General features: G+C 38.2%; 1 protein-coding gene and 1 long non-coding RNA gene across 2 annotated transcripts; one reads left to right on the forward strand and one right to left on the reverse strand.

Annotated features, from left to right (window-relative positions):
* The first annotated feature begins 25,073 nt into the window (after nt 1-25,073).
* Nucleotides 25,074-50,005, forward strand: LOC308639998. Its single transcript, XR_014020148.1, has 3 exons — nt 25,074-25,150; nt 26,983-27,122; nt 49,823-50,005. It is a non-coding gene; the product is annotated as an uncharacterized lncRNA (long non-coding RNA).
* Nucleotides 50,006-58,825: 8,820 nt separating this feature from the next.
* On the reverse strand, nt 58,826-60,367 carry GPR101 (G protein-coupled receptor 101; the record flags this gene model as incomplete). Its single annotated transcript, XM_081277027.1, has 1 exon — nt 58,826-60,367. The coding sequence occupies exon 1, from the start codon at nt 60,359-60,361 to the stop codon at nt 58,826-58,828; it is 1,536 nt and encodes a 511-aa protein (XP_081133153.1). The 5' UTR covers nt 60,362-60,367.
* Nucleotides 60,368-72,089: the final 11,722 nt, after the last annotated feature.

Genomic DNA, 72,089 nt, shown 5'->3' on the forward strand with positions numbered 1-72,089 from the left:
AGAAATAGAAGGAAAATTTCATGGGGAAAAATGATTTGTTGCTTTTGGAGTGACTTCTAGAGTAGGGAAGGGGGATATATTTTATTTAATTTTGTCTTAGTAAAAATGAAAGACTAATTCAACTTGAAAATTTACTTTCATTTGCCTTGAATTGAAAAATCAAAGAAGTAGCTAAGTGAAGTCCAGCATAATGGCACATGTCTGTAATCTCAGCAATTCGGGAACTGAGGCAGGAAAATGGCAAAATTGAGGCCAGCCTCAGCAAGTTCAAGAGACCTGTCTCAAAATAAAAAAATAAAAAAGGCTGGGGATGAAGCTCAGTAGCAAAGTACCCCTGGGTTCAATCCCCAGTGCAAAAAAATGTAGCTAAATGAATAACATTTGTTTGCATCATGATTTATCTATTCCCATTAGAAAATTCCTCGTGTGCTGTTTTGTATAATGTGTCTAATAAGGTTGTTCTTAATTTCTTATAAAGTCCTATCCACTCTAGAGACTCTTCTTGTTACTGGTTTTCTATTTCTTATATCTGCCTTTAGTTCTGGTTTTCTTTCTCCTGCCAATTGAGGTGCCTTAATGACCTGTGCTGTTATGTTATGGGCCCTTCTGGGAACCCTTGCCGGATATGTGTCTGCTAAAATGTATAAGAGTAAGCATTACTACTATGGTTATTCCAGTAAGCTGGTGTGTTCAATGTAGAAACTAAAAGCCACTAAAGTAAAAAAATAAAAAAAGTTGCATGTGGAATTTGAGCTGTCATATCAAAATGTAATTGTGCCTCAGTTACTCTAAAGTATTTGTAAAGTGGACTAAATCAAGTTGCTGCAGTAACTATTCTGTTTTTCACTTCCTCAGCATTTAAAGGTGTAAAGTGGAAGACAGACTTTTTTGCTGACAGCACTAATATGCCCCGGGTATCTCACGTTCTCTTTCCCTGTGCAATTATAATCTTCATTAGACTTCTTTTTAGAAAAATATCATTGTACACTGTGGTGAAGAGTAGGAAGGAGATGAATGATCATTGCTTTCTGTAGCTGCAGCGTGCCTTTACTGTGTATCTGCATTCCTTTCATCTGTTTGTACATTGTAATCTCTAGTACAAAGAGATGGCAATGGTACTGTGAGATCTGATTTTGATCTTTGTTTTTGAAGCAAATTTCATAAATGCTCATCTGTTTTATGCATTTGTATTACATATCATGCTACAGTGGCAATTTCTGCAGGATATTTTGTTATTCTCCTTGTTGCTGCTTTCAGTGACTGTTTCTTCCTGTTTTCCCCTCATTATTGCAGAATCAATAGTGACTGCAGTTGCAAGGTACAGTCATGGTCAATGTAGATATGGGGGTGGTGCTGTGCAGTGCCTGTGAGAATAGCTCATCCAATCCCTTATTTATATAGATGCAGAATTGGTGGTCAAGCCAGGGGGCAACTTCAAGGTCATATGTGAAGTCAGTGACAAGGCCAAGCTATATCTAACCGAGTGTCTCCCACTGTGACCTATCCAGTCCTCTTCTCACAATATTTTACTGATCAAGGGCTGAATTGTTTAGGGTTTACTTCCAATTCCTTGATATGCTTTTGTGCTAGTTTGGACTATCATAGCAAAATATAATAAACTGGGTGACTTAAACAACAGAAATTTTTGCACAGTTATAGAGGCTGGAAGGTCTGATCAGGGTATCAGCATAGTTGTGTTCTAGTCAGGCCTCTCTTTCTGGCTTGCAAATAGCTGCCTTCTCACAGTGTCCTCATACATGGCACATGCATCACATGCATGAGAACGTACATGCGTGCTCACCCCCCCCACAGATTGGTTTCTGAGGTTTCTTATAAAGCTGTTAATCCCATGGGTGCCCTACCCTCTTGACCTCATTTAACCCTAATTAGGTCCCAAAGGGCCAATCTTCAAATATCATCACATTGGGGGTTAGGGCTTTAACATATGAATTTGGGTAAAGCATAATTCAATCCATAGCATGTTTTATTCATTCATAGAAAGGAAAAATTCTCCTCTGGATATGTTCTGAAAGACAGTCTTTTGTTTAATTTTATTTTGTTTTCAAGGAAATAGTAATCAATTATATCTTAATTGTTTGGGTATTTTTATTTTTATTTGTAACAAAATCCCCATGTCTTTAATGTTAGAAGTGTATCGCAGTAAAGGAAGAAGTCCTATACTGAAAGTATTAGAAAGGCAGTTCAGTGACATGGACATTAAAAACCAGTTAGTGGCAAAAAAAGAGCAAATGCTTTAACAATGCTCTGTGACTGAGTATAATGCTATAAATGATGAGTTCAATGACATATTCAGTAGACTGATAATCTTTTATCTATATAAGGCTCATTTCCCTCTAAACTCTAGGGAAAAAGATAAAATCATTGAAAGGATTCAACATTACAAGATTGCACATCAAATCTATGTACCTCAGAATTTTTGACTGATTTTAAATAGCTTAATGCACTCCTTCCCCTCACTTCTTTGAATAGAGCCTTCATTTTTTTTCTATAACTCTTTTTCAAAGGAAGTCAAATAGGTGGTCTTTCCTGAATGTGTTATTACATTTGTGTAAGAGAGAGGTGTCCTTGACAATTTTTCAGATATTTGTTGCTTCCAGTTCAAGACTCAGATGAATGCAAACTGAATATATTTGGCAACAAAGTACCACTGTACAAAAGTCATTACAGTGAATTATAATACAAGGGATATCACATGCAAGAACCAGTCAAAAAACCATCTATCGTTCCCTGCATTATTTACTCATTCATCATCCTTACTGTGGGGTTTTGGGTTTTGTTTTTGTTTTTACTATATTCAGGCATTTTGCTAGACACTGCATGAGAAATGCTCCTGAAACTCTGCTTTCAAATGATTTATAACCTAGTGGGTTATTGAAGTAGGAGGAGGGGATGGTAAGATATGTAAACCAGTGACAGTTCTATCTGTTAATAGGAATTTAGAGTTGTAAGAGGAATATGTATAAAGTGATGTGGGGGAGCAGAGAAGGAAAAGGGTATTATCTGCTCGGGGCACCCAGGAAGACTTGACAATCTATGATTGAAGGACATTTGGAACTCAGACACTTTTGTACTTGACCCTCTTCCCTTTCATTTCTTTTACAGCCTTGCTCAATCAGGTACCTCTCCTCTATTATCTATTTTACCTCTTTAACAAGGCCTTTGTTTTTCTTCCTGCTAATAGATGGACTCAGATCTTCCCTTTTGGTTACCTGGCTCACCACTGATGCTTTTTTCTTAAAGTTTCATAAATTTATACATGCTTATATATTATATATCTGCAATATTCTTAGAATTATCATATAATGCAAAAAGACATGCAGAGATGAGTTTTTAAAAATTGTGTATGGTAAAATTCATTTCTTCTGGTGTGTATTGCTTTGAGTCATGACAAATGAATGCAATCATGTAACCATTACGACAACCAAGATACAGAAAGGGTTGGGTATGATGGTGCACACCTGTAATCCCAGCAACTTGGGAGACTGAGGCAGGAGGATTACAAGTTGGAGGCCAGTCTCAGCAACTTAGCGAGGGCCTGTCTCAAAATTAAAAAAAAAGTGCTGGACAGGTAGTTTGGTGGTAGAGTACCACTGGGTTCAATTCCTAGTACCAAAATATAAAAAAAAAAATAAAAAATATACAGAAAGGTTTCATCACTCTAAAACATCCCTCATTCTACCCCTTTGTAGTTAACCCTGTCGTCTACTCCAAATATTGGCAGCCATTAATCTGTTTAATACCCCTATAGTTTTGCCTTTTCCAGAAAGTCATACAGTGAATCATATGAACTTTGTTTGAATCTAGTTTATTTTATTCCTTAGTTTTTATTGCCAAATAATATATCATTGTATGGATGTGTCACAGTGTTTGTGTTCACTGGATGATGAATGTTTAGATTTTTCCCTTCAGATTTTCGTGGTTATGAATAAATGTTGCTATAACTGCTGCAAACTTTCATAAAACTTTTTTTTGTTATAAATTTTATTGATTCTCTTCAGATTTACCTAACATTAGATTTCTTTTTGACATAATTATAAAAGCATGGAATATAATATGGTTTATTCAGTCTCCCTGGTACTTCCCCTTTCTCTCCCACCATCCTTCCCTTAGTCTCCTTCCTTCACACCACTGGTCTTCTACTTATTTATCTATTTATTTTCAACTGATACTTTATAGACATACATAAACATGGAATTCCCTGTGGTATATATATATATATATATATATATATATATATATATATATATATATATAGCATGATTTTAAAAAAATTCATTTTGCATTTTCTCCTCTTTTCCATTCCTCTTTCCCTCTTCATCTCCTTCTACTCTACTGATCTCCCTATGGTATCAGATCCTCCCTTCCTTCTTTTCTTTATTTTGTTCTAGCTTCCACATATGACAGAGTACATTCAACCCATAATTTTCTGAGTCTGTCTTATTTCATTTAGCATGTTCTCCAGTTTCATCCATTTACCAGCAAATGCCATAATTTTATTCTTAATGGCTGAGTAGAACTCCATTATGTATATAGACCACATTTTTTCTCCATTCATCTGTCAATGTGCATATGGGCTGGTTCTATTACTTGCCTATTGTGATGCTATACACATTGATGTGGCTGTGTCACTGCAGTATGCTGAATTTAATTCTTTAGTATAAATAACAAAGGAGGGAGATAGCTGGGTCATATGTTGGTTCCATTTCTGATCTTTTGAGGAATCTCCATACTGCTTTCAAAAATGGTTTTACTGGCCAGGCATGGGGGTGCAAACCTATAATCCCAGCAAGTCAGGAGACCAAAGCAGGAGGATTGAAAGTTCAAAGCCACCCTTAGCAACTTAGCGAGGCACTAAGCAACTCAGTGAGACCCTGTATCTAAATAAAACTAAAAAAGGACTGGGAATGTAGCTCAGTGGTAAAGTGCTCCTGAGTTCAATCCCTGGTACCAAACAAACAAACAATAGCAGCAGCAACAACAACAACAAAAGTTTTACTAATTTTCAGTCTCACCAACAATATGTGAATATACATTTTTCTTCCCACCCTTGCCAGCATTTATTCTTAATTGTATTCTTGAGTATTACCATTCTAACTGGAGTGAGATGAAATCTCTGTAGTTTTAAAATTTAATTTAATTTTTTATTTTTTGGGTGGTATTTGGGGTTGAACCCAGGGCCTCGTGCATGCAAGGCAAGCACTCTACCAACTGAGTTATATCCCCAGCCCTAACTGTAATTTTGACTTGCATTTCCTTAACTGCTAGAGATGTTGAACATTTCTTCTTATATTTGTTGGTCATTTGTATTTCTTCTTTTGAGAAGTATCTGTTTAATACTTTTGCTCACTTATGGATTGGGTTTTTCTTTTTTGCTGTTAAGTTTTCTGAGTTCTTCATATAGTGTGGAAATTAATCCTCTGTTGGAAGTGCAGTCAGAAAATATTTTCTCCCATTCTGTAGGCTCTCTCTTCACTCTATTGTTTCCTTTGCTGTACAGATGCTTCTTAATTTGATGCTGTCCCACTTGCTAATTTTTGGATAAAACAGATTTTTTATGTGAACATAGTTTTCATTTTTAAAATTTGTTCTTATTAGTTATGCATGACAGTAGAATGTATTTGACATATTATATATATGGAGTATAATTTCTCATTCTTCTGATTATACAAGATGTAGAATTAGGGCTGGGGTTGTGGCTCAGCAGTAGAGCACTTGTCTAGCATGTGCGAGGTGCTGGGTTTGATCCTCAGCACCACATAAAATAAATAAATAAATAAAGGTATTGTGTTCAACTACAACTAAAAAGTATTTTAAAAAGATGTAGAATCACATTGGTTATGTAATCATATATGCACATAGGAAAGTTATGTTCGATTCATTCTACTGTCTTTCCTATTCCCATTCCCCTTTCCTTCGCTTCATTCTCCTTGTCTAATCCAAAGTACTTCTATTGTTCCCTACCTTCCCCTTGATTGTTTGCTAGCATCCATATATCAGAGAGAACATTCAGCCTTTGGTTTTTTGGAATTGGATTATTTCACTTACCATGATAATCTTCACTTCCATCCATTTACCAACAAATGTCATAATTTCACTTATATTTGTGGCTGAGTAGTATTCCATTGTGGGGAAATATATCACATTCTCTTTATTCATCTGTTGAAGGACACCTAGGCTGGTTCCATAGTTTAGCTATTGTGAGTTGAGCTGCTGTAAACATTAATGTGGCTGTGTCACTGTAGTATGCTGATTTTTAAGTCTTGATGGTGGTTCCATTCCAAGTTTTCTGAGGAATCTCCATACTGCTTTCCAAAGTGAAGCAAGAGTCATCACAATACCAGACCTGAAACGATTCTGCAGAGCTATAGTAACCAAAATGGTATGGTATTGGCACCAAAACAGACATTCTGTACATTGGGTACAGAATAGAAGACAAAAAGACAAACTAACATAAGTATACTAGACAAAGGTGCCAAAAACATACATTGGAGAAAAGATAGCTTCTTCAACAAATGGTACTAGGAAAACTAGAAATCCATATGTAGCAAATTAAAATTAAACCCCTATCTCTCACCCTGCACAAAACTTAATTCAAAGTGGGTCAAGGACCTAGGCATTAGACCAGAGACCCTTTGCCTCCTAGAAGAAAAAGTAAGTCCAGATCTACATTATATCAGGTTAGGAACTGACTTCCTCAATAAGACTTCTAAGGTGCAAGAAGTAAACTCAAGAATAAACAAATGGGCCAGGTGCAGTAACACATGCCTATAATCCCAGTGGCTCCGGAGCCTGAGGCAGGAGGATCTTGAATTCAAAGCCAGCCTCAGCAAAAGTGAGGCACTAAGCAACTCAGTGAGGCCCTGTCTCTATATAAAATACAAAATAGGGCTGGGGGTGTGGGTCAGTGGTTAAGCACACCTGGGTTCAATCCTCAGTACCAAAAAAAGCATAAACAAATGGGATGAAATCAAACTAAAAATCTTTTTCATAGCAAAGGGAACAATCAAGAACATGAAGAGAGAGCCTACAGAATGGGAGAAAATCTTTGCCACCTGCACCTCAGAGCATTAATCTCCAGGATATATAAAGAACTCAAAAAACACCAGAAGAACAATAACCCAGCTAAGGAACTGAACAGGCACTTCACAGACGAAGAAATACAAATGATCAACAAATATCATCTCTACCAGTTAGAGAATGCAATAAAAACTACACCTAGGAGCCTGGGAATATAGCTCAGTTGGTAGAGTGTTTTCCTTTCATGCACAAGGCCCTGGGTTCAATCCCCAGCACCACACACACAAAACAAAAACAAAACAAAAACAAAAACTACCCTGAGATTTCATCTCACTGCAGTTAAAACGGCAATTATCAAGAATACAAGTAACAATAAATGTTGGTGACGATGTGGGGAGAAAGGTACACTCATAGGTTGTGAGAATGCAAATAAGTTTTCATTTCTAACTGGGTAAATACTTAGGAGTGAAATTGCTGGGTCATAAGTGATGTTAAGTATATGTTTAGCTTAATAAAAACTTCTTCAGTTGTTTTTCAAAGTGTACCAATAATTCCTATCAATGATATATTAGAATTCTAGTTTCATTCCATCCTTGCTTTTGTCAGTTTTCTTTTGATTTTATTCATTTTAGTAGGTATGGTATATCATTGTGGTTTAAATGTGTTTTTCTGCAATGATTATTAATGCTGAGCATCTTTTTTTTTTAAAGAGAGAGTGAGAGAGGAGAGAGAGAGAGAATTTTTAATATTTATTTTTTAGTTCTCGGCGGACACAACATCTTTGTTGGTATGTGGTGCTGAGGATCGAACCTGGGCCGCACGCATGCCAGGCGAGCGCGCTACCGCTTGAGCCACATCCCCAGCCCGCCTGTCTTTTTTTTATCTCTTAGAATTGTCTTTTGCAGAGCAAAATATTTTGACACGAATGAGTCCTATTTATCAATGTTTTCTCTTTTACATGTGCTTATTGTATTGTATGAATTACATTGATTTGATTTTTATTGTTGACCAGCCCTGCATTCTCAAGACTAATATCAATGCTTTTTATTACTAAATTTTCAATAAAACCCTAACATTGGGGCTGGGATTGTGGCTCAGCGGTAGAGCGCTCACCTAGCATGGGTGGGACCCGGGTTCAATCCTCAGCACCACATAAAAATAAAGGCATTGTGTTGTGTCCATCTACACCAAAAAAAAAAAAAAAAAACAACCAAAAAACCCTAACATTGATTTTACATGAGTTGGTACTTGAGGATAATACAATGTAAATACAAATAAAATGCTTTATCTAAACAGCTTGGTTATGATTTTTATTCAATGATATATTGCTAGATCCAATTTACTAATATTTTGTTGAGGACTCCTGGTTTTTCTCTTGTGATTTTTTAAATTTCTTTGTCTTTTTTCTCTACTTTCTAAATTTTGAAATTTTCTATGTTTTTATTATTGCTATTGGGAATTTGGTTTCCTAGAGCTCTTTTTTTTTTCCCCCTGAATGTTCCTTTTAAAAAGCATCTTGTTGGGAGACTAAGGAAGGAGAATCACAAGTTCAATGCCAGTCTAAGCAACTTACCAAGGCTGTAAGCAACCTAGTGAGACCCTGTCTCAAAATAAAATAAAAAGGGCTGGGGATGTTGCTTAGTGGTTAAGTACCCCTGGGTTTAATCCCTGGTACCAAAAAAAAAAAAAAAATGCATCTTGTGGCTGGGATTGTAACTCAGTGGGAGAACATTTGTCTAGCATGCATGAGGCCATGGGTATTATGACCAACATACATACACACACACACACACACACACACACCACCTCCACACACCATCTTGTCAGTGTTCCATGTGTGCTGTATCATACTTCTCTTAATATATTAATAATATGTATATTTTTCTCAATGGATAGTGTCTTTTCTTTTCTTTTTTTTCCTTATAATATCCTTAAATTTATTGGATGTCTCTGTCTTTTCCTTCAAGTTGACTTTGCTTTTTTTTTGGTCTCTGTCTTCCATACTTTCCTCAAAGGTCTTGGAATCATTGGTTATATGTATTCATATGCTTGAAAGTGTGGCTATAAAATATTGAATGAATACTATGAACATGTAAGAAGGCTTAGAGACTTGGAGCTTCACTATGGGTTGATTTGAGTGCATTGTTTTTTGGAGGCCCATTATGTCAATATCTTTAAGCCTTTGGTAAGATCATTTTTTCCCAGAGAAGTGTCTTCCCATCTCCTGTCTGGAGAGTTAATGTCTCGGGGGTGTATAGGGGATAAGAAGCCAAGTGTCTTGACATGTAATATTTAGTATACATATGACCACTTAAATTTCTCTGTTTTGAGCACATTACCCAAAGCTTTAGCTACACCTGGTATCCTTCAACCCAGATAATAAGTCTTTGGACATCTGTAGTTTAGATGGAAGGAGGTGACAGAGGGATTTATTTTCAAAATAGTTTCACAAAATTATTTTCTGTTAGTCACTGCCTGTCGTTTCTCTTTACTCATAAAATACCTGTTGCTTCCAGTTTCTGAGCCTTTTGTGGATTCTGGAGTGTAAATTGAGTTGCTTCTCAGCTTTCCCTACTGCCTGGGTAGTTTCCGGCTTCCTTTTTTCTTTCTTTCTTTCTTTCTTTCTTTCTTTCTTTCTTTCTTTCTTTCTTTCTTTCTTTTTTTTTTTCTGTTACCTACTCTTATGTTCTCCCTGTCTGTGTAGAGTCAAAAAAGAAATGCTTTTTATAGTTTTACTGGGGTTTCAGAAGAGAGTAAGATTAGAGGTATTTGTATTCAGTTTGGCATTTCAATCTGGAATTTTCTATTTAAGTGTTGATTTTATTCCTACCTGTAATAATAATAACTTGTTGTGGAAGAATATTTGAAGATGCAGAAAACTATAAACTAAGCATATACAATCCTATTTTTTTGAAAGAGGTCCTGCTGACTTTCTGGAGTGTTTCAAAGTTTTGTTTTCTATGCATGTAAATTGTGATCACATAATATATACCATTTTGTTCCAGTTTTATTCATTCAATAGTGTGTTGTTAAATACTAAGTCTCAACATTTTAGGCAATCACTGGAAATTCTCCATCATTTTTTTTTCTTTTTGTGGTGCCGAGAATTGAATCCAGGGCCTTATGCATGTGAGGCAAGCCCTGTACCAACTGAGCTATATCCCCAGCCCCTACCATCATTTTTAACAACTATAAAATATTCTATTCCATGAATAACAATAATAGCTCACTTGTATATAGTGCTTTTTATATATCATAAATTATTCTAAATGCTTCACAAATATTAACTCATTTAGTCTTTCCATTAACATTACAAAGAAGATATTTTATTCTCCAATTTTACAGATGAGGGAAAAAGGCAGAAAGTAATATAGGTGACTTTCCCCAAATTACTCAGCTGATAAGTGGAAGCGTCAGAATTCAAATCCAAGCAGTTTGACTCTAGGGTCTATGCTTTTAATCACTATACTAAATAATATCATTATACCCATGTAATCATTTAATTTAATTTTTATGTATTGTTAGATAGTTTAGATTGTTTCTATTGTGTGTTGCATATGAATTATGCTTCAATAATATCTTTATGTGTTAAGTTTTGAATATTTCAGTTTATTTCCTTAAACTAGATCCTTTGAACTACTACTTGTTCTAATTCTTCTCTGTTCTTTTATGTTCCTGTTCCATTTCTCCCCCCTTCCCAAGAATCTCTCTTCATCATTTTTGACCCATTCTCCTAAATAGTATCTGTTTGGGTTCTTCTTCTGGAAGATGTTCCATTTTTTTTGTAGTGCTTGGGATAGAATCCAGAGCCTTATTTATAGTAAGAAAGCAAAGCACTTTACCACTCAGCTATACCTCTGTCCCTGAAAAGCATAAAGTTGACAAATGATCTTTTTTTGCCAAATTCATTGTCTCAGTTCTTATGCTTGTTGTTTGGTCTGCAATGTTTGGTAGACAATTAACTATACTTATACTTTGGAAATGTTCTTTTCTCTCACTATTCCTTTTACTGTATTCTTCTAGTTCTTCCATCGCTTGTTTCCTTCTCTTTTTCTTTCATCCTTCTGTCCATTGAATGTCAAACTTCCTCTTTGTTATATTCTCACCTCTTAGTTCTTTTCTCTCCTCCCTCTCTCCCTCCCCTTCTATTTCCTCCTCTTCTCCCTCTTCCTATTCCCTTTCTTTTTTTGCATATTCATTCCTAAAATGATGACATCCACTTACATTCAATGTAACTATTAATAAGGCAGAATTTATTTCTGTTAATTTTTTGTTTTCTTTCTATACATTTTATATCTTTTCAGTTCCTCCATTTCTCCATTGCTGCCTTCTTTTCTGTTAAATAGATATTTTCTAGTTTACCATGTTTATTCCCTTGTCATTTATTGTACTATTTGTGAGCTGTTTTTTTTTTTATGGTTGCTTTGGATTGTAATCAATGTCTTAATAACAGTTTAGTTCAGATTAATACCAACTTAATTTCAAAATTATGTAAAAACTTTGTTTTTTTTTTATTGGTTGTTCACAACATTACAAAGCTCTTGACATATCATGTTTCATACATTATATTGAAGTGGGTTATGAACTCCCAATTTTACCCCAAATGCAGATTGCAGAATCATGTCGGTTACACATCCACAATTTTACATAATGCCCTATTAGTAATTGTTGTATTCTGCTACCTTTCCTATCCCCTACTATCCCCCCTCCCCTTTCCTCACATCTTCTCTCTCTACCCCATCTACTAAAAACTTTGTTTTTATACAGCTCCTTTCCCTTTTTTCTCCTTTGTGCTATTGTTTTTATATAAATTACATCATTATCTTTTGTATGTTCATTAACACAGATTTATAATTGTTGTATTGTGAAGTTGACTTTTATCTTTTTCTTTCATCCTTCTGACCACCAGATATGAACCTTCCTCATAGTTATATTCTCACCTCTTCTAGGATATGAACGTCTTGGCATTATTTATCTCATATAAATTGCTGTTAGGATTAAGTGAGATAATGAATGTGAAGTATTTGAGATAGTGCCTTGCACAGAATAAGTGCTCAATAAATGGTAGCTGTGGTCATTAGCTACTATTTTCTTTTATTGTGGTGCCTTTGCTTATGCTGTTCCATCTATTTGTAATCCCCTCTTTCCAATTTCCCTATACCAAATTTCTAGTTATTCTATAATTCCTAGTTCAGGTAGTTCTAGTTCTAGTTCTCTTCCATGCACACAACTTGTAAGTGTCCATTACCATTACTACAATATTTGCCAGTCTTCCTTAGATTGCAAATATCTGTGACATGTCTTATCTCTCATTTTATGTTTAAAAACTAATGAGAATGAGTACTATACTTATTCATTTTTGTACCTTTCATAGTTTTTAACTCAGTGCCTTATACATTGAGTAAGAGATCAGCAGTAAATGCTAACTGTGTGACTGAACAAATAATCGAAAAAGGAAAGACAGATTCAGTTTCCTGAGTTTTATTAGTAGAACTGAGTGTGATTTTAAAGCCTAATACAGATGTGGTTTGTAGGCTTTCTTACTCAGATAGGAGAATCATACAGTACTGGGATTCTTATCTCTCGAAATGCTCAAAACAGAATTTCAGTGCCTCTCCGTATGGAAATGGATTTGAATTTAGATGGAGAAGTGATAAGATTAGTGAACATATATGTTCCCTAAAATAATTTGTAGATAGTACAGTGACTAAACAATGTACTTTTCCTTATATGACCCCAAAAATGGCGGATAGGGAAGGCACAAGGCAGTGTAGTTTGATGGGCATGGACCCAGGTGTTAAAAATGTAAGAAGAAAGTTTGAATTCTAGTACTCAGTAATAGGTTAATGACTTTGGGTAGGTCCTATAACCTTTCTGATTGTCCATTTCCTTGACTATAATACCCATGTCACAGAGTCATTTAGAGAAGTAAATGAACTAATGGATTGTGAAATTGTTTTGTGAACTATAAAGCAGGTTTGGTCACTCTTTTCTCCTGGGTTCTTATTGCTCTGTTTGTCATTCTGCTGAGAATTTCCGATGTTAAATTGTAATTTATTTGTTTATGTCTGGCTCCCACTAGACTGAGCTTTTTCAGAGCAAAGATTTTTGTTTTATTTATCTTTGAACATCAGAGCCTAACACATTGGTACTCAATAAATGCTTGATGAATGCGTGAATAAATGTTTCAAGTAGAAGATGAATCCAGGTGACCTCCTAGGAGTTCTTCTAGTTTTGCTGCTTAAGATTCCATGAAAAGGTCTAGAAACAATTAGAGATTGACACAGGAAGAAATATTTAGACTGAAAAACATGATGTTGAAGGACAGTTACAGATTTGTTAAGCACATATTAACATTCTAGTGTGTACTTCCAAAAAGGAAATTGTTGAGATGGGTTAATTGAGTTTATGTATAAGAAGGGAGGTTATGATTTGTCAAGTGAAAAGTAATTTTTCTGGCCAAGAAATAATAACAGCTGAAATGAATCTCAAAAAAGTAGGAAATTTGGCAGAGGAATATTGTGGCTAAACAAATTCATTAGAGCAGAAAGGTTTTAAAAACATTTTGAGAAGTGTGGTTAAATCATGGAAAACCAGGCACCCTTATTAAGATGCCAGAAACTTATGAGACATAAGGTGGAGGTTTTGTTGTTATATGAAAGGATTTTAAGCTACATCTCTGGCAAGAACAAAATGTGAGCCTTTAAACTGCAAAATAGATTATAGCTGTTGAAGAAAGGTGTTAATAGAAGAGATCATAAACACAAGGGGGAAAGGTGAAATACAAATAGTACAATGAAAGAACAAACGACTGAAGTTGATTTAGAGAAGATCAGATTACTTCTTTTTAAATTTTTTTATTCTAATTTGTTATATATGACAGCAGAATGCATTCCAGTTCATATTACACATATAGAGTACAATTTTTCATATCTCTGATTGGATAGGTGCACTATCTCTTTGATGTTTTTGTATTTGATTTGCCAGAATTTTATTGAGAATTTTTGCATCTTATGTTCAGTAGAGATATTGGTCCAAAGTTTTCTTTCTTTGATGTGTCTTTGCCTGGTTTTGGAATCAGGGTGATATTGGTCTCATAGAATGAGTTTGGAAATGCTCCCTCTTTTTCTATTTCCTGAAATAAATTGAAGAATATTGGTATTAGTTCTTCTTTAAAGGTCTTTCAGAACTCAGCTGTGTATCCATCCGGTTGCAGAACTCAGCTGTGTATCCATCCGGTCCTGGGCTTTTCTTGGTTGGTAGGCTTCTGATTTCAGTGCTTGAAATTGGTCTGTTTAAATTGTGTATATCATCCTGATTCAATATGGGCAAATCCTATGACTCTAGAAATTTGTCAATGGCTTTGATATTTTCTATTTTATTGGAATAGAAGTTTTCAAAATAAGAGGCTGGGGTTGTAGCTCAGTGGTAGAACTCTTGCCTTGCATGCATGAGGCACTGGGTTCGATCCTCAGAACCACATAAAAATAAATAAATAAAATAAAGACATTGTGTCCATCTACAACTAAAAACATATTTTAAAAAAGAAGTTTTCAAAATAATTTCTTTTTTCATTTCTTTTTTATTATATTTGTTATATATGATAGCAGAATGCATTACAGTTCATATTACACATATAGAGCACAATTTTTCATATCTCTGGTTGTATACAAAGTATATTCACATCATTCGTGTCTTCATATTTGCACTTAGGGTAATGATGTCCATCTCATTCCACTATCTTTCCTACCCCCATGCCCCTCCCTTCAGCTCCCACCCCTTTGCTCTATCTAGAGTTCATCTAATCCTCTCTTGCCCCACCACCCAAACTCACTATGAATCAGCCTCCTTATATCAGAGAAAACATTTGGCATTTGGTTTTTTTGGGACTGGCTAACTTCACTTAGCATTATATTCTCCAACTCCATTCATTTACCTGCAAATGTTAGGATTTTGTTCTCATTTATTTCTGAGTAATATTCCATATATATCACATTTCCTTTATCCATTCATCTACTGAAGGGAATCTAGGTTGGTTCCACAGTTTAGCTATTGTGAATTGTGCTACAATAAACAATGATGTGGCTGTGTCCCTGTAGCATGCTCTTTTTAAGTCCTTTTGGTATACACCGAGGAGTGGGATAGCTGGGTCAAATGGTGGTTCTATTCCCAGCTTTCCAAGGAATCTCCATACTGCTTTTCATATTGGCTGCACCAATTTGCAGTCCCACCAGCAATGTATGAATGTGCCTTTCCCCCCACATCCTCACCAACACTTATTGTTGTTTGTATTCTTAATAGCTGCCATTCTGACTGGAGTGAGATGAAATCTTAGAGTGGTTTTGTTTTGCATTTCTCTAATTGCTAGAGATGTTGAACATTTTTTTCATATATTTGTTGATTGATTGTATATCCTCTTCTGAGAAGTGTCTGTTCAGTTCCTTGGTCCATTTATTGATTGTTTTTTTTTTTTTTTTGGTGTTTAAGTTTTTGTGCTCTTTATATACCCTAGAGATTAGTGCTCTATCTGATGTGCAAGTGGTAAAAATTTGCTCTCATGCTGTAGGTTCTCTATTCACCCACTGATTGTTTCTTTTGCTGAGAAGCAGCTTTTTAGTTTGAATACATCCCATTTATTAATTCTTGATCTAATTTGTGCACTATAGGAGTCTTATTAAGGAAGTAGGGGTCTAATCCGATATGATAAAGATTTGGGCCTACTTTTTCTTTAATAGACATAGTGTCTCTGGTTTAATTCCTTGATCCTTGATCCACTTTGAGTTGAGTTTTGTGCATGGTGAGAGATAAGGGTTTAATTTCACTTCGTTGCATAGGGATTTCCAGTTTTCCCAGCACCATTTATTGAAGAGGCCATCTTTTCTCCAATGTAAGTTTTGGGCACCGTTGTCTAATATAAGATAATTTTAATTATGTGTGTTTGTCTCTGTGTCCTCTATTCTGTACCATTGGTCTACCAGTTTATTTTGGTGCCAATACCATGCTGTTTTTGTTACTATTGCTCTGTAGTATAATTTAAGGTCTGGTATAGTGATGCCACCTGGTCACTCTTCCTGGTAAGGATTGCTTTGGCTATTCCGGGTCTCTTATTTTTCCAGATGAATTTCATGACTGCATTTTCTATTTCTATGAGGAATGTCATTGGGATTTTGATTGAAATTACAATAAATCTGTATAATGCTTTTGGTAGTATGCTCATTTTGACAATATCAATTCTGCCTATTCAAGAGCAAGGGAGGTCTTTCTATCTTCTAAAGTCTTCTTTAATTTCTTTCTTTAGCGTTCTATAGTTTTCATTGTAGAGGTCTTTCACCTCTTTTGTTAGGTTGATTCCCAAATATTTTATTTTTTGAGGCTATTATAAATGGGGTGTAGTTTTCCTTGTTTCCCTCTGAGAGGATTTGTCACTGATATACAGAAATGCCTTTGATTTATGGGTGTTGATTTTATATCCTGCTACTTTGCTGAATTCATTTACTAGTTCTAGAAGTTTTCTGGTGGAATTTTTTTGGGTCTTCTAGGTATAGAATCGTATCTTCAGCAAATAGTGCTAATTCGAGTTCTTTTTGTATCTGTATTCCTTTAATTTTTTTCATCTGTCTAATTGCTCTGGCCAGTGTTTCAAGAACTATGTTGAATAGAAGTGGTGAAAGAGGGCATCCCTGTCTTGTTCCAGTTTTTAGAGGAAACACTTTCAATTTTTCCCCATTTAGAATGATGTTGGCCTGGGGCTTAGCGTAGATAGCCTTTACAATGTTGAGATGTTCCTGTTATCCCTTGTTTTTCTAGTGTTTTGAACATAAAGGGGTGCTGTATTTTGTCGAATGCTTTTTCGGCATCTATTGAGATGATCATATGGTTCTTATCTTTAAGTATATTGACATGATGAATTACATTTTTTGATTTCCGGATGTTGAATCAACCTTGCATCCCTGGGGTGAACCCCACTTGATCATGGTGCACTATATTTTTCATATGTTTTTGTATTCAATTTGCCAGAATTTTATTAAGGATTTTTGCATTTATGTTCATTAGGGATATTGGTCTGAAGTTTTCTTTCTTTCTTTCTTTCTTTCTTTCTTTCTTTCTTTCTTTCTTTCTTTCTTTCTTTCTATGTGTCTTTGTCTGGTTTTGGATTCAGGGTGATATTGGCCTCATAGAATGAGTTTGTAAATGTTCCCTGTTTTTTATTTCATGAAATAATTTGAGGAGTATTGGTATTAGTTCTTTGAAGGTCTTGTAGAACTCAGCTGTGTATCCATCCGGTCCTGGAATTTTCTTGTTTGACAGGCTTCTGATGGTGTCTTCTATTTCATTACTTGAAATTGACCTGTTTAAATTGTATATATCAGGGCTGGGGATGTGGCTCAAGTGGTAGCGCACTTGCCTGGCATGCGTGCGTCCCGGGTTCGATCCTCAGCACCATATACAAACAAAGATGTTGTGTCCGCCGATAACTAAAAAAATAATAATAATAAAATAAATATTAAAAAAATTGTATATACATCACCCTGATTCTATTTGAACAAATCATATGATCCTAGAAATTTGTCAATGCCTTCAATATTTTCAAAATAATTTCTAATTGTCTTCTGTATTTCTGTAATGTCTGTTCTGATATTTCATTTTTCATTGTGTATGTTAGTAATTTGATATTTTTTCTCTTCTTCTCTTTGTTAGCATGGCTAAGGGTTTGTTAATTTCATTTATATTTTAAAAGAACCAACTTTTTGTTTTGTCAATTTTTTCAATTGTTTCTTTTGTTCCAATTTCATTGATTTCAGCTCTAATTTTTAAAAAATATTTATTCACAATACCTTTATTTCACTCATTTATTTTTTATATGGTGCTGAGGATCAAATCCAGGGTCCCATGCATGTGAGACCAGCGCTCTACCGCTGAGCCACAACCCCAGCCCCCTTCAGCTCTAATTTTAATTACTTCCTGTCTTTTACTGCTTTTGGTGTTGATTTGTTCTTTTTTTTTTAAAGAATTTTTAATATTTATTTTTTAGTTTTCGGCGGACACAATATGTTTGTTTGTATGTGGTGCTGAGGATTGAACCCAGTCTGCATGCATGCCAGGCGAGCACGCTACCGCTTGAGCCACATCCCCAGCCCAATATATATATATATATATATATATATATATTTTTTTTTATGTGGTGCTGAGGATCGAACCCAGTCTGCATGCATGCCAGGCAAGCACGCTACCACTTGAGCCACATCCCCAGCCCCTGATTTGTTCTTCTTTTTCTAGGGATGTAATGTTTTTTGAGATGTAATGTTAAGTCATTTATTTGTTGATTTTTTATTCTTTTAAGGAACGAACTCCATGCAATTAACTTTCCTCTTAGTACTGCCTTCATAGTGTCCCAGAGATTTCAATACATTGTATCTGTGTTCTCATTCACCTGTAATAATTTTTAAATTTCCTCAATGTCTTTTGCAACCCATTGTTCATTCAGTAGCTTAGTATTTAGTCTCCAGGTGTTGGAGTAGGTTTTATTTTTATTTTATCATTGATTTCTAATTTCATTCCATTCTGATCTGATAGAATGCAGGGTAGTATCTCTACTTTTTTATATTTGCTAAGAGTTGCTTTGTGGCATAATATATGGACTATTTTAGAGAAGGATCCATGTGCTGAAGAAAGTGTATTTATTCATTGAAGGATGAAATATTCTATGTGTGTCAGTTAAGTCTAAGTTATTGATTGTGTTATTGAGATCTATAGTTCCTTTGTTCAGCTTTTGTTTGGATGATCTATCCAGTGGTGAAAGAGGTGTGTTAAAGTCACCCAGAATTATTGTGTTGTGGTGTATTTGACTCTTGAACTTGAGAAGAGTTTGTTTGATGAACATAGATGCTCCATTGTTTGGGGCATATAAATTTATTATTGTTCTGTCTTGTTGGTGAATGGTTCCCTTAAGCAGTATGAAATGTCCTTCTTTATCTTTATCCCTTTTGATTAACTTTAGTTTGAAGTCTACCTTATTTGATATGAGGATAGAAACCCTGCTTGCTTCTGCAGTTCATGTGAGTGGTTTGATCTTTCCCAATCTTTCTTCAGTCTGTGGATGTCTTTTCCTATAAGATAAGTCTCTTGGAGGCAGCATATTGTTGGGTCTTTTTTTTAAAAATACAATCTGCCAGTCTATGTCTTTTGATTGGTGAGTTTAGGCCATGAACATTCAGGGTAATTATTGAGACATGATTTGTATTCCCAGCTATTTTTTGGTATTTAACTTGAGTTGGTTTCTCCTTTGATTAGTTTTTCCTTTAGTGTAATACCTCCCTTTGCTCATTTTCATTGTTGTTTTTCATTTCCTCTTCATGGAATATTTTGTCAAGGATGTTCTGTAGTGCAGGCTTTCATGTTGTAAATTCTTTTAACTTTTGTTTATCATGGAAGGGTTTTATTTCATCATCAAATCTACAGCTTAATTTTGATGGATATGAGATTCTTGGTTGGCATCCATTTTCTTTCAGAACTTGATATATGTTGGTCCAGGATCTTCTAGCTTTCAGAGTCTGGGTTGAAAAATCTACACATAATCTAATTGGTTTCCCCCTATATGTAATCTGATTCCTTTCTCTCATGGATTTTAATATTCTCTCCTTATTCTGTATGTTAGGAATTTTCATTATAATGTGCCTTGATATGGATCTGTTGTGATTTTATACATTTCACCATCCTCTAAGCTTCTTGAATTTGGTTTTCCAATTCATTCTTCATGTTTGGAAATTTTTCTGATATTATTTCATTGAATAGATTGCTCATTCCTTTGGTTTGGAACTCTATTCTTTCTTCTGTCCCAATAACTCTTAAATTTGGTCTTTTTATGCTATCCCATATTTCTTGAATGTTATGCTCATGGTTTCTTACCATTTTCACTGTGAGGTCTACATCCTTTTGAAGATTATATATTTTATCTTCATTGTATGAGGTCCTGTCTTCCAAGTGGTCAAATCTGTTGGTAATGCTTTCAACTGAGCATTTAGTTTGGTTTATTGTTTCTTTTATTTCAAGGATTTCTGTTTTTTTTTCAGTACGTCTATCTCCGTATTGAAGTAATCTTTTGCTTCCTGTATTTTTTATATATAGCTCTCTGTCAAAAGATCTTTTGCTGCCTGTATTTGCTCTCTCATATCATCCTTTAATTCACAGAACACATTAATTATATACATCCGGAACTCCTTCTCTGTAATTTCTTCTGTGTGCTGGCCATGGATCCTAATAATGTGATATCTTGATTTGTTTGGGGCACTTTCTTCCCTTATCTTTTCATATTGCTTGTGTTGTCTTCCCTTCTAGCTGTGTAGATCCAAAGTGTTACCATTTTTACCTTATAGGCTTATAGTGCCCCTGTAGGGATCCAATATCTCTCCTTTGAGGTGAAGGATAGTGTTAACAGATCCCAATATAAACAGTATACACTCTAAAAACAAATGTTTGCTATTAAGACGTTTACAGTTTGATCACAATGTATACAAATGGTGAATTCAAATATTATGTACAATATACTCAGTAGGTTTGTAAAAAGGTTTACAATTTCTGATGGTGGACAGAGAACCAGGGGTGAGGAGTAGGATGGTATCCTGAGGAGGTAGGAGGTGAGGATATAGAGTTATTATATCTTGGGAAGTGTGAAAGAGAAATGTAAGGAGGAAGATTACTAGCAGGAAAAGGGAGAGGATGTAATTTTGGGTAGACAAGTACGTGGGAAGTCAGTAGATTACATAAAACAAACACACATATAAAGAAACATAAAAAATGTTAAAATAGTAGAAATTGAGGGAAAAAAGATAAAAAATAAAAAAGAATATACAACATAGCTGTAATATACTATTCAGATGTCCCAGTCCTCAAAATCCTAATTCATGCAGAGTACTTGGTTCCACATATGTTGGGGATGTGAGGGCAGGAGAATAGCAAGGGAAAGGGAAAAAAAAATCTTGAAGGAAGAAACAGGGCTTGTTTTGGTTGGAGATCAGTATCTTTCCTGCTTCCCTTCCAATACGTCGTCTGTTGTTAGCTGGTATCTCTGCCCTCAGGATGGTGAAGGTAACCAGGGTGTCACTGTGCCAGGGTAGTGGCTGCTGGTGAGAGAGGGGAGTTAGAAACTGGGTACCTGGCCAGACAGAGTTCCAAACTGGGAGTTGCGTCCACTGAAGATGGTGATGAAGGTGACCCAAGATGGAGGTGCCTGCTTTCGGTGATGGGGTGTCGGGTCGGGTGGGGAGCCGGGCGATCTGTTGGACGATGAATTCAGAGATGAGCTCAGTGGAGTGCAGTGTGTGGCTGTGGCTGACTTCAGAGCCTGTGTGAGGTTCTCAGATGCAGGCAAGCTATGGCACATAGGGGACTATCTCCACTGCTACAGAGTCCCAAGATGGCAGTGACCGGGGGTGCCCCACGTTGGTAGATGGGGGTCCACATGGGAGTGGTGGCCAGAGTTCCTGTGCGTGGGAAGCTGCTGGGTGCCCTGCGTGGGAGCTGCGTTGGTAATTTCTGCATGAGTGGGTGGCCGAAAGTTCTGCTAAGGTGCACATGGTCCCACTCGGGTACCTGGTCATCCTGCATGAGCAAGTAGTTGGGAGACCTACTCTGACTATGAGGCCTGGAGCCCTGGACTGGCACAGTGACCTATGGTGACCATGATTCCTGTGCAGGAGCAGGAATATCGCTCACAGAGAAGCAGTATTGTCACTACTTGAGTCCCAGTTCACAGAGCAACACAGAACGCTGCCTCCCTGTGGCCTGCCATCTTGGATCTCCTCAAGATCAGAGGATTCTAGGGGCTGGGGATGTGGCTCAAGCGGTAGCGCGCTCACCTGGCATGCGTGCAGCCCGGGTTTGATCCTCGGCACCACATACCAACAAAGGTGTTGTGTCTGCCGAGAACTAAAAAAAAAAAAAAAAAAATATTAAAAATTCTCTCTCTCTCTCTCACTCTCTCTCCTCTCTCACTCTCTCTCAAAAAAAAAAAAAGATCAGAGGATTCTAATGAGAGAACAGAAAGCATTCAAAATAGCATTTCTAAATAAGAATTTGAGAAAAGATGGCATACACAAAAGTAGCATTAGAATCCTAAGACTTGGAATGAACCTTCAGAGAACATAATAACTAAAGAGCTAAATCAGACATTCCCTAAACAGTAGATCTCAAAGCTTAACCTTAATATTAACAGAATGACTGCTAATTCATTCCTTCTCTTTGGGGACTGACAAAATGTCCAGGAACGATAGATATGATTTGTGGGATGGGTTCAGGAATAGTTGTTTCACCATGAAGGTGGAATGAAAAAGTCAGACACACCTGAGTTAGATCCACAGCTCTACCTTTTATCCATTGTCTGACCTTCAGCAAAGTACTTAATATCCCTAAAAGACATTAATAAAGAACTCTTTCTCTTCCTATCCTGTTTTCCATTTCTGTGTTGTTTTTTCATTCTGCTTTCTAATACATTTTATCAGCACTGTCTCCCAACCCTTTTATTGAGGTTTTAATTCCTCTTGTCATAGTTTTAATTCCCAAGAGCTCTTTTATTTTCTCAATAGTCCTTAAAATTTCCTCTTCTTGTTTTATGGTTGCAATATCTCCTCTAATCTCTCCGAGGATGTCAATGATAGATGTTCCTTTTTAAAGTTTTCTTCTGAGCTTCAGGGATCTTCCCCCAGAGAATAGACCTGCAGTCTTCTGCTGGGGTCGGGAAAGTGGAATTATTAGACTTTGCAGAGTGGAGGAGGAAATTTGCAGGTCTGTTCACTTTTTGGACTGACTTACAGTCAGTTTTCTTGGTTTATGCCTACTTACAGATGAACCTGGCACTGCAAGTTCCTGAACCATTTTGGAGTTCTCTGGTGTAAATTCATTTGCCTCTTGGCTTTCCTTATTGATGACTTGGGATGTAGCTTTCTCAGTTGTACTAACTCAGTTACTATTTGTCCAACTGCTGTCTAGTTCCTAAAATGTGTCACTAATACTGTCTTCTGTCCTGAATCTTCTAACCTTGTGTTTTGATGCCTTTATAGAATTCCTTTACTATATATGTATTTTTGTTGTTGTTGTTTTTGGTACTGGGGATTGAACCCAGGGGCATTTAACCACTGAGCCACATCACCCAGCCATTTTTATTTTTTATTTTTGAGACAGGGTCTTGATAAATTGTTGAGGCTGATCTCAAACTTGCAATCCTCCTGCCTTAGCCTCCCAAGTCACTGGTATTATAGGCATGTACCACTGTGTTCTGCTCCTTTACTATAATTTTTATCAGGGCTTTGAGGAGGGATCAAAGCTAAATGTGTGGGTTCAATATGCTACCTTTAACCAAAAGCATCTTAATTTTTTATGTCTTTATATCTATTCATCGCTTTGCATTTCAACTATCTCCAAATGAGACACTCTTACCACTTTATTTCTGGAATTCTTCTTCTCTCATCTTGTTCCCTAGGTTTGCACTACACAATGCTGTAGATTCATTTTCCTGAAAAATTGTCCTGTGTACAGCTTTGATAGTAAATTATTTCTTCAGTTGCTTTTTTATTTTTGGATGCCAGGGATTGAACTCAGTAGCACTTAACCACTGAACCACATCCCCAGCCCTATTATGTATTTTATTTAGAGACAGGGTCTTGCTGAGTTGCTTAGGGCCTCGCTGAGTTGCTGGGGCTAGTGTGGAACTTGTGATCCTCCTGCCTCCACCTCCTAAGCCTCTGGGATTACCTGCATGCACCATCGCACCTGGCCTTCAGTTGCTTCTTGATGCTTACAGCATAGAGTCTACATTCCTTAACCTGACATTCCAAGCCTTCCACAATTTAGCCTCCCATCTTTTTTCAACTTTATTTTGGTTACCAGGTATTAAACTCAGAGATGCCTAACCATTGAGCTACATCCCTAGCCCTTTTGATTTTTTTTTTTTTTTAATTTAGAGACAGGGTCTCACTAAGTTGCTGAGGCTGGCTTCAAACTTATGATCCTCCTGCCTCAGCCTCCTGAGCCACTGGGATTACAGGCTTGTGCCACCACACCCAGCTCAATCTTATTGTTTAGGCATTCTTTTAAAACACTCATTTCCATACCCCTGTAGCTAGGCTTGCCTGGTGATACCAGTACATATAACAGTTTATTTGTTGATTTTGAGTGAATAACTTCAAACTCCTTAAGTGAAGACCACTCTGACCAAAGGCCCCTTAAAGCACAGTTCAGTCCAGGATTCAAAATCTGCATTTTATATATACTATTTTTTGATTGTGTATACTATTGCTTCAGTCAGTTTTTTTGCCACTGTGACTAAAAGATCTGACCTGAACAATTTTAGGGAAAAAAAGTTATTTGAGAGCTCACGGTTTCAGAGTTCTTAGTCCATAGAAGGCTGGCTGTATTCCATGGGGCTCAAAGTGAGGCTGATCATTGTGGTGGGAGAGTGTGGTGGAGGGAAAAAGCTCACATGATGATCAGAAAGCAGAGAGGGAGACAGAGAGAGTCCACTCTAGATACAAAATATATACCCCAAAGCCACGCCCCCTAATGAGCCACTTCCTCCAGGCATAGCCCACCTGCCTCTAGCCACCACTCAGCTAATCCGATCAGGGATTAATTCCCTGATTAGTTTAAGGCTCTCACAACCCAATCATTTCTCCTCTAAACCTTGCATTGTCTCACATGTGAGCTTTTAGGGGACACCATATCTAAACAATAACAACCATATTGTATAATAGTTGTTTCCATGGTGTGTATTACTTGACACCTTATTTATTTTCTACTAGGCTCTGAAGGTGCAAAGATGAGTAGGATGTGTAAATTATAAATAATAAATTGCTATCATATGGTGCCAAGTTTAAGCTTCAGCTCAATGGCTGTTTTACATGTTGTGATTTAATATTCTTGTAGGGTTTAACCTTATAATTTATTATATCCTTCCCACAAAAAGAATGTTCTGACTTTCATATTAAATATGTTTATATCATTTTCCTGTCGTATATTGTTTTCTAATGATATTTTCTCTCCATCAGAATTGTCTTTGCTGACCTCTTCATTATGAATCTAATTCTTTGGGTGGAAGAATCATTAGCTGCCATCTCCTTTGGTACTCTGATAAGTATCTTTGCAATATGATTTGGGATTTTAGTATCACAGACATTTTTGGTGCATACTTTGATTTTTTGTGGGGGGGAGTTCCTGGGTATTGAACCTAGGGGTGCTTAACCACTGAGCCACATTCCTAGCCTTTTTATATTTTATTTAGAGACAAGGTCTTGCTGCATTGCTTAGGGCCTCACTAAGTTGCTGAGGCTGGCTTTGATCTCATAATCCTCCTGACTCAGCCTCCTGAGCTGCTGGGATTACAGGTGTGTGCCACTGTGCCTAGCTTGGTGCATGCTTTGAAGGCTTGGAAAATATAAACTTTTAAAATTCTGCTTTTGACCATTGAATAATGCTTAAAACAATTTTACTGCTTCTGTACTATACATGATATAGAAAATGTACCATTGGAAAACTACAGAGAACAACCATTTTAGAATTAAAGATACAAAAATATTAAATCAAAGACAGTAACATTTTCAAAGACACTGTTGAATATATTTCTCATATTAAAGATTTTTGCATTTCCTTTTATCTTTGGTGGAAAAAAAGGACATGTTGTAGGAAGTCTGACACCAACCAACTTAGAAAAGTAATGAAGTTTTATAGTGGGAGAAGAAGATATAGTCAGATAAATGGGGCTATTCAGTTTACAGATTTGAAGTTAGTTTATTATACATGTAGGAAAAAGGAACAGGATACCAAAAAGACTATATGAGGTCACACTTCAAGTAGAGTATATAAAGATCTAGCATGCAATTGCAGTGGAGAAGTCAGAAAATACAAACATAAATGTGGAATTTCACAAAGAATAGAAGAAAATATTGAAAGCTATTGAAAACTACTAAAGAGATAAATCCTTAGGCAAATACTAAGAGAACATTTTAACGTTATAAATTATTTCATGTTGGAATAGTTACTAGTTAGTCTTGTTCAATCTCTCCCTTGAATTTATAAACAAGGATAAACATCTTTATTGATTGTTAAGCTGTGTGCCATCTAGTATGGTGGCTACTGGCTCCATGAACTTATTGAGAACCTTAAATATGGTTAGTCCTCATTGAGATGTGCTGTAAATACAAATTATACACTAGTTTTATTTTTTATTTATTTATTTTTATATATTTTTTAGTTATAGGTGGACACAATATCTTTATTTTACTTTTTGTGGTGCTGAGGATTGAACTCAGTGCCTCATGCATGGTAGGCACACACTCTACCTCTGAGCCACAACTCCAGTCCCTATACACTAGTTTTAATACTTATAACAATAAAACAAAAAATGTAAAATATCTTTCTGTTTTTTTTTGTGGTACTGTGAATTCAACCCAAGACCTTGTGCATGCTAGACAAAGTTCTACTACTGAGCAGCCTCTCTGCTTATGATCACTAATCTTTATATTGGTCAAAACTTTAAATTATAATATTTGGACATGTTAGATCACATCAATTATGTTCTTCTTTTTAAAAAAAAAATTTAGTTGTTGATAGACCTTTATTTTATTTATTTATCTGTACTGCTGAAAATTAAACCTAGGGCCTCATACATGCTAGGCAAACACTCTACCCCTGAGCTACAATCCAGCCCCAACTATGTACTTAAAATTGTTCTTACCTGTTTCTTTTTTACTTTTTAATGTGGATACTAAAACTTAAAACTACATTTGTGGCTTGCATATTTCTATTGTACAGGGCTGATTTAGCCTTTGCCCATATAATATTCCACATCCTGTCCAGATTCAAGATTCTATGCCATTACTGTGATTCTGTCTGTATAAATGTATTTCAATGTCATTGCATTCTGATTGTTACATCATTTATTTTTGAATAATTTAGATGTCCATGTCACCCAACCAGATCCTGTGGCAGATTCCTGAACAGAGCTTCTTCACAAACCATTTCTTGGCATTGTAATTGGTGGCATTTTATCCTTTGGCTGTATTTTTATTGAACTTTTTCATTATGAAAAGTATTTGGTGAGTATCATGTCTTAATAATCTCAAAAGTTTTGATTTTCAGAATTTTAACTGACATAATAATTCTACATATTTATGGGGTACAATGTGATCATTTAATATTTTTACATTATGTTTAATGATCAAATCAAGGAGGTTAGAAAATGGATACCTAAGTATAGTTAAGTTAGGAATAAATTCTAATGTTTTACAGCAAAGTAAGATGGCTAAAGTGTTCAACAGTTTATTACATATTTTATAAAGAACTAGAAGAGAGGAGTTCAAGATTTATTTATTTATTTATTTATTTGTGGTACTGGGGATGGAACTCAGGGCTTTGTACCTGCTAACATGTGCCCTGTCACTGAGCTATACCCCCAACCCCCAAAGTTTTAATTTTAATAAATTATTTTTCCTGCATTTCCTGTATTTCAAGGGGGGTTAAACTGAAGTATGATTGTTTGTCAACTTTTTCACTGCTGTAATTAGAGGACCCAACCAGAACAACTGTAAAGGAGGAAAGTTTTATTTGGGGGCTCATGGTTTCAGAGGTCTCAATCCATAGACAGCAGGCTCCATTCCTTGGGGCTCAAAGTGAGGCAGAACATCATGGTGGAAGAGTATGGTAGAGGGAAGCAGCCCACGTGGTGATCAGAAAGCAGAGAGAGACTCCACTCTACAGATACAAACTATGTACCCAAAGGCACATCCCCAATTCCTACCTTCTCCAGCCACACCCTACCACTTGCGTTCTCACTCAGTTAATCCCTATCAGGGGGGTTAATTCACTGATTGGGTTAAGGCACTTCACAACCCAATCATTCTTTCTCTGAACCTTCTTGCATTGTCTCACATGTGAGCTTTTGGGGGATATCTCACATCCAAACCATAAAATGATAATACTTCACTTATCCTCATTTTATCCAGAAAATAGGAATCTGACTCAGGGAGATTTCCAAGAGAACTGTATTCATTCACTACTTTTTTTTTTAAGAGAGAGAGAATTTTTAATATTTATTTTTTAGTTCTCGGCGGACACAACATCCTTGTTGGTATGTGGTGCTGAGGATCGAACCCGGGTCGCACACATGCCAGGCAAGCTTGCTACCGCTTGAGCCACATCCCCAGCCCTCATTCACTACTTTTTTTTTCTTTTCTTTTTTTTTTGAAATTTGTTTTTTTTTTTTATTGGTTGTTCACAACATTACAAAGCTCTTGACATATCATATTTCATACATTAGATTGAAGTGGGTTATGAACCCCCAATTTTACCCCAAATGCAGATTGCAGAATCACATCGGTTACACATCCACAATTTTACATAATGCCCTATTAGTAATTGTTGTCATTCACTACTTTTTAAAGTGATTTTTAATTGAAATTTCTATAAAGATTTACTTTTTTAAAAAAGTAATCACCTATTATTAAGCCTTTCCAGATAACTTAGAAAAGTTGTTCTCAACTGAGCCTTTGTGGGGTTTAGGGATATGGGATCCCTTGTGTGGGAGGCAGCTAAATATGGGAAGAGACAGGGCTAGGGATGTAGCTCAGGGGTAGAGTACTTGCCTTTCAAGATGGGAAGTGGCAGCTCTGATTCTTATCTGTTTTTCATAGTGGCCTTCCATGGGCAGTTTCATTTATAATTCCTCTGCCAAAATCATTTTGAAGGCCATTGAGTGGGTCTTCATGTGTACTGAGCTGTAAGTAATGGTTTTCTGTCTTTTTCCTTTCTGTCAACTGTTAGTTCTGGTGTCAGGATGCCTGCTCCTATACCTTTTCTCTTTGTTACTTTTAATCTCTTATAGTTCAAGAATTCTAATAACAAAATAGTTAGGAATGCATTTAAGTGAATAAATAATGCTCTTTGATTGAAGTGCAATGGCTTTAGTACCCCAGCTTTGTAATGACTCTTTCAGTTGTTCTGCATTCTTTTTTTAAGATTTCCTGATTCTTGACTGCATTCTGGTTCTGGGAACTGGCCAATTGGGGTGTTACCATGGAGGGATTTTTGGAGATGGACAAAGGCATCATGAAGTAAAATGCAATAGCCAACTGTGTGTTTTTATAACACTTTTGTCAAACAAAACTGTCAAGTCTTCAAAAATCAGGTTTAATCATGTACATTAAGTACTCACTTTTTAAATAGCATTATGACAAATTTGTTTGAAAGATAAACAATAAAATCTGTTACCTTGTCAGCAACTAAATATTTAACATGCTGCAGAATAGATTACAGTAACCATATTTTCCAGATGTTTTTTGATGAGAAAGTAATTTTAAAGCGAAAACTAAAAGGTTCTTTCAACGAATTTTCATTTTAGTGAAGAGCACTGTGTACAACCTATATATATTTATACAAAAGACTGTTGTGTACAACTTTGTATATGTTTACTATCTATAGTGATAACTGTTCCCAACCATATACACCATTCTCACACCCAAGTATATATTTTATGTGGTACTTTAAAATCAAATTTTAGCTCTATAGTAGTGAAAGGAATTACCTCATTCTTTCAACATTTGACCAAAATATAATCCACACAGAGATTTTTTTAAATATGCATATTAAAAAGTATATTTAATAGAATTATGTTTACTGTGCTATGAAGACATTTGGAAAGGCTGCATGTCAATAGATATTCAAAGGCAAAGTGGCATTTGATTTTTTTTTTCTGTTGTATAATGTAGCTGCTGGTGTGTTTGGCATTTACAACCTTCCATTTCTGAAGAGAAATTATTTTTAAATATGTATAGATGACATATGAATGTTAACCCATAAAAAGGGAGGGTAAGGAGGCAAAATATAGAAGTTTATTGGGTTAGACAAAGGAGAATGAAGGAAAAGGAGAGCAGATGGGAATGGGAAAGACAGTAGAATGAATCAGCCATAGCTTTCCTATGCTCATCCATGAATCCATCATGAGTGAAACTCCATATCATGTACAACAAAAATAATGGGATCCTAATTAAAATGGTTGAACTCTATGTATGTATAATATGTCAAGGTATACTCAACTGTCATGTATATCTAAAAACAACAAATAAAAAAGAAAAAAATATTTATAGAGAAAATTATACAGCTATTGATGAGTCTCAAGTGAGAATGTAATTATATGAGCAGAAAAACATGGGTAAGTAGCAGCATTGCTTCTGACTAGAGAAGATATGACCAACATCTGTAACTACATAAGTAAGGGAATATATTTTTGGTATGAGATTGATAGATGAAGGTTGGGAACAGAGAGTTAAAGGTTTAGGGGGAAAAAAGGTTTGAGAAGTATGTGACAATCTATTGTAGAGATTTGGGCTCATCCATGTACACTGATAAAGTTTGTTTGAAACCTGTTGTTTCTGTTTTCAGGTCTCATCAGACATAATATATGTTTGGTTTTCTTAGTCTTATAAATTTTAAGATTACTTGTTCAGAAGCTACAGCCTACTGAACTATTTTTGTTTATGTGCTGAGGTAAAGACATAAGAAACCAGTGTATCTTTCTAAGTTTGTATTGTTGAAGTTAGAAGTCTGGGTTTAGAAATACATAAGTTGAAATACATGTTAACTGCATGGTTTCTGCAACTTGGGATTGGTTTTATATTGTATTTACCCAATAACACTTTTTAACTTTGGTGTACCTGTGAAGTTAATGCTGCTTTGGTGGAAAGTTTAAATAGACAGTGATTTCTCTCTGGCTGGTTACTATATGTGCTGCATACTATTCAGTTAACATAAAATAGGGGGCTGATTTGATATTTAGACATATAAAATATCTGGTTCAATAATGTTTTCTTTTAATAATTAAAGTTTTCTTTGGAGCTTAGGGCAGGATTGTATTTTGTGGAATTGAGGTTGTTGCTTTTTTATTTCTTTCATTTATTACCATGAATAGTTCTTTTTACTCCATCCTCATTTTTTTCCTCCCTGATTGTTACCGCTGTTGACCGGTGACAAGTCCTTGCTTCCCCAATGTTGAAGAGTAACACCAGAGAAGCACGCCAAGGCAAGGTCAGAGTTGCCTCAGTCTGGCTGGGCACAATTCAGGAGCCACTTGTCAAAAGAAATGAACTTTATTTTTAGAAAACACACACACACACACACACACACACACACACACACACACACGCCACATCACACAGCTCTTCAGGAAAACCCTCAGAGCCCAACTGCCACCCCTGGCTTCCCACAAGCCTCTCAACCTCCCCCACTCCTCCTGCTCTTGAGGCCGATTGGCTGGGTCGCGTGGGTGAAGCCAAAAAAGTCCCCCAATGAGCAGCTCCGTGGTCTGAAAGGGCGGGGAAACAGCCCAATGAGCATCACCGCAGAGGAGCCAATCAGTTGGCAGCTAGAAGTTTGCTGGGGCCACTGTGAGCCAATCATCAGCTGGCAACTGGAAGTTTGCTGGGGCCCCTTCTGCTGTGGCTCTCAACACAGAGTAGAAATTAGAAGTTTATTAAAGGACAGCATAAAAGACTTCTCCCGGAGAAAGAAGGGGACCCAAGAGGTGGAATCCATGGAACTGTGGTTGTTTTCCCCTTATTATAGTTCTTTCAGTGATGGAATGTAGGTTGGAAGGCCCAAGGGGTGGCACACAGGTGGGCCAAAGTAGTAATCTGGGCAGGAAGGACTTCATTAACACTTCTTTGGGATGGGCTGTCTTCAAATCTGCTGGGGCTGTTCATTAACATTTCTTTGGGATGGACTTTGGGCCTAGGGCTTTTCTTGGGATTTCATTAACATTTCAAGAGATGCTCAACTTTTCCAGAAATTCATTCTCAACATGGCCTCCATTTTAGATTTCACTCGATATTAGACCTGATTTATCTAACTTCACTGGCTGCCTAATTTTAAATCTGGCTTCATGATGTCATTTTGGATAACTGAGGTGGTAGTGTAGTGCATTGTTTTCTTAAGTCCCCTAAATCCATCTTATTTTGGTAGTTAAATATGACTCTCTAAAAGTGACAATGGAGGATTGAGGGAATGATTCTCTTTTTTAAAAATTTATTTTTTAGTTGTAGTTGCACACAATACCTTTGTTTATATGTGGTGCTGAGGATCAAACCCAGGGCCTTGCACATGCTAGGCGAGCGCTCTGCCACTGAGCCACAGCCCCAGCCCTGAGGGAATGATTCTTATAGACATGCTGTTTTAGAGCATTTGTTTCTTGAACTATAGTTATAAGCATAAAAACTACATAATTAAGTCTACATCATACTTATCTGCTTGCTAATTCTGTGGTACATTTTGTCGTAAGTAACCTGTAACAATTATTAATGAAACATAGCACTATGTATATGATGAGCTTGTTTTTATTTCACAGAAAAATATTTGGGTGGGGGGGACAAAGGAAAAAAATATTTTACAGTTCCAAACATTGGTAATACACTAGAAGAACTCATGGGACAAAGTATATCAATGTACACATGGCTAGGTGTATTACAGAAAAATGATACACAATGGGGTCATCAAGGGAAAAAGACACAGGTGGAACTGGATAAATCCAGGCACAGTCTTCCCATGCTGTCTTCTTCCTGTGAGGGAACACACAGCCTGCTCCTTTATCCAGCAGTGAAAAATGCAGTAATAAATGTGCTGTGTTTTGGCCAAAGGAAGACCATTAGAGACTCAGCATCCAAGGTTTTTATTGGAAGGTACTCACATAGGCACCCTCTGCCTAGCAACTACAAAAATTCCAGACTCCCCAAAGGAAAGCAAGTGTTCATCATAAATCACATTGTACAGTGTAGGGATAGCAAACCAGTCTTATCAGTCCAGGGGATGATTAAATGCCAAATTCCCAAATGCAAGCCAAGGGCCAACCTTGCAAGTAAGTCCTTCTAAAGACAGCTGCCTCAGACCTGCTGTGTTAACTCTTCTCTGTACTATCCATCCCCAGAGCCCTTGCTACCGACTCTTTACAATGACTACAATATGTAGTCATCAATAGGAGTCCATGGGGCATGGTCAGACCAACTTGCAGTATTGACCTCAGTCAGGCTGTCCATGGGGTCCTCAATTTAGCCAGTGAAAGCAAATTCCATTAACCACAAGGTCTATCTTAAATTTCCTTATAAATCCTTTTTTTATACTTGTCCTGAGGCATCAATAGACCCAGCACAACTCTGGTCAGTCCATTGAAGCTGAACTGAATGCCTTCTAGGCTGAGGCAGTGTTCTGATAGCAAGCACACATTAGAAGTCCAATCCCCGAGGGCACAGGTGGTATCCCTGGAAACAAAGAGTTTATAAATTATTATGGCACCTCAAGCAGGACATGCATTATATATTTTATTAAATTTCTTACAAAACTTCCCTTTTATTTCTGTTAATCCATAATTTTATGGAGTTTATCTTGTGTTCATTGTCATTGCAATAATTACCAATCTATTTATGGTTAGAACTTCGCCTTTAAAGTCATTTTTTTTCTACTTCTTTCTGCAGGATTATCATTTCGTGATTGAGAGCCTCTTTTCCAGCAGTTTTACAGCTATTTCTTTTTATGTATGCAGTTCATTAATTCTTTACCAAACTTCAAATCATAAGCATTGCAAGCACCATTTTGTACTCTGGGTACACAATGATCATAATGCTGATTTTCTTCTTTTTCACAGGTAACTGCAGAATTACTTAGTATGTTTCAGATTCTCTAAAGAGTCTTGGAGACAGCCATAATGTAATAAGCATCAATTAACAATTAGTGGAAGGAATAGGGAACAGAGTCATCATGTTCATTTTTAAGCTTTGGGCATCAAAGATTACAAAGCCTGGGGAACTGGAGGGACCTTATGTACTTAGCTGTGAGACTGTCCCTTGTGAATCTTTTTAAGCAGTAGGGATGTGTTCCAAAGCACAGAAAGGGTTATGTGTAATCACCTTTGAACAGCCTCCAAGCATAAAAATTAACCAACCTGAATAACTTTTAAATTATAAAATTAGATTAATTAAATCTCTGGTCATATAAGTAATTATATGTGAAGGACAAGATGTATACTTGTCAGGATTATTCATTTGAGCATATTATTTGGGTTCAAATGTGGTGGAAACTTTTGTTCAGATTAGTGCTTGAAGCAGATGAAAAAATGGAATATTTTATAAAATGGTTCAGTTGGAGAAATAATGAAGTTGGAGAGCTTTAAGACCTTCTGAACAAAATGAAACAGTTTCTTCTTGCCTCACTTTAAGTTCTGGTTCTAGTTCAAGTCATACCACTTGCATAGATCACACTGGAGAATGTTTAAGTATTTTCTTTGATTTAAATGTAAGGTTCAGGGGCTGGGGTTGTGGCTCAGTGGTTGAGCGTTTGCCTACACGTGTGGGGCCCTGGGTTTGATCCTCAGAACCACATAAAAATAAATAAACAAAATAAAGGTATATGTCTATCTACAACTAAAAAAATATTTAAAGAAATGTAAGGTTCAACAAATACATGAAAATTAACAGTGAAGGCTGGGATTGTGGCTCAGTGGCAGAGTGCTCACCTAGCATGTGTGAGGCACTGGGTTGCATCCTCAGCACCACATAAAATAAATAAATAAAATAAAGGTATTGTGTCCATGTACAACTAAAAATACCTAAAAATATTAATTATGAATATTTCTTAGAAATCCAAGCTGTAAGACAAATGTCAACATTATTCGAGAAGCTAGGTATCTTACCAGTGCTTCTTTTTAGAAGATAACACATGGAATATGGATTACCTTTTATGTATTATTGGTCTCAACTCTTAGAAAAGACTATACAGGCCTCTTGTCATTTCTTGGTTGCCCAAAGTTTTATTTACAACCAAAGGCCAGAGAGCTTCTCACAATTCTAGTCTAAATAGGCTGCTTGTGTTTATTTTTAGCCTTTTATTGAAATATGCATATAGAAAAGCACATGCATCCTAAGTGTACAGCTTGATGGGTCATTAAAAAGTGAGCCACCTTTGTAACTATTGCTCACATCCATAAACAACACATGATCATTATCCCTGAAGCCACTGCTGGGCCTCCTTACAGTCGTCTTCCACAAGGGCAAACACTACTACCCTGGCTGTTGATAGAATGGATTAATTTGGCCTGCATTTCATTGCATATAAATAGACTTACATACATTACATGCATACTTACATACTTATACACAGAAAGACATGCTCTTTCATATTTTTTAATTTTTTTTAATTTCTTTTAATTAGTTATGCATGACAGTAGAATGTACTTATATCATTTGATATATCATACATAGATGGGATATAATTTCTCATTTTTCTGAGTTTACATATTGTGGAATCACATTGGTCATACAGTCACATACATACATACAGTAATAATGTCTGTTTCATTCTACTATCTTTCTTATCCCCACATCCCCTGCCTTCCCCTCCTTTCACTTCCCTCTACGCCATCTAAGGTAACGCTATTCTTTTTTCTTTTTCTTTTTTTGCTTTACAACTTTTAATACGCATATATACCACAATTTTTGTATCTCTGTTTGTATATAAAGTATGTTGATACCCAATTCAAGTCTTCATACATGTACTTTGTATAATATCTGGTTTCTTTAGCAGCTGGTTTCTTTCTTTCACTATGGCTTATGAGAATCATCCAAATCATCATGTGTAGATAGATGTAGTCTGTGTTTCTCAGATCTTTTGTTTTGGATCCCCTCCATCCAACATGGTGAGTTACTCGCTTTGATATTTATGTAGTGTAAAATTAGATATATAGTAGTTCCCCCTTATCAGTGGGGGATACATTCAAAGACCCCCAGTGAATGCCTGAAACTAGGTAGTATTGAATACTATATGTATACTATGTTTTCCCCTTTATCTACATTCTTTTTTAAAAAATATTTTTTTTTTAGTTGTAGTTGAACATGATATCTTTATTTTATTTATTTATATGTGGTACTGAGGATTGAGCCCAGGGCCTCGCATTGCTAGGCGAGCGCTCTACCACTGAGCCTCAACCCCGGCCCCATCTACATTCTTATGATAAAGTTTAATTTATAAATAAGACACACTAATATAATTGATTCAAATTGTTTATTTCTGGAGTTTTCCACTGAGTATTTTCAGAGCATAGTTGATCACAGGTCGTTGAAACCACAAAAAGTTAAAGCACAGGTAAGAGGCAGCTACTGCATTAAGCACAATCGCTTCAGGCTATGTTTTCTTCATTACCCAACACTTTGGCTCAGATTGACTTTTTCTGGTAGTCTTATAACAGGTTCTTTTTTTCAAAATAGATGTAATCTTCAGTGGTCACATTGCCAACAAAAATCTTTTGCCATTGGTTGGCTTCATCGCAGCATTCTAGTTTCTGACACCACACTATGCTGAATACTGACCTCAAAGATCAATAGTGATCTCTTGATAAAGTTAGTGGCCTTTCACTATTCCTCACCATCCTTGGCTTCTTTAATTAAGACAATGTAACACCTGTGGAATTCTTTCAATATCATTTGCATTATTGCATTATTCTCCATGTTGTACTATGGGCCTTCTCCTGTTTTCCTTCCTGTTCCTGTCACCTAACTCTAGCTTTTATTATCATTTCAGTCCTTCCTTTCTATATTCTTCGTCTTAGAACTCATTCAGTATCATGACTTCACTATTCTCAATGGTGACCGCTCCCAAATTTGTATCTTTAGCCATAACCTCTATTCAGCTGTATCCTGAACATTTTCATGTTCCGGTGGTACTGCAAACTCAACATGACCCCTGCAGATGAAGTTAGGATTTCCTTTCCTCCAAATTGCTTATCTTCATATCTTTTCTCTTTGACCATCATTGCTAATCTCTGATCTTCTTAGCTTATTTTGAAGGGTTTCTTAATAAACCCTTCTATAATTCATAGCTAATAAGCATAATTTCCCTAGTTACTTTCCTTAGAAAGCTTCTTATCTGTTACCATTCCTTTCTTTTTCTTCTTCGACAAGATTGGTCTAGGTCTTTATTCCCTTTTGCCTAGATTCCTCAGATTGCCTCCTATTTAGTTTGCTGCACTGTATTCTCTCCTTTTGTGTGTGTTTGTGTATGTATGTGTGTGTGTTACTGGGGATTGAACCCAGAAGTTCTCTACCACAAAGCTACATCCCCAGTCCTTTTTGTTTATTTTTATTTTTATTTTGAGACAGAGTCTCACTAAGTTGCTGAGGCTATCTTGAACTTGTGATCCTCCTGCCTCAGCTTCCTGAGTTGCTCGGGATACAGGTATGTACCACCCATGTGTCTCCTTTTCTAACTCACTCTATGAGTGGTCTGCTACCACATAAACCACTTTATTTTTTTCTTGTATAATAGTACAATTAAGACCAAGATTAATTTTTAACAGGTCATCACATATTTAAAGCATGTTGATAGTGTGCCAGATACATGCTAGGTTCTTGAGATCTGTTGGAGAAGAAGACAGGTAAGTTCCCCTGTTTTTATCAATCTTATATTCTGGAAGGGAGATAAAATAAACATTGTAGATTTGGTGAACTTTTAAAAAGAAGTGATATTGATGAAGAAGTGCATAGGCAAGTATTCCAAGTAGAGGTGAAAGTATGTTCAAAAGCTCTGAAGTGGGAACGAGTTTGACGTCTTCAGAGAATACGGAAAAGTTGAAGATGGCAAGAGTGGGAGAGTGGCACAAGGGTCAATAGTGATGTTAGAAGAGAAGAAGTGGTCAGATCATGTGACAATCTTGTAACCTATAACAAGGTTGAATTGTAGAACTGATGGAAGTTGAGGGGGTTTAAATAGGATGATAATGCATTCTTCTTATTCTAAAATTTTAATATCATACTTCCTTCTCAATAAAGGTCTAAATTCACCTTAGTGTTTGGGGTCCTCCACAGTGTAACCTCACTCTGATACTCAATGTATTTTCCAAGACTCTTATTAAAGCTGAATTCTTCTTTTGACTTTTTCAGCATAAGTGTCCCTAACTAGACACAATAGTTCCTTGAGAGCAGGAACTATTGAAACTGTTTTGTGTCCTTCAGAGTGCTAAGCACCTGGTTTTCCTTGAATTGCAGCGAGTAAGGAAAACAAGAGGTATCACCAGGGTATTGTGTTTCCTTATGTATTCTAAAATTAAATCATGGGTGTCGAAATCTCCCAAGTAAATTATGGCTACCATTCATATTATGAAAAAAACTAATAAAATCATGAAGTGTGTTTTTGACATCTGTTTTCCAGAACTGTTCCTTAAGAAGCCTTGTCAGCTTACAGAGTCTTAAATGGCATCTATGTACTTTTTGTCATTATATTTCCACAGCAGGAAACAATGCTTATTATGTCATTGCATTTTTGAGGAAGAAGTCCTATTTTTATGGTTTTGTGGTAAACCCAGGGGGGCTTTACCATGAGCTACATCCCCAGCCCTTTTATTTTATTTTAAATTTGAGGCAGGGTTTCACTAAGTTACTGAGACTGGCTTGGAACTTTCAATACTCCTGTTTCAGCCTCCTGAATGTCTGGAACTACAGGTGTGTGTCACTGAGATTATAGGTATATGCCACTGCAGCCAGGAAATAAGCCCTTTAATATTTAGACTTGGTAATATAGTTGTGCACAAAGTATAATTATTAAGTGCTGATTACTTTTTCTTGCTGTAGACAAATGTTTTTTTTTTTTAATTTTTTAGTTGTACATGGACACAATACCTTTATTTTGTTTATTTAGTTTTTATGAGTGCTGGGGATCGAACCCAGGGACTCACAAATGCTAAGCAAGCGCTCTACCACTGAGCCACAACCCCAGCCCCTATAGACAAATGTTTTATGTTTTGAATGATTTTTTAAACAAAATGACACCTTTAACATTAGCAATATCTACCCTTGTAAAAATTGCTGAGGAGTTTCACACTTATAGATTCACACTTATTGAGAATAATTATGCATTCATCTAATCTAACACTTTTCCTTGTGGCCACCACACTCCTCTTTGGTGCTTGAGTTCATCTATGGCATCACAGCAGAAATGCAGGACTTTGAAACTGTCAGTGTGAAGCACTATGAATGTAGGAAGACACTTTTTTATGTAGTAAATATTTTCCATGTTACTACATATCCTTCATATTTATCATCTTGTAGCTGCTTAATCCATTGAGAAGATTTCCTAACTGCTCCTTCACTTTTAAACCATTTTTATTGCCAATTTTGAATTATTTCCTTAAGATAGTCTGTGAAGATGGCCATCAAAAAAACATTAATACTTCTATGGCTCTTTATGCTTTCTAGCCATCAATAGTGTATACCAGTTTTACCATGGTCTTGGCTGGCTTTGAGTATTATTTTCCAAAATAAATAGCAGTTTTCTTTCTTTCTCTTTTCATCCAGTGTGTCTAAAATGGCACCCCATTGTTTCCTTTCTCTCATTTTTGGAGCCAAGGGAAGTGATGTGCACTGTGGCTTCTCTATCCAATTTTCATTTGATAACACACTTACGGATGTGTAATGCCAAGTCAAAATAGGACTCAGGTGCCAGGGAGAGGAAGCAGAAACCACAACCCCTAGCAAGAAAGGGTACTAGAAGAGAAACCTTGTACTTCTAGAGGTAAATTAAGTTCAGTTAAGGTTGGAGGACTTACCAAAAGTCCAGCTGGTTTTCATTGAACTAGTTTGATAGTTGCTCTTTTATTTGTATCATGTTTTATTTTAGATATTAACAAATAAATTAAGGTCTTGAGAAAACTAATTGAAATAATATTTCTATTTTGATGTAAGATATGTAAAATCACAACAAGCAGTTGAGTTTCCTTTGTCTTAAAGCCCAATGCTGTCTTGTGTTATAATGATCAAGTTTATAGCAGTATAAACTTTTGTTGACATTGCTATTGTGTGGTAAATTAAATATCTTATGATGATGATATGTATTTTAGGCAAGTAATTTGAAATGTTTGCATTTAGCGGTAGTCTATTATTCTAGAGCAGTGGTTCTTGACCAGGGATGATTTGCCCTCCAGGGAACATTTAGAAATGTCTGGAGATATTTTTGAATGTTGTGACTTGGCAGATGCGATGACATCTAGTGAGTAGAGGTCAGGGACAGTGTTAAACAATTCTACAGTGTACTAAACAGCTTCCACATAAAGAATGATATGTCCCAATCTTCAGTAGTGCCACTGTTAAGAAACCCTGGTCTAGAGTGTACTATTTTTGAACCTCACATTTACTTGGGAGGTAATGCTATTTTCAAAATACAGTTTTGATCATTTTGAGACATTGTGTTTCTAAACTGAGTCTCTTAACCACCAATCACTGGGCAGTGATTAAAGTCAATGTGATACAAAGAGCTTTTAATACCCAGAAGAAGTATTGGGCAAGTGTAGAGCACTTTTCTGTTGGCTTTCTCACTGTCTGTGCTTTGAATATATTTTTATTCATTAAAAGAAGCTAATGAAGTTCAATATATTTTGAGAGACTCTGCTGCATAATATTTTATCACTAAATTAAAGTGAAGAATCCATGTTCTCACTCAGAGCAAGATGAAATATAGTACACTGAAGGAAATGTCCAATTAACACAAATGTTAGCAATAATGGGCCTTTTGTGTTTTATTATACCAAGTTGTTGCTAGCTCTACCTTATTAAAATTTTCAGTTCGGAAGACAGAGAGATCAAAAAGAGATAAAGATATATTAATGCTAATCATTAGCCAACCAACAAGCATTTATTAAGCTTCTTTTATGAGCCTGGCGATGTACTAATTGGGAATATGGAAACATTAAAATATGATATTATTTGGTTTTTATTGAGTTGACTATATGTGAGCTATTTGTATATATTTATCTAATTTATTTATCGCAATTAATATAAGGGTAGGTCACATTACTTTTATTACATGGATGAGGAAACTGAGGCCCAGAGAGATGATGTTCTAGGTCACTCAACTAGTAAGTGATGACGCCATGATTCATTCAAACCCAAGTTAGTTTGGCTCCAGAGTTCATTCTCTCAAATATAACTCTATATCCTCACCAAGAAAGGCATTTTCTCTGAGCTGGAGCTAAACCAACAACCAAAGGATGCCTATGGAATATATTCTGTGGTCCTCTATTTGTCCAGGTGGACTACTCTCCCCACCCCCTCCTCCTTTTGTACTACTGAGGACTGAATCCAGGGGAACTCTACCACTGAGCTAAATCCTCAGGTGTTTAAGTTTTTTTTTGAGATAGGGTCTCACTAAGTTGCCCAGGCTAGTCTTGAACTAAGTTGCCATCCTATTGCCTCGACCTTTCAAGTAGCTGGCATTACAGGTGTGCACCACCATGCCTGGCCAGGTAGACTGTTCTTAATTAGAGGAATTAAGACTGGAACATGTGAAGCAATACAATATCATCCTCAGAAATATATGATGACAATAGAATATCTCAAGTCTTTCCCATGACCTTTCAACACTTCTTTAAAAAAATAGAGGGAGTCTTTTCATTTTTCTACATTATTCTAGGATCAAGAGGGTCAAATGTATTTTAGAGGTATATAACCTCTAAAATAATTCCATTACCTCTTCAATTATAGATCATTTTTATTTTGGCTTACATTTATGAACCAAAGAAAGTACTGAATTCTGTAGGCAAATATGACACAGTTGTCTGTATTCTAAAGGATACGGAAAATGTCTGGGTCATATTATTTTTCTCAGGGCAAGTAGTTATAGACCTATTCCAATTCTGGGCCTTATGTTGGCCAGTATTCTTCTGCTTTTGAGTGTCATACCACATAATTTTCAAAGGAAAGGAAGAGTTCTGTTTCCCCAGAGGTAAACAGAAGCTTTCTCTGGCATTATCATACTGTGCGCTTCACATTTGCTAGCATCTCATTCCTGGGTTGGTTTCTGCCACCTCTACTCCTAGCTTTTCTTGCCCAACTGATATTTATTCTTTGAGTTTTTCTTCACAATTTGATTCCTGATCATCTCAGCTCCATTCTAGAACAACCAAGGGCAGAACTGCCTTTGAGTCCCAGCTGTACTGCTTATTGGTCATATGGTCTAAGTCAAATCACTTTATCTTTCTGAGCCTGTTGTTTCCTTGTGGAATAAGAAAAAAATAATAGCACATACCTTATAAAATTCAACTCAATGTCCTCACATACATGAAGCATTCAACCCACAGTCAGGCATATAGAAAGTATGTAGTAAATAACAATATAACAACTTTCTTCTTCCTCCTCCTTTTCTTCCTCCTCCTTCTCCCCCTTTTCGTCTTCCTCCTCTTTCTCCTCTTTCTTCTTCTTCAAATGCAAATTTGATCATCTTATTTTCTGGCTTATGTATCTTCATGGGCTTCCAGTTGTCTCTATATCAAATCCAGTCTTCTTAGCGACTGTGGCAGTCTTTTCTTCTATATGGTCTCTTTAATGTTCCTTCAGTTCTCTATTGCATATCCTTAATGCTCCAACCCATCTGCCATGGTTCACAATGTTTTACAACTATCAGGGTTTTAAAAAAATATTTAAGTTTTAATGTGTACTCTTCCCTTCTTTTCCCTCTGTATGAAGTAGCTCTGTCCCATCCTAAAATGCTTCTGGACCTAGATTTATGGCATCTTTTCTATGATGGCCTCTGTAAATTTCTGCCAATAATTCATTAATTCAATAAATCTATATTGAATATCTTCTAGGTATCAGGCACTGCCCTAGGGGCTGGGACTTTGGAAGTAAAGAAAATTTTAAAGGGATAAAAATCTCAAATCTCATGGAGTTTGTGTCATTATGCAGTTAATTTAAACAGCTCAATATAACAAACTTATGTAGTCCACCTACTATATGTCCGGCACTTATGTTAAGCACTGGGGTACAAAACTCAATCGCTTAATCCCTTGCCTCGAGGGGGTACTGTAGTTTGGAGAAAGAAGACTCCTAAACAAATTATTTTCCTGCAGTGTGGTGGGGAGTCTGATAAAGGTAAGCCCAGGTTTGTTAATGCACCTAGCCCAATCATGGGGAGGAAAAGAGGGTCAAGGGGAGCCTTTTCTGGAGAAAGTGATAATTTGAGTCCTGAGAGAAGACTGAGTCTTTTATTGTGTGAATGATGTTGAGAATGGAACCAAGGGCCTTGTACATGCTAGGGAAGTGCTTTACCACTGAGCTACACCCCAGCCCTGAAAGGAGATTGTCTTAAAAGTAAAAGGCAGAGCAGATAACTGAAAAAGACAATATTATATGGAGATCTGCAGAAAATTTGGGGTTGTTAGAGTTTAAATTTTAAGCTGTAGAATGGCAGGAACAAGTCCTAGGAAAACAGGCAAGAACCAGATCCTGCAGGGCCTTGTGTACTGACACTAAGGAGTTGGAATTCTTATCAATTATAATTGTTGTTTTCAAATTTAGGTGTGCATCAGATTCACTTGTGGAAATTTCTTGAAACAAACTAAAACCAATAAATCAGTTCCCAGGGCCCTCCCTGAGCTCCTGAATCAGAATACCTGCTGATTTGAATTTTTAACAGCTTAAGAAGTTTCTAATACTCCACAGCTTGAGTAGTTTTGCTATGGGGAGCTACTAAAGGTTTTTTAAGTAAGGGTATAACAACCAAATTTTTTGTGTTGGAAATATCACAATCATTCTGACAGAATGGAGGATGGACTTGAGAGGAAAGCTGGAGGTTTTTCAGATTAGAGATGAAGATACAGTGTCTATGGAGATGGACAGACAGATGGAGAAGATGAATTAAAAAGGAATTGGAATTTGCAATTTTTTGTGACTGACAAGATTTGGGTGCTAAAGGGATAGGATTTAAGGTAACTTCTCTGTCTCTGGTTGTGATCTCTATATAAATAGTGTTATGAAGTTGTATAGCCACCAACTGAGATTATTCCCTATCAGGGCCTCTTTTCTATGTCTCATACTACCTGGTAAGTGCCAGGCTCAGAGAAGGTACTTTAGGAATGCTGAATCAAATATGGCAGTGGGAAATTAGGGCCACAAGGCCCTTTTCTAAACAAACTTCTGTTTATCATTTGGTGCAATGGTTGAAATTCCAACTTTAGGAAAATCCTTCTGCCATATTCACTGCCATAAATTTCTGTAATTACCAGGTCCTGGAATTTAGTGCCCACTGTGGCTGTGGAAAGACTCTTTAAAAGTTTGTATATATTGAATAGAAAGTGGTAGACTTGCAAAATGGTTTATTTAGCTAGTTTCTTTTCATTATTATTAGGTTTTTGTGACTGTGTATATGGTGCTGGGATTGAACCCAGGGCCTTGTGCATGTGAGGCAAGCACTCTACCAACTGAGCTAGATCCCCAGCCCTCTTTTCATTATTTTTTATTGTACATGTATGACCACATTGGGAAACCTTAGAAGAAATATATATTGGATGCTAGTCCTAGGATCAGATTGGGAATTTATTTAATTATAAAATTACAGGTAGAAAAGGGAAGATATAGATTGAAATGAGCTTCTCTGTTGGTCTTGAATTGCCTCATTCAAACCTGTGGTTGAGTTGTGTTTTGGATATGTATTACCTGACCTCATGATAAAAAGTTATGAGCTGAAAAAGCAGCTAGGGCATTTCTAGTATCAGTTTAGAGCTTTCTCTGACATGGGGCAAAAGTAAGCAAATACCTCAGCGTGATAATTCTTCCTTCTCTTGTCCCATCTTCTTTTATCTACTCTTGAATTGTAACATAAGCAATTGGGCTGTGGAAAATTATTTAATTTTTCCAAATTCTTTAAGTTGCTTTTAATTTGTATGATTCATTTGGCCTTTGAAGTGAAATTTTACCCACCTCTCTTCATACTTACCTATGTTTGTTTACAAGGAAAGGTAGGAAGAGAAGAAGGAACGAAAGGAAAAAGAAGAAAGGGCATATTAGTCCAGATGTTCTGACCCCTGGATGCATGTTAGGATCACCTGGAGAGGTTTTCAAAATCTTGATACTAAATGAAATCAGAATTTCTGGGCTTGTGATCCAGGCAATAGTATTGGTTAAATATCTCCAGTTGATTCTAATGTGCAATCAATGTTGAGGACTATTATACAAGTTGGATACAGCCCATGTAATTACATATTTCGAATCCCAGATCAGAACATATATGATAGCTATCATTTCTTGACTGCCTATTCTGACAGGGATTCTGATATCCTTATCTTTTTCTCAGGAAAAACCTTAATTGGGTGAGAGTACAAGTACTTTTCACATATGAGGAACAGAGGAGGTAGGTAGCTTACTTTATATCCTATAGCTATAGGATACAGCTAACTCCAAAGTCCAGATTCTTTAACGCAGCTGACTATTACAACAATGTGAGGTTGATGGGGTTTGTGTTTCAGATATGAGACAATTATGTGTTGTAGGGAGAGCATCAAAAAGTTGAGAATTTATAGACATTTCAGTGACTTATAGGAAATATAGGCAGCAAATTGGAATCACAGCTGACATCTCCTAAATCTTTGAAATCACTAGATTTCGAAAAAGAAGCCTAGATTTTTTCCACTGAGTAAATGGGGAAATCAAGACTGTTTTGGTTCAAGACTAGTCAATCTAGGAGTTGAACCCATTTGAGGAGAGCATTGGCAATAGCTGCTCCTACCACTTCTTTCATAGTGTTTTTAAGAATGGGCTGGCGAGGATGTGGGGAAAAAGTACTCTTATACATTGCTGGTGGGACTGCAAATTGGTGCAGCCAATTTGGAAAGTATGGAGATTCCTTGGAAAGCTGGGAATGGAACCACCATTTGACCCAGCTATTCCCCTTCTCGGACTATACCCAAAAGACCTAAAAGTAGCATGCTACAGGGACACAGCTACATCAATGTTCATAGCAACACAATTCACAATAGCTAGACTGTGGAACCAACCTAGATGCCCTTCAATAGATGAATGGATAAAAAAATGTGGCATTTATACACAATGGAATATTACTCAGCACTAAAAAATAACAAAATCATGGCATTTGCAGATTATGGATGGCATTAGAGCAGATTATGCTAAGTGAAGTTAGCCAATCCCTAAAAAACAAATGCCGAATGTTTTCTTTGATATAAGGGGGGCGACTCAAAACAGAGTAGGGAGGAAGAGCATGAGAAGAAGATTACCACTAAACAGGGAAGAGAGGTGGGAGGGAATGGGAGGGAGAAGGGGAGTTGCACGGAAGATGGAAGGAGACCCTCATCGTTATACAAAATTACATATATGATGGTGTGAGGGGGAAGAAAAAAAAGAGAGAGAGAAATGTGTCACAGTAGATTGGGTAGAGAGAGGTGATGGGAGGGGAGGGGACGGGAGGGGGGATAGGGAGGGCAGCAGAATACAACTGACACTAGGATTGCTGTATGTATACACATGGATGTATAACCAATGTGATTCTGCAATCTGTACACGTGGAAAAATGAGAATTCATACCGCATTTGAATCAAATGTATTATATATCAAGATCATTGTATTGTCTTGAGCAACTAATAAAAAAAAACACCCAGTTTAAAAAAAAAAGAGTGGGGCTGAAAAATCTAATACAATCTGCTTGTACCTCTACTGAAAATTCTATAGAATATAGTGATCATGAGTTATAGTTTCTTGCTGTATGACCTCAGGCAAGTTATATGTTCCTCCACACTTCAGTTTTTATCTGCCAAATGGCATTAGTAACAGCCCTCACCTCAGTGGGGTTTTGCATAGATTCCATGTGATAATGCCTCCAATGCTCCTATACAGGGCTTAGCATATGTAATATTCAAAAAGTGTTAGGGCTTAATATTGCTAACATTTTTTGTTCAATATACATCCATTCTTTAGAAAACCTGTCTGTTTAATAAAAATGGCTTTTTTTGAAAGAAAGAAAGAAAGAAAGAAAGAAAGAAAGAAAGAAAGAAAGAAAGAAAGAAAGAAGGAAGGAAGGAAGCCTGGAGTAAGAACAGCTACTATCATCCCATTTTTCTACTGAGAAAACAGAGGCTTGGCAAGATTGTCACTTGCTCCATGTTAGACACTGCAGTATTTTGTCACTCTATGTCCATCATCTTAATCACTATACTATACTGACTCTTTTTTTATTTGGGGAGGTATACCAGGCATTGAACTCAGGGGTACTTAACCATTGAGCAACATCCCAAGCCTTTTTTTTTTTTAAATTTATTTAGAGACAGGGTCTCACTGAGTTGCGTAGGGCCTCACTTTTGCTGGGGCCGGCTTTGAACTCGTGGTTCTCTTGCCTCAGTCTCCTAAGCTGCTGGGATTTCAGGCGTGCACCAGCGCACCCAGTTTATACTGGGTCTTCACAAGGAGACTTGAGGAGTAGAAGCAGGTAATATGATGATATATTGCGTGGGAACTTATTTTAAGTTTGTCAACTGTCAAAGAAAAATGTACCAAAACCTGCTTCAAACTTCCCACGATCTTGTTATTGAGGAAAATGTTTTCCTAGATGAGTTGTCTTGAATACCCCCATTAGACTATGGAATCTGGGAATCCTATTAGAATTTTCTTCAATTAAGTCATTAAAGATAATACCAGTTAAAAGTTTTTCTTGGACTATAAACATCAATGAAATAATGTATTAAAGAAAAGTATCTTCTTTTGTCCATGCTCTGCTTTGTCTATCCCATATGTTTATGCTTATGTAATATTCACATTGATATGATGCCTGGGAGTTGTTTAAGGGCTGGCTTTCTTTACCTAATACCACATTATAAAGATTGCCACACACTGCTAAACAGTCTTTACATTTTTATGACTATATTAATTTTGTTGAGCACTTAGGGCTGAATTTAGATATTCATCTACTTTTGGAGTATTTGGTTTGTTTGTAATTAATTATTCAGTGTTGTAAACCATAGTATTATGATCATATTTTCGTAGGCAAGTTTTTATTCTGTGGTGTTGTTTCTTTATGATAAATTCCCATGGGATATTTTTCAAGTTTAATAATATAAAAACTTGATTTTGTTTTTTTTTTCCATTTTTATTTTTTTATTATTAGTTGTTCAAAACATTACAAAGCTCTTGACATATCATATTTCATATATTTGATTCAAGTGGGTTATGAACTCCCATTTTTACCCCGTATACAGATTGCAGAATCACATCGGTTACACATCCACTTTTTTACATACTGCCATACTAGTGTCTGTTATATTTTGCTGCCTTTCCTATCCTCTACTCCCCCCTCCCCTCTCCTCCCCTCCCCTCTTCTCTCTCTACCCCCTCTACTGTAATTCATTTCTCCCCCTTGTATTATTTTCCCTTTCCCCTCACTTCCTCTTGTATGTAATTTTGTATAACCCTGAGGGTCTCCTTCCATTTCCAAGCAATTTCCCTTCTCTCTCTCTTTCCCTCCCCTGTTTAATGTTAGTCATCTTCTCATGCTCTTCTTCCCTACTCTGTTCTTAGTTACTCTCCTTATATCAAAGAAGACATTTGGCATTTGTTTTTTAGGGATTGGCTAGCTTCACTTAGCATAATCTGCTCTAGTGCCATCCATTTCCCTGCAAATTCCATGATTTTGTCATTTTTTAGTGCAGAGTAATACTCCATTGTGTATAAATGCCACATTTTTTTAATCCATTCATCTATTGAAGGGCATCTAGGTTGGTTCCATAGTCTAGCTATTGTGAATTGTGCTGCTTTGAACATCGATGTAGCAGTATACCTATAGTACGCTCTTTTAAGGTCTTCAGGGAATAGTCCGAGAAGGGCAATAGCTGGGTCAAATGGTGGTTCCATTCCCAGCTTTCCCAGGAATCTCCATACTGCTTTCCAAATTGGCTGCACCAATTTGCAGTCCCACCAACAATGAGCAAGTGTACCCTTTTCCCCACATCCTCGCCAGCACTTGTTGTTGTTTGACTTCATAGTGGCTGCCAATCTTACTGGAGTGAGATGGTATCTTAGGGTGGTTTTGATTTGCATTTCTCTGACTGCTAGAGGTGGTGAGCATTTTTTCATGTACTTGTTGATTGATTGTATATCCTCCTCTGAGAAGTGTCTGTTCAGGTCCTTGGCCCATTTGTTGATTGGGTTATTTGTTATCTTATTGTCTAATTTTTTGAGTTCTTTGTATACTCTGGATATTAGGGCTCTATCTGAAGTGTGAGGAGTAAAAATTTGTTCCCATGATGTAGGCTCCCTATTTACCTCTCTTATTGTTTCTCTTGCTGAGAAGAAACATTTTAGTTTAAGTAAGTCCCATTTGTTGATTCTTGTTATTAACTCTTGTGGTATGGGTGTCTTATTAAGGAATTTGGAGCCTGACCCCACAATATGTAGATTGGAGCCAACTTTTTCTTCTATCAGACACTGAGTCTCTGATTTGATATCAAGCTCCTTGATCCATTTTGAGTTAACTTTTGTGAATGGCGAGAGAAGGGGATTCAACTTGATTTTGAATGCTAATATATGATCTGGGCATATAAATAGATTATTTTCTCTTTGCTACATGTAATGATAATTGTTTTTTACATTTTCTAAACTGAAGCACGTTGTAAGAAGTTTGTTGTATCAGAAATTAGTTTTGGATGTCTTTGAAATGGAGAACTTAAACTACTCATTTTTTTATTTTTTTGACTTTGGTTAGAGACCTGAAAAATTCAATCAGATGAATTCTCACACCCATTAGCAGGTGACTGCTCAGGCTCTGCTGCTCATCCTGTTTGCTCAGCAAGAGAGCCTGGTGATTTTCATTTGACAATGTACAGGTCTTGAGATTTGGAGATTCTGTAGCCCACCTCAAAACTCACGTCCTTGGTGTTCTTGAGAAAGCTACTTTGATTTGCTATGATGTCTGGTTAACAAAGATCTTTTTCATTTTATTTCAGGGACAGTTGGATTTCCCCCCTCTTCTTGTTTATGACTACAGTCTTCAGTGTGGCGAAAGTGGATTAAAGAGTTTCCCCCAAAGGCTTCCAGGCATATCATCCTTGCTTTTGAATATGTGTATCAACATCAATAGAGATATATGTGTATGCTCCTAATTATATAAATTTTAATTATATATAAATGTAAAATCTCATTGTCTGGCCTCATTTTGTATGACACAAAATACTGATAATATGGAAGAAAACAGGTTGGCAAATATTTATTCAAAGTTCCCTGAAAAGATAAAAGTATTTAATTTAAAGCAATTAGAGCCAGGGAGGCACATCTCTTTTAAAAATATTAAAGTTGAATACACTGGTTTTCCATATGAAAAAACATTTTTTCTTTTCCTTTTTCTTTCTCATATTGCTCAGAGCATCTAATTGTTCCATTAGAATAGTTCTGGAGCTATTGTCCACTGGAAGTATTGTCAAATAGATTGTATGTTAAACATGTATTTTTCCTTCCTTCCTTCCTTCCTTCCTTCCTTCCTTCCTTCCTTCCTTCCTTCCTTCCCTCCTTCCTTCCTTCTTCCCTCCCTCCCTTCCTTCCTTCCTCCCTGGGATTGAACCCAAGGACACTTAATCACTGAGCTACATCCCCAGCCCTTTTTATTTTTTATTATTTATTTTGAGACAGGGTCTTGTTGAGTCGCTTAGGTCCTTGTTAAGTTGCTGAGGCTGACCTTGAACTCACAATCCTCCTGCCTTGGCCTCTAGAGCTGCTGAGATTATAGGCATGTGCCACTGCACCTGGCAAAGTTGCTGAGGCTGACTTTGAACTTAAGATCCTCCTGCCTCAGCCTGTAGAGCTGCTGGGATTACAGATGTGTGTCACTGCACCTGGCAAACGTGCATTTTTCTAACTGAAGTTGTTTATACAAGCTATTTTACACTTTTGTATCAGGATGATCATTAAAAATATGTACATTGGTTTACCATATAGAGTTTTATTTGGTTTTGGTGGTGGGGATAGAACCTAACTAAGCTACATCTGCAGCTCCCATATAGAGTTTTTGAATATCAGGTAGTATTATTCCTCCATTAAGTCTGAAGATTTCTGATTATTGGTGGTCTATTTCTACCTATTCTCCTTTGCAGGTTGAGAATGTTCAAGTTTTACTTAATTGTAGATAGCAAATCTTTGGAGTCAAGTTTCTTAGATTTATTTGCCTCAACTAAACAAAAGTCAGGTGTCACAACTCCCCAAATGTTGTATATGTGTATAAAAATACCCTCAGGTTTGCAGTTTTGGGAATGGTCATAAATGTTCTGTGATAAAGTTTATTGAAAAATATAAGTCTTAGAAAAACATTTCAGAAAATGCCTACACATATTCTTCAATTCATGAACATTCTCAAAGCCATCCTAAAACTGAGGAATACTCATTTCTGTGGGCAGGGCTCAAAAAGCTCATGTTGCCCTTGGAAGGGAGATTGGAATGAGGAGGAACAGGGTCAGAGAGTTATGTTCTGAAAGACACTGTGAGGGGAAGTAGGGGTTGACTAGCTGCCTCATAGAAGATAAAATAATTTACTAGCCAGTAGTATACCTTTGCCTATATTGGAAGGGTCAGGGCTTTGGCTGATGAAAATTGGGCCTTGGGTGTAGAATAAAGTCATGGGATAAGGAGCAGTCACAGAAGGTCAAAAAAGGTCTCCTTTACAGTGGAAGTTTTGGATTCAACAGTTTCCCATTCAGTCTGGACCCTTAGCCTTGCCTGAGAGTTAAAACTGTTATAAATTATGAGGCTCACTGGAACCCATTTCACTCTCCTCTAAATACTCTGAACTAAACAGTGGGATATTGAGCTTCAGGGAATTCTTTTCCCACCAGGTGACTGCCTCATGATAGTTTTATTTGAGCTCTCAAGTCCATTTATTTGCATGGACAGTAGCAGTTTGCTAGAAATGGAAATTTGTTTCTGCTGAAGAAAAAAGCTATTACCTGGATGTCATTCACAGATTAAGGTGAAGGCAGCTACATGCGAGTCTCAAGGCAGCCATCTTTGAACATCTTGAAAGTGTGTAAATCAGTATTTAGCTTGATTCTGCAGTGAAAAGTGTAGAGAGCACATTAATTTGATTGAAATGGGGCTGCATAGAGTATCAGAGGAGGGGCTGCTAGCAGGTCAACTACTTTGACTGAAGAGGAACTAGGGTTCTTAAGTTTTAGACATATTTTTCTCATTTCATCTGTGTACTCTGTTTTCACATGTAATGGTTGCATTAGAAGTATAGGTGTTTTGTGAAACTGGGGCTTAAGAGAACTTGCTCTTGTCCTCCTGTTCTTTAAACCCTGGGGGTGAACTGTGGTGGGTGTGGGGAACTAGGCCAGGCTGAGCTGAGATGGGCTGAGGGAAGTGTTCTGGGCTGTAGTAATAGGAAACAGGCGGTAAAGCCCAGTGGAGGTGACACAGGTATTGGGTAGTGCTGTTACCTAAAAACAGTGCCCCCACTCCTGCTTAAACATCATTGTCTTTGGAATGAAGTTTAGAATTTGAGAGCATCACAAGCCATGTGGCTCCATGCCCCTCTCTGCCCACCCTCACCTTCTGAAATCCCTATTGTTCATAGAGGACTAATGCATCTCTTCCAGCAAGCCCTTCCTGATGGCAACCCCTTCTTCCCACTGCATATTGTTTATATTGGAATATTGAAATGTGAAATGTGGGAGTTCATCTATTTCATTTTCCTTTGTGGAGTAGCAAGTTGTTTATTCTCTGCCTCCTCTCTTTGAGCTAAGGAGAAGGTATGAAAACCTAGCCCTGGGTGGTGGTCACTGTGTTCTCAAGGAGCTCAGCATAGTAACCAGATACACACGTAAAATTTGACTTTATTTAGCATATTTCAGAAGGATATACCAAGGACAGATTAACAGCACCTATTTAAGAAACACAAACATTATTTAATAATACTTAGTTAAATCACAAACATCAACCTCTCTGCATTCCCCAAGCAGGAGTCTGTTATTCTTGTCCAGTAAAAACTGCGTTGTAACCATTTTAGAAAGGATCCAATTAAAGCCAACCAATATATGAAACCTTGCCCTGGGACAGAGTCTCTGGGACTACTGGCCCATGTAACAGTATGGATTCATGAATTTGATTGGGGTGTGAAGGGGTTTCTCTTCTTGCTGAGGGGAGGAGGATAAAGTCCACCCCTTTTGTGCACCTGAAGGTAAATTGTGCCAATGGGAACTTGGCCCCAGGATTGTATGTGACAATCCTTTGAAAAGGCACTTTTAAATTACAAATCCTTTTTTAAAAGGAAAAAGAAATGTTTAAATTTAAAATGTGAAGTATTAAAGAAAACTGTTTCATTGACTGAGTGCATTTTTTTTTTCTGTTCTCAGTCTCAAAGTAGCACATAAAATTTGGCATTAAAGGCAGTTTTTAAAATGATTTAATGAGGGTACATATATGTAGATTTTATATATATATATATATATAATATAGTTTTCTCATTGCAATATTTTTGTTCTGAAAATATAATAAAATTATTTCATACTTCTCTTTTTCATCTGTTACAAATAGCAGTGATTTACAATTGTAATTCTCGAACACCATAGATATGACCCCCAGAGGAGTCCCACCACCTCTTTGTTTACCCATGCATGCTCCATCTCATCTCTCAGACAACCAACCAAAGGAAAAACAACCAGAGCAGCCTTTTTCTGGGTTTTAGTGCTGCTCTAGGAGGACGGAGATGGTCACAATGAATCTGCAAAATGCAAATCCTGTCATTTCACTGTCAGGTACTGGTTACTGGTTAGGACTTGAGAGTGCAGTATTCTTTCCATCCTGCTAACAGGACTCCAGTTGCTTATCTGGGGTCCTTGCTTTGTGATGGGGAAGGTATTGTCTTCTTCGATTTTGCATTCTACACATTCAGTTAATGGAAAACAGGCATACCAGTGCCAAGGGGGTTGTGGAGAACTGCCAGCGAGGACTTCAGCTAAGATGATCCGTTCATGTTAATGACCAGTTGTACCAGAAAAAGTTCTTGCCTGCCATATACCGTACCAGGGATTTAAGGAATGAAAGGCACCATTTCCTGCCACCCCACCTTGAAGCCATCTTACATATCCTGTAGTATACACTTTGAAAATAAAATTTAAAAAAACAAATGTACTATGTTCTACTTCAGAAACTGACCAAGGTGTGGTCACATAGAATTCTGCATGCATTTTGTTAAGTAAATTTACATGTACATATTACCCACTTTTGAGAATAACACTATCTACGAACAAAAACAATCTAATATCTAGCACCTTATCTTCAAGAACACTTATATTTTATATACAGTTATAGCTTACATTTAAGAGAATTACTACAAAAGAGAATACACCACTGAAACAGGACAAAAATACCAAACTTTTAACATTAAAGTTGTAATACAGATGAAGGGGGGAAAATCCACTCAAGTTTGAAGCACCAAACTAAAACCAATCTTGTTTTTATCTATTTTAGAACAAGAAATATACAGTAATTAATCCTCAGACATAGCAAACCTTCTGTAAATGTACAAGTTCATGTGGCTTCCCCTTGGTGTGTATACTCTGAGATATGGAGGCTTTGGGAGGCAATGATGGAAATACCTAACTCCTATTGGCAACCTTCATTTACCTTGAGGATTCTGATCCAAGAAGCAGTGAACTTGCCAGGGACCTGGCAGTCAGTGGCCAAGTTGGTTTTAGCTTTCTTACTTCTTCCTCTGGCCATTTTTATTTTATTTATTCATTATTTTTTTTCTTATAGCAGGAGACTGGTATTAAGCAAGCTGGGCATTTGCCATAAAGGATTGCACATAATTGTGGCAACAGTTTCTCTTCTTTGGGGATTTTAGGCTATGGTCTGCCATTTCTAGCTCATGCTTCTGTCTTCTCATGCCTAAGCTTGGAGGGGCTTTCAGGGGCCAAGAGCACCAGTCCAGCCCACAGAAAATAAGAGACAGAGATAAGGAGGAAGAAGGTTAGAAGCTGTGACTGACCAGATTTTCTCTCCTTATCTTGGCACCTGGCTAGCAGCCAACTGTTCCTTTAATCTTTTGTCTGCTATAGAAGGAAAAGACTGTTTTACTTAGAGAAAGCTCTCCTGACAACATGGGGTTTATCTTAAAGAAGAATACAACAGAAAATACATTATAAGGTTGATTTTTTTCCCTCAAAATATGGGGGAGGGCAGTTATCAGAGAAAAATATGGTCCAGTAGGTTAAATTGTTACTCTCTGCTTTATCCCAATGACCCCTGAGGGTTTTATCTTAGGGAGTTCGAATTACTAGAGGATGCATAATCTTTTCTCCTTCAAATGGTGTGTTTCAGACACTTTATAGAGCTTTTTGGCAAAATCTAAGAAAGCAAGCCTAGTTCAGTCATGTAAATTATTCTTCAGGTAGTATGAAAAATTCTGAAAATTTTACCTATCTTAATTGGCTAATTATGTATAAAATAAGGCAATGTTAGGCACCTTATAATTTTCTAGGAAAAAGTTTTTTAGTGCTTTTTTTGCTGAAATAATTGGACAGTATCTACAGGATTGAATGTGCTTCCAAAACTATTTTGTATCAGATAGTTTTTTTGGTAAGAAATGAGGTGCCTACCTCCTCCTAAATCATACAATGTCACTTTTCCTTACCTGTTGAATTTGAAGTAGGTATCCCATCATCTCTAAATTGGATTGGAGTTGGGGAGGAGACAGAAAAATACCTTTAATTGCTGGTCACTCTCTGGTTCACTTCTCTCCTTCCTGCTTCCGTGGCCCCCAGGTCCCTGTGAATCTCATAGCTCTAGGTTTGGAAGGGATGGATGGGAGAATGAGTCAGCACACAGAGCTTCAAGCATGGGGTATTCCTGAAGGGCCAGCACAGCAGGGGGAAACAGAGTGAAGCAGGAGAAGGCAGTGGGCATGGTGGCAAGAGGTAGGCAGGGAGCTGGAAGTGCTGAGGACTTGCCAGCAGCTGGTATTTGTGATGTCTTAGAGAAGAAGGACGCTCGAATCATAGAAGTCACAGAAGCCAGGGGTTTGCTCCTTATTTCTGCCTTCCCAAGCTTGTTGAAATTGGTGTGTTAGTCAAAGCACCTGCGACTCCTTGGCAAACTAGATGCTCTATTATTCTTAAATAAGGAAATCATTAAATTTAAAATCACATCATTTCAAAGTCTGGCTTGTCTGGCCCCCGCACTTTAATGGGATTTTTTTACTGCACATATGAAGTGGCCTTGGCAAAAGAATACATCCTTTAAAAACATTTAGGGAAAGCTATTGCACATGAGGATCTGTGAGGCTAATGATGACATTTTTTTTGTGTGCTTTCAGATTTTCAAATGGCAAAACAGTATGTGCAGTAAAACCTCATTAAGTTGATCGTGCTTTATTCAAAATAGCACAAAATTTGAAGCAGTTGCTATCTCTAAGCTAACCAGAGGCCCTATTGTTCATTAAGAAGAAAATGTCATCAAAGCAGAATATCCTTAATTCAAAGGTACTCGTTCCCAGCTTCCTATTTTCAAAAGGTCTTCACCCTTTGAAGAATCCAATTTGCCAAAAGAAGGGATGATGACTAGAATAGGGAACTTTAAAAGGAACCGGTGAGTCTCGGCACTCTGGAGAATGTTAAATGGACTTACCACACTTGTACAGGCTCTGGTTCCATTTTGGTTTGGGATTTTAGCAAACAATTTTCTCTGATACACTTTGAAAAGGTTGAGCTTTAAAAATAAAACAAGAAGTTCAGTTTCAACAAAATGTAGGACATACTGATGTTTGAAATTCTGTTTCTTACTCAGATAAACAACCATTTCTCCCCAAAAGGCAGGCTGCAGCTACATTGGATTCCTTTGATGATTATAGTCCTGCAATACCCCTCCCTCCACGAGAGGACTGACCACATTAGCCATTCCTTCACCCTATGTCTTTTAAGGACAGGTCAATTCAAGAGTTGGGAAATAAATTAGTATAATAAATTTATGACTATTAATTTTCTTTATAAATTTGGGTAGAAAAATAAATGATAGTGTGAGGGTGAACTTCAGCCCCAGTGCATTGTCTGAATCACCACAAGTTCTAAGTTAATGGAATTGGAATTAATATGGTTTTCATGAATATATTGATTTGACAGGTCAGATCAATTTTATTCAGTCCTATCCCCTCTTGTTTTCTACATTTGGAACATGACAACCCCAAGTTTCCAGGCAGACTTATTCACAGCCCAAATACATTGCTGTTTACCTCTCCCCCTTGAGAAGCGCATGTTGGAATCTGTGAGAAGGAAGAGATAAAAGAAAATATAAATGAGCTGGGCATTTATATCAATGAAAAGGTGAGTTCTAATAAAGACATGGTGATCACACAAGATGAGGCTAAAATCTGAATATGACCATCTTTATACACAACAACCTGATTAACCATTTTTTCAACCAAATATCCACCATATTAACACTGAATTTCTTCATGACCAGCTAGTTGGCTGTAGAGCTGCTTTAATTTCATCTTCAAATCACTTTTTTTTTTGGTTCCATGATATTTGGTCTTTAGATAGGTCCTGTGCCCTCAAAAATTCACAGGTATACCCTGGCCCAAAGTGATTTCAGCCTTTGGGACTTGAAAACTCTCCCTCTGTAGTTATTCTACAGGTTTCTCCAAAGTCAACAGCAGTAATTAGGAGAGGTCTAACTAGAATGCTTTGATTTCAGATTGTTTGGAATAGATCAGGTATTGTAAATCTGTTCTCTATGTCATTTCTGACTCTCTTATATTTTTATCCTGCATCTGGAGACAGCTTTAAAGCTTTGGAGAGGGATACAGGTTGAAAAGACATGGGTGTATATGGAGAAAGGAAAATGTTCAAATGCCTTACTTGTTCCCCATGTGGACATTATTCTACTTCTTGTCTATGAACTCACAGACACAAAAGAGATTTCTGATGGGCATATCACTCTTAATAATTAGTGTGAGCTTTTTAAAGAATTTTGGCTACTCCTAGTTGAAATATTTTTCTGGAAATACTGATTGAACAAAAAGCGTATTTGAAATAAAACAAAGCACAAGTGATGGACAGAGATCTGGTGGATTTCCATGAGCACTCCAATTTAGTCACGAGAGGGAAATTATAAAATAACACCATGATTTCTGTCCCACTATTATTCAAACAAGAGAAAATATTTTAGTGTCAGTTGACAAATTTCCATCTGCATGGAGAGAACTCAGTCCCGGCCCATGAATAAACCCAGTATTTGAGAGAGAGGAAAAAACACCATTTGTTTGGCCCCATGGATGTGCATTATTTCTCCATTGATTCCCTTGGACTAGCTTCCCATTTCATACATGCCCTTCCACTTTTCTGGATCCCTTTAGGAAATCTAGAAACTTTCTTGGTGTTTCAACTACTGAATGCCTCTGTCTTCATCTGTGTAAGTCTGCACCAGATTGTGGATCTCTTCATTTCCGAATTTGACTCATACTTTGATCAGTCTATCAGATTCTGTTTCTTGGGCTCCATGAATGATTTGGTCCATTGCTTTTCTTTCAGTTGAACATAAACTCTAGCCCTGGTCCATGAGATCCTGACATGAGGGCTACATAGTCTTAAGTCCACAGGCATCATCTTTCTTTTCCCCTCAGAGCCAAAGATGGCATGTTGTAGCTCTGGGTACACAAGCAGAATACCAAGTACAGTTCCAATATGGATAGCCCTTGTTGCTTTTAGAGATTTAGAGCCTAATAATTTTGGGGGGGGGCGAATTTCAGTCAGAATCCTCAAGTCCATGCTTTGAGGGGCACACTGACCCAAGTTCCCACTTTTCCATGTGTTTATCTACCTAGTAGTGAAAAGGAATGTGTGTTTGACACCTTTGCCTGAAATGGGATGTATTAGCATTAATGGGAGTGTGGGTGGTCCATTGAAAAGAAAGCTGCTTTTGTTTACTGTCTTGTGGACAGTTCAAAATTTGCCTTACAACTAACTTCAAGGCGAAGTAGCAGAATCGTGGGAAGGGACAATCTTGCCTTCGGTGCCACCCTCTGTGCCAGCTTCGGTTCCAGGTAGGTCTGGGTGGCTGTCTTCTTTGGGGGGCTTTTCCTTGCAGAAGAACTTCTTCAGCATATCCTGGATTTCCTTCTTGATGGTCTTGTGCATGTAGCCATAAATGTAGGGATGGATACAGCACTGCAGAAAGAAGAGCCAGATTATTATGGTTATCACCCACTGGGGCACCTTGGTTTGGACATCCACCCACACAGCCAGGACTGCTAGAAAGCAGTAGGGCCCCAGAGATAGCACGTAGGAGAAAATGATGAGGAAGATCACTTTAGCAGCTTTGCACTCATAGCACCTGGGCAGAGGAGGGTGGCTGTTGCTGTTTCGCCGGCTGGGTGGGAGGCTCTCTGGGATGTTCACTGCTTCGACATCATCCTCACTGAAATGGATGTCATCCTCCCCAAACTCCAGGTCATCTTCACCCAAGTCGATGTTGCACTGGCTGACCTCTACACGGCCCTTGTCTGCCTTCATGCTGCTCTCCTCAACGTTGGTGCCAACTTCCTTACCCTTCATTCGGCTGTCACTGACCAACTCGGTGCCCTGGGCCTCCATGATACCCTCAATGATCTCCACATTTCCTTCCTTGGCCTTCAGGCTGCTGTCCTTGGCTTCCATGGGGTCCACACTGGCCTCCACGCTGCCCTCCTTGGCCTTGACCACACCTTCATCCTGGCCGTGGACCTCGCTCTCATCCTGGAACTCATCCTTCTTCTTTCCTCCCCGTTCATCCTCATTCTCCACGCAGTCCTTGACCCGCACCTCCAAGCTGTGGCTCTTGTTGTACAGCAGAGCATGCTGCCGACGGGCTGCACCAAACACCACGGAGTAGCAGGCAATCATGACAACCAGTGGAATGACGATGAAGGACACCACACTGAGAATTGTGTAGCTCGGGCTGGCCCCCCAGATCATGGAGCAGAGGGCATTGCGCTCATCAAAGGCAGCCTGACCCCAGCCATAGAGTGGGGGTGTGCTCTGCAAGATGGCCACGATCCAGGTGCCATAGAGAAGCATGTAACCACGACGATGGGTCATCTTGGATGGGTAGGAGAGAGGGTGAATGATGGACAGATAGCGATCTATGGACACCACAACAATGGTGTTGACACTGGCGAAAGCGAACAGGTGGGTGAGGCTAACCAGGGCTGTGCAGAAGTGACTGTTAAGGGGCCAGAAGAGAGGCACAGAGGTGGCCACCACCCAGGGGGCAACGAGAGAAATTTGCAGCAGGTCGGTGACGAGGAGGTTAAAGATGAAGCGGTTGGTCACCTGCAGCAACTGCGGCTTGCGCTGCAACACCAGCGCCAGCACTACATTGCCAATGAAGGAGACCGTGAGGAAGACGAGCAGCACGGTCGAGCGGATGATGCCGTGAGCCAGGCTAATAGGCATTTTGGACAGGGGCATGCACGCTTGGCTGTTGTTGCTCTCCCGCGTGCTGTTGGGACAAGGGGATGTCATGGCGATTGCAGGCAGGCGCAAGATAGGGTGCAGGGCCAGTGAAGTCACCGGTGGGCAGCGAAGGGGTGTAAAGACCGCACACAGTGTTTTTGCTGGGAATGAAAAAAACATGCGGGCGGGGTTAGTCCCTTGCCCAGAGAACGCTCTAAGTCCAGCAGGATCCCTCCCTCAGCTCCCTGAGCGGTCACAGCCCCAGCCAGGGCAATTTCTCTGACCCCTTCCCCAGCTCTCAGGGTCTCTCTGCCGGACTCTTTCACGGTCTCTGATTTCCACTCGTCCGTCTCTACTGCTAGCGCGTGCGCGCGGGCTCCTAGCGCGTCTCCCACACTGTCTTATTAGAGTTTTTTTGGTCTCTTCAGCTCACTCTCTCCCTCTGGCGCATGCGCGTGCGCTCTCTGTACCTGCCTGTTTACAATCATAGATCTCTGTCTCTCCAGTGTCTCGCTAGCGCACTTTTCCTGTATCTCTCGGAGTGTATGTGTCTCTCCGTGTCCTCTGATGCTCTCTCATCCCTGTCTTTCACTCTGTCATCTGTCTCTGTTTCTTGTCTCTAACTAGCACGTGCACAGTCACTCTGTCAGTCTCTGTCGCTTCCTTCTCTGTTATTCCTATCTCTCCCTCCCACTCTCAGTTTCTCTGTCTCTCAGTGTCTCTTTCACCAGCCCACTTTCTCTGTAGCTGCACGTATGCCTGTCCTTCCTGTCTTTCTCCCAGACTCGTCCCTGTCTCTTCCAGTGGCGTCCGTCTCTGTCTCTTTCTGCCTGTCACCGCCTGTCCTTCCAGTGCTCCAGCTTTTCCATGTCTGATGCTGTCTCGTCTCTCCGTTCCTCTCTCAGGAATTTCCCCAACAATCTATCTCTGTGGTTCTCAAGCACGTTTGTTAAATATCGCTAGCTGTGTCTCTGCAAGTCTCATAGTCTCTCCAACTCCCTTGTTTTAGTGTCTCTCTCGGGTTCTATCTCTATGGGTCGGTCTCTCTGGCTTGTTTCTCACTGGCACGTGTGCATTTTTCGGATCCTCTCCTTTCTGCCTCTCTTGTTGGTCTCCCCTTGTGGTTTTTCTCTCGGTGCCTAAGTTCTGTATATCACTGTCTGCCTCTCTGTCGTTGGTCTCTTAATACTCCACTTCTTGTCTCTTTTGTCTCTCTCTGTTTTTCAAGCTATGTCTCTAATGTGTGCACTCTCTAGTTGGTTTCTCTCGCTACCCTGGGATGCTTATTAAACTCTTTCTTTCTATCTTTGAGTTTGTGTGTGCATCTCTGTCTCTTTCCATCTTTCTCCGACTGTCCCTCACCTCGGTTTTTCTCTGGCTGGATCTCTGTCTCTGGATCTCTGTCTCGATGTCGACTTTATTTTGCCTCCACCGCGGGCTTTGAGCTAGTTTCTCAGCAATGCAGCAGCGACTGGAGAAAACACAGAAGATGCTTATTGCACCCCCCCCCCCCCGCCAAAGTCAGCATCCCTCACTGCATCCTGCATTTTCCATCCCGCTTAGTGTCAGCGGCGACAGGGAGGCAGAGGAGGGAGCGGCAGGAGAGGAGACAGGGGTATTGGTGGTGGTCGGGGAGTCTGAGAGGGGGAGACAGAGAAAGAGAGAGAGAGAGAGAGAGAGAGAGAGAGAGAGAGAGAGAGAGAGAGAGAGAGAGAGAGGAGAGAGAGAGATATGAGAGTCAGAAAGAATGAGACATCCAGAGAAAGTGAGACAGAGGGCAAGAGAGAATCAAGAAAGAACAAATAAGAATGTGAGAGTGAGAGAATGAGAAAAGGAGTAGGAGAGAGCAAGAGACAAAAGTGGGAGACTGAGAGAAGGAGACAGAGAAAGCAAAAATGAGAGGATATAAAAACAGGATGAGAGACAGAGAAAGAGGAAAAGGATGAGGCAAAAAGAGAACTGAGGGGTAAGGAGAAAGAATAGAGAAAGTGCGAGGGGAAACGCGAGGGAGAGAACCGTGGATGCAGGGGAGAAAGGGCCACACCAAGGGCCACTGTGCGCAGTAGCTCTGCCTCCGTCCAGACGTAGCAGACGGGGCGTCCGGGGCACCGGAGCTCGGGGGACCGCAGTGCCCGGAGCAGAGCCGGGCAGTTTACCTGTTGCTGCCGGAGGCTTCGCGCTGCGGGAGCTGCGTGCCGGTCCCCGGGAGCTCGCCGCGCTCGTCCCAGCAGCCTCTCGGGGCGCGGGAGGCTGCGAGCTCGCACCGGGCGGCAGGAACGGCTGCCGCGGCTGGAGCGGGGCACAGCGCCTGTGCCCGCACGTCCGGCCGGCGCGCGGAGCTGCAGGCTCTGAGCGGTGGCGGGGGCGCGCGGCGTCTTAAGGCAGCGCGGTGCCCTCACCTTGCGGCGCCCCCCTCCCCTAGGCCCCCGCCCGCGCCGGTGACGCACGAGGCCACCGGCGCCCAGAAGAGCTGGGCTGGCGGGTCGGGGAGGGGCGGGGGTGGTGCGCTGCAGTGGACCCTACTCAGATTTTCTCACCCAGCATCCCACCCCAGTCGCCCCAGCTCACCAAGACTTCACAGGCTGGGGGTAGCACCAGGCAGGGCTGAATTTTCGTGCCAAGCCTGTGCCCTCCTAGCTCCCGGATTTGGAGCTTGGTTACCATCACAGCCTTTCCAAAGAGAGGGTCCGGGATTCTGGCCTAGATCGCTGAAGACCAACCCCCAAACTATAAAGCGTCCCAGGGCCTGGGAGAGAGGAATTGTGACTTTGAAGTCGACGATTTTTCCATGAATTTCTCTGGCTCCCAGAAAGAGCTAAACAACAATGTCTTTCCTATAGGTTATGGGAACATTTCATCTAAGGCAAGCTGCATGATTATCCACTGTATTATTTGATTGACGTCCGTCCGCAAGTCAGTCAGCATCCCTTTCTTGTCTCTCCTCTCTCCTCTCTTCCCTCTCCTCTCTTCTCCTCTCTTCTCTCTTCCCTCTCTCTTTCTTTTCTTTCTTTATCCCCCCACCTTCTGTGTTTAGATGTTTATATGGACCATACTGGTAATCTGAGAATCATTTCCCCAGCCATGTCAGAGAAGTACAGATATTATCTTCATTTTATAAAAACAGAAGCAAAAGCCAAGAGAGATTACCCTATTTGCCCAAGTTCAAGTAAATATTGCATTTATTTTACTAACTAAGACATTCTGGTCTCCTTCAAACACATATTGTTTGGCAGTATATCAGGCTGGAGGAGGCACCTGGTCGTAAACTACCTTCCCTCCTGCAACACCTATAGGGGAGGGAGGGTTTGGGAAGTTATCCCAAACCAGGGGTCATTTTCATTATGTTTCTTTTTCTTTTTCTTCTTCTTTTTTTGGTACCAGGGATTGAACTCAGGGGCACTCAATCACTGAGCCACATCCCCAGCCCTATTTTGTATTTTATTTAGAGACAGGGTCTCACTGAGTTGCTTAGCACATCGCTTTTGCTGAGGCTGGCTTTGTGTTTCTGAGGGATAAGAAAGCATTATTTTAGGCAGGAGATAAGTGGAGGGATGTTGGTAAGAAGAAGGTGCGTGGACACAGGGCTGCAGGAGACAGCTGTGTACTGAGGTTGGGAAAACAGGCTGCTTGTATGGTATGCATGGGGCAGATTCTTGAATGTCAATCTGGGGGCTTTGAACTTTGCCCCGTGTTCCTTGGAGGGCTATTGAAGATGTTTCATTATGAACAATTTCAAACGTACACAAATATAATGAGAACAATTAAATAAACCCCTATTTACCCATCATTCAACCCGAACAATGACAAATATTTTGCTATTCTTGTTCATTGATGGGTTTTAAAGAGATCAGTGTGATGAGGTTTGTTTTTCCAGGGTCTCCTAGAAGCAGGGCTGGAGTGGGGGCAGGTGGGGTGTTAGATGAAAAAGAAGCAGAAAGGAGGCTGTGGCAGGAGACACAAGGAGGTCACACAGAAGGTGTCAGTAGAGACTCAAAGGTAATCAAAATTGACAGTGGAGGGGAATGAGGAAGAGGAAGTGCTGGGGATATCATAGGATGAACACAAAATTCTGAATTGGTTGGTGGGCTGGATGGAGATGCCTCCTATCCTTCCAATTGCTTACTTCTGGGACAGGGAGATGAGGCAGGTATATAATCAGGCCCTGGGATGCTCTTTGGATTTCAAGTCCTGCATTTGCTCTTGGACCATTTGTCTTTTCTCTGCTAGGTCTGATTTTATCTTTCCAAGGTTGAATGGTAAAAACCTGGTCGTTTTTCCTCTAGACAGTTTCCATGATAATCACTCACTGTTATTAATTCCCCGCCTCACGCTGGCCATGGTGCAGAATCCTGGGTGGCATGCACTGTCAAGCAGCAGTTGGTTCAGACTCGATTATTTTACAATCACTTGGGAGGCAGTCAAGCAGTAGAAGAGGCTAGAGATAAAGACCAGTCCTTCCTGATCTTTCCTCCTTTGTGGTGGTTCTCAGAGTGCCCTGGACTGCTAGTATCCAGCAGGGGGCAGAGAAAAAACCTTTAGATTCATGTTAGAGGCAGGGACCTCAGGAGGATAGGCTCCTCATGCAGTCTACAGCTGGGTGCTAAGGGGGATGATGGGAGGTGGAAGAAGCCCTATGGGATGAGACCTCTGCAAATAAGGCCAACCTGCTTTGCCTGCAGGAGATGGTAAGAAGGCCAGGGAAGCATTGGAAAAGAAATGCAAGCGGCTCTTCTCTACAGGGAGATGTTTGAGGGTGGTTAATCCTCTTTCCTTCAGATTTGAGCACAGTTGGTGACCTTGAATTTCAAAGACATCTAAGTATCAGCTCCCCAACTGGGGTCAATGTGTGTATGGGTCTTTGGGGAATGGGAATTTGACCTCCAGACCTATGGGCTCTAATTTTGACAGCTTGGAAGGGCCCTTTGACTGACAAGCCTCAATAGATTCTTGGGAGGGTCTTTGGGATAAGATAGGGAGAAGTATGGGATGATGGCTCAAGAAGTCACCAAGTCCATTTCCCTACTTTCATAATTCAGTACCAGCAGAGGTAAGATTGGTCTAATAGTATTTACAGGTTTAGGATGGAGGGCAAGAAGCTCCTAACAAGAAGCTCCTTGGGCCTGATGACAAGCACAAGATGCAACATATCATTAGCATGACAGTCTCAGATTTGTTCACTATGCCAGACCAGCTGCCCTCATGGATGAACCAACAACCAGAGGAAGGAAGTTGGAAGGCCAATGATCTAGATAGATATTGGTTATAGCCACTGGTTCTAATAATAAGAGATATGAAAGGTCCTTCAGTGCCTACCATGTGTCAAACACTATACTTAGTTTACTATATTTAATCCTTGAGAAAACTCTGCAGATTAAGGATGAATGCAGTAGTTATTAAATCCAAGACACCATATAAACCATTAAGAAACATGAAAGGTCTGGGATTGTGGCTCAGTGGTGGAGTGCTTGTCTAGCATGTGTGAGGCACTGGGTTTGATCCTCAGCACCACATAAAAATAAATAAATAAATAAAATAAAGGTACTGTGTCCAAATACAACTAAAAGCAAAATTAAAAATGAAAGAATATGGGGCTGGGGTTGTGGCTCAGTGGTAGAGTGCTTGCCTGGTGTGTGCGAGGCCCTGGGTTTGGTCCTCAGCACCACAAAAAAATAAATAAATAAAACCAAAGGAATTGTGTCCATCTGCAACTAAAAAATAAATATTAAAGAAAGAAAGAATAAAAGCTGTAAATTTAACCATGACTCCACTACTAGCAAGATATATCTTGATTTCAAAGATGCTAAAATGTGAAACATGTGAGTTAGAATAAATGTAAGACAGTACTGCTTCTATCCTTACACAGCAGTTAAATCATTTATTCATAGTTGCACAGCAAGTTAGTTGTTGAAACCAAGCATTAAAACCTATTCTACTGGGCTGCAATTGTGGCTCAGCGGTAGTGCACTCGCCTAGCACGGGCGGGACCCAGGTTTGATTCTCAGCACCGCGTAAAAAATAAAAACATTGTGTTGTGTCCATTTACACCTAAAAAATAAATATTAAAAAATATATATTCTCTCTCTCTCTCTCTCTCTCTCTCTCTCTCCCCCCTCTCTCTCTCTCTCTCTCTCTCTCTCTCTCTCTCTCTCTCTCTCCTTTCTCCTCTTAAAAAAAAAAAAACACCACAAACCCTTATTCTATCTATTTAACTCCAAATCGGGGACATTTCCTAGGCTGCTTCAAGGAAGTGTCCAGAGGCAGGACAGAAGGCTCTTAGACACCTAACCTAGATAAAATTTTTGAATAAGAAAAGGGACTAGGAATTATTAGAATTGTAAGAAGACAGACACAGTTGCAATGCTAATGGCTTCTTTTTTGCAGGGCACATGGTTTCCATAGATGGTGAAATAACTAAATCAGTCAATCTAAATTCTCAGTCACACTCCTTCCTGCTTAGCAAGTTCATAATAAGTCAATGGGGAAAATGCACAGTTTTGTTCTGGAGTGCTTGCCCATGAGAGTGTTTGAAAATTTTCAGTGTTATCTGTTACTCTGGTGGTATTCACTTTGGGCAAACCATAAGAGCCATGTTTGCAAAACCCAAATGAAATCAGGTATGACCTGATGTGTGGGCTGATACTTCCCATTCTGTGGGCTTGGATGATATGGAACGTCTGGACTTCGAAGCTGTGTCTATCCAAATAAACTGGTTTGAAAGAGAAAATCATCAGAAAATAACTGTATGAATTAAAGTGAAGAGAAGAAGGTTTATATCTTCTTTTTCAAATTGGTGCATTATAATTGCATATAATGGTGGAATTTGTGTTACAAATTAGTACATGCACACAATGTAACAATATAATTTGGCTAATATCACTCCATAGCACTTGCCCCTTTGCTCCCCTCTTCCCACACCCTGCTACCCTTCTTCTGTTCTACTGATTTCTCTTTGCTTCTCACAAGAGCACCCCTTTTTATTTTTCCTCTCTAGACTCCACATAAGAGAGAAAACATATGACCTGTGATCTTCTGAGTTGGGCTTTTTCACTAAACACAACGGTCTCAAGTTCCATTGATTTTCCAGAAAATAATGTAATTTCATTTTTCTTTATGGCTGAATAAATCTCCATTGTGTATATATAACACATTTTCTTTATTCATTCATCCATTGATGCACACCTAGGCTGGTTCGGTAGTTTGGTTACTATGAATTGTGCCGTTAAAAAATGGATATGCATTTATTTCTATAGTATGTCATATGGTGGTTCCATATCTTTTGAGGAAACTCCATACTGATTTCGATAGGGATTGTGCTAATTTATAACCCCACCAACAGTGTGAAAGTATTATGTTTTCTCCACATCCTCTCCAGCATTTATTATTGTTTGTATTCTTAATGACAGTCATTCTGACTGATGTGAGATGAAATCTCAGAGTACTTTTAATTTGCATTTCCCTAATTGCTAATGATATTGAACATTTTTTCATGCATTTGTGGGCCATTTATATTTCTTCTTTTGAGAAGAGTCTTTTTAAATCATTTACTCATTTATTGAATTGGTTATTTTTTTGGTGTTAAGTTTTTTGAGCTCTTTATGTATGCTAGATATTAATCCTTTGCCAGAAGAATAGCTAGCAAAGATTTTTTCCCATTCTATAGGTTCTCTAGAAGGCTTGATTTCTGTCTTAATTCTGTGGCTAACTTGCTGGGTGACTTTGAAACATCCCCTCCTTTCTCTGCCCTCAGTTCTGTGATCCACCAAATAAATTTGATGGGGAGGGGATTGGGGATGAGTATGTAAGGTAATCTCTAAGGATCTTATCTATTTCTAAACTTTTATTCTATCAATTTTCTGTCTGATAATTCTTAAAAATCCAAAAACTAATCTGACATAAATATTAAACAGTTAAAAGCTAGATTATGCTTATGGCCATGGAAGAGTAGCAGGCACTAGATTTAACCTTCCACTTTAAACAACTGAGAAAGTGGACAAAATATGTTAAATAATGAGTGTCAGACATTGTAATGCATGCAGTACAGAAGAGTGATCCTTAAGAAAAAGGAAACAAATAAGATGAAACCTACAATTTTCTCAGTTTAGCCCCTGGCTGAACTTGGAAGCCTGCCTAAATTGAAGACACAGATTTCAGAATTCAAGAAAGTAAGGGTGGACAGAATTTTCAGGACAAGATACCAGAGAGGAGCTGCTGGGAAGAAAGTTTCCAGAGAAGAAGCTGCCAGGAGATCTGTAAAATGTTCTCCTCAAGTCCTTGGCTGAATACTGAGCAGCAAATGCATGTAATGAAACTGTGCAAGACTGGAGAAGAACCACTCAGAAGAAGTGAGTGGAGTGATTTCTAGAACTCATACAAGGCTGGAAATAGGGCAGTTTCCCAATAGTTAAAGAGGAAAAACACCTCATGTTATTCAGGGCATCAGACTGAAGGCTCAGAAGAGAATTGCCCCAGCAGTGGAGTTCAATTAACCTTAATATAAAGTTTGCTCCTCTCAAACATAGCAAAACTGAAGACAAGCTTTGAAGGGATTGAACGGTTTCCAAGTGACTTTACTGCAACTCGGAGCAAAGCTTACCAGTACTTGAAGGAGTGCAAAAATTTCCAGCATTCAGCAAGGTAAAATTCACACAGTTTAAAAATCCAATAAAGTGTTACAAGACATGAAAGTAGAAAAGTGTGACCCACAATGAAAAGAAAAAACCCAGAAATAGAAACAGATGATAGAATTGTATATAAGGATGTTACAATGCCTTTTATTTTTTAAAAATAGTTGTTGATGGACCTTTATTTTATTAATTTATTTGTATGTGGTGCTGAGAATCCAACTCAGTACCTCATAAATGCCAGGCAAGTGCACTACCGCTGAGCCACAACCCCAGCTCCTAAAATGCCTTTTAAAGAGGGATACTTCAGATGTTCAAGAAACTGGAGGAAAGTATAGGAGTGTTAAAGAAACATGAACAGACTCAAGTCTTACCTCTAGAGATACAACATTTGGTGTCTGCTATAAAAATGAACACTGAATGACATTATTAGAATGCTAGTCATTGCAGAAGAAGAGTAGAGAACTTGAAGACATAGAATATGTTCAAAATGAAAAAGAGAAAAAGGGTAGAAAGAAATGAGCAGAGCTACAATGAATTGTGAGTCAACTTTATCATCATGTATAACCAGAGCCCCAGAAGGAAGCAGGGAGACAGAAACATTATTTGAAGAAATAATAGCCAAAACTTTTCAAGTGTAATAAAAGCTGTAATCCCCTAAATCCATGAACCAGAACAAAACTGCAGCACAAGAAATATGGATAAAACCATATCAAGGCACAATAGAATGCTTATAGTTTCTCCATAAACTCTTACCATGTATTTGGTGAGGATTTGGAGAAACTATAACTCTCCTATACTGCTTTTGGAATGGAAAATAGCACAATTATATTGGATGGAAAATAATTTGGTCAGTTTGAAAAATGGTCAATATTCACCTAACAAATGACCTAGCCTTTCCACTCCTAAGAGAAACAAAAGCACTCTTCCATGCAAATATGTAGATAAATGTTTATAACATCTTTTTTTTCTTCTTTTTTTTATTGGTTGTTCACAACATTACAAAGCTCTTGACATATCATATTTCATACATTAGATTGAAGTGGGTTATGAACTCCCAATTTTACCCCAAATGCAGATTGCAGAATCACGTCGGTTACACATCCACAATTTTACATAATGCCCTATTAGTAATTGTTGTATTCTGCTACCTTTCCTATCCCCTACTATCCCCCCTCCCCTCCCCTCCCATCTTCTCTCTCTACCCCATCTACTGTAATTCATTTCTCTCCTTGTTTATTTTCCCATTCCCCTCACAACCTCTTATATGTAATTTTGTATAACAATGAGGGTCTCCCTTCATTTCCATGCAATTTCCCTTTTCTCTCCCTTTCCCTCCCATCTCATGTCTCTGTTTAAAGTTAATCTTTTCTTCCTGCTCTTCCTCCCTGCTCTGTTCATAGTTGCTCTCATTATATCAAAGAAGAAAGACATTTGGTATTTGTTTTTTAGGGATTGGCTAGCTTCACTAAGCATAATCTGCTCTAGTGCCATCCATTTCCCTGCAAATTCCATGATTCTGTCATTTTTTAGTGCTGCGTAATATTCCATGGTGTATAAATGCCACATTTTTTTTTATCCATTCATCTATTGAAGAGTTTATAACATCTTTACATGCATAGGTTAAAAACTGGAGACAACCTAAATACCCATCAAGAGGTGAATGATATTAGCCATACATTGGAATATTATTTAGCCAAAAAAATGAGAACAATATTTACAACATTGGATCAAAGTAAATATGCTGAGTGAAAGAAAACAGACTAAAAAAAGAGTATATATTGTATGATTCCATTTAGGTAAAATTCCAGAAATTCAAACTAATCTAAAGTGACATCAAGGAGATCAGTGATTGCCTTGAGATGAGGCAGAGGGAGGAAAGCGGGTTGTATTACAAACGGTCATGAAGAATCTTTTGGAGGTGATGCAAGTGTTCATTATCTAGATTGTGATGGTATTTTCATAGATCCACACCTATATGAAAGCTCATTAAACTGTAATCTTTAGATATGCACGGTCTAATCTACATGTATTATATCAAAATAAAACTATAAGAGAAAATGCCCTGGGAAAAGAACACAACACCAAAGGTTTGTGTGTCCAGGTTCTCACCCCCAATTAGAACACTGGCTTTTCCCGGATGGAAACCTGCTAAACCTGCTAGCACCTCTGTCTTGGCTCTCATCAGTTCAACCTTGTGTTCTAGTAATCAGTATCCTTGTTCCATCTTCCTTCTGTGATGGGAACATAATGTAAGCTCCCAGTTACTGAGGATTTACACTTGACCTGCCACTTGACCTCTCCAAGCTCATTCCATGACTGCTGTGAGGTAGGTGCTGTCATTTGCTTTGTTTTACAGATGGGGAACTGAAGCCTCAGAAAGGAGCAGCAAATTACTTAGAGTCCCTCAGGTATAGGCAGGGCTGGGATTTGAATTTAGGACTGATTCTGACTTTAAAGCCTGAATGCCTAGCTGCTACAATGACTTTGCTTCCATATTCTGAGACTTTTTTTTTAATGTATCACTGATGTGCAAGGAACTTTTTGTACTTTTTCTCATCTAATTTCTCAACAATTTTGCGAGGTGGGTATTATTAATATGCCTTATTTTATAGATGAGAAAATGGAGCACAGAGAAGCTACATAGTTTGTTTACAGCTGTCCCAGTAGCATGTAGATAGCTTCAGAGCTCAATCTCGTAGCTGCTTTGCTGACTATTACTCCTAGGGCAGGAAAGCATTAAATCCTCTCACCTGGGAATCATGCTTAATTTTCTTCAGTCCACTTGTCCAGATACTCTGGATTTTCACATGACTTTGGTGCAGTATCAGGTGCCAGAAGTATTGGATCACTTAATCCACCTACAGCTCATATTCCTCAAGCAGAGGGCCTGTGTGGTTAGAAGTGACATATTGCTGATTAGTTCTGAATATATAAAGTATCAAATGCTTCAAACCTCTCATGTGGTTCCATTAAATATCAGGGTCTACAGATTTGTCAGAGGCTAATTTATGGTTTATTTGTCATTGAATTAAGACATTTGGAAGTTTGACTTCATAAAACAGTACAAGCATTGAGACTGAAGACAGTTAATTAAAAGAAAGCCCTGGAGCCAGTGGGTTAAGCAGAGAAAAGTAATCCATCAAGGGTGCTCAGGTTCCTGGCCTGAGCTGTTG

The sequence above is a fragment of the Spermophilus citellus genome (assembly GCF_964194105.1).
Source record: "Spermophilus citellus genome assembly, chromosome: X".
Classification (NCBI taxonomy): Eukaryota; Metazoa; Chordata; class Mammalia; order Rodentia; family Sciuridae; genus Spermophilus; species Spermophilus citellus.